General features: G+C 38.2%; 9 protein-coding genes and 2 non-coding genes across 20 annotated transcripts; 5 read left to right on the plus strand and 6 right to left on the minus strand.

Annotated features, from left to right (window-relative positions):
- Nucleotides 1–292: 292 nt before the first annotated feature.
- LOC147932885 (uncharacterized) lies at nt 293–2,001 on the minus strand. Its single transcript, XM_087477213.1, has 4 exons — nt 1,810–2,001; nt 1,373–1,669; nt 1,141–1,280; nt 293–788 (listed from the first exon to the last, which is right to left on the minus strand). The coding sequence occupies exons 1-4, from the start codon at nt 1,999–2,001 to the stop codon at nt 293–295; spliced, it is 1,125 nt and encodes a 374-aa protein (XP_087333339.1).
- A 1,459-nt stretch (nt 2,002–3,460) lies between these two features.
- On the minus strand, nt 3,461–8,378 carry LOC104732672 (5-oxoprolinase 1). Its single transcript, XM_010452242.2, has 3 exons — nt 7,988–8,378; nt 4,306–7,804; nt 3,461–4,056 (listed from the first exon to the last, which is right to left on the minus strand). The coding sequence occupies exons 2-3, from the start codon at nt 7,791–7,793 to the stop codon at nt 3,744–3,746; spliced, it is 3,801 nt and encodes a 1,266-aa protein (XP_010450544.1). The 5' UTR covers nt 7,794–7,804; nt 7,988–8,378; the 3' UTR covers nt 3,461–3,743.
- Nucleotides 8,379–13,242: 4,864 nt separating this feature from the next.
- LOC104732673 (uncharacterized) lies at nt 13,243–16,111 on the plus strand. Of its 10 annotated transcripts, none has more exons than XM_087478071.1 (11): nt 13,243–13,461; nt 13,668–14,038; nt 14,130–14,277; nt 14,370–14,478; nt 14,610–14,684; nt 14,791–14,892; nt 15,048–15,087; nt 15,334–15,362; nt 15,472–15,532; nt 15,615–15,699; nt 15,784–16,111. In XM_087478071.1, exons 2-5 carry the CDS (start codon nt 13,897–13,899, stop codon nt 14,643–14,645), a joined length of 435 nt encoding a protein of 144 aa, XP_087334197.1. In that variant the 5' UTR covers nt 13,243–13,461; nt 13,668–13,896; the 3' UTR covers nt 14,646–14,684; nt 14,791–14,892; nt 15,048–15,087; nt 15,334–15,362; nt 15,472–15,532; nt 15,615–15,699; nt 15,784–16,111. The 10 variants fall into 10 exon arrangements, with proteins under 10 accessions (XP_087334197.1, XP_087334196.1, XP_087334202.1 ...); XM_087478070.1 differs by having other exon boundaries at nt 13,258–13,461; nt 15,048–15,123; XM_087478076.1 differs by having other exon boundaries at nt 13,267–13,461; nt 14,584–14,684; nt 15,048–15,123.
- A 641-nt stretch (nt 16,112–16,752) lies between these two features.
- LOC104732674 (uncharacterized protein At1g66480-like) lies at nt 16,753–18,132 on the minus strand. The gene is made up of 2 exons (XM_010452244.2): nt 17,539–18,132; nt 16,753–17,048 (listed from the first exon to the last, which is right to left on the minus strand). Exons 1-2 carry the CDS (start codon nt 18,124–18,126, stop codon nt 16,995–16,997), a joined length of 642 nt encoding a protein of 213 aa, XP_010450546.1. The 5' UTR covers nt 18,127–18,132; the 3' UTR covers nt 16,753–16,994.
- Nucleotides 18,133–31,615: 13,483 nt separating this feature from the next.
- LOC147932886 (small nucleolar RNA R71) lies at nt 31,616–31,719 on the plus strand. Its single transcript, XR_015576801.1, has one exon. It is a non-coding gene; the product is annotated as a small nucleolar RNA R71 (small nucleolar RNA).
- A 4,538-nt stretch (nt 31,720–36,257) lies between these two features.
- Nucleotides 36,258–36,704, plus strand: LOC109128003 (uncharacterized). Its single transcript, XM_019233660.2, has one exon. It carries the CDS (start codon nt 36,258–36,260, stop codon nt 36,702–36,704), a length of 447 nt encoding a protein of 148 aa, XP_019089205.1.
- Nucleotides 36,705–40,591: 3,887 nt separating this feature from the next.
- Nucleotides 40,592–40,697, minus strand: LOC147932887 (small nucleolar RNA R71). The gene has a single exon (XR_015576859.1). It is a non-coding gene; the product is annotated as a small nucleolar RNA R71 (small nucleolar RNA).
- A 1,092-nt stretch (nt 40,698–41,789) lies between these two features.
- Nucleotides 41,790–42,236, plus strand: LOC104733896 (uncharacterized). The gene has a single exon (XM_010453421.2). The coding sequence runs from the start codon at nt 41,790–41,792 to the stop codon at nt 42,234–42,236; it is 447 nt and encodes a 148-aa protein (XP_010451723.2).
- Nucleotides 42,237–49,975: 7,739 nt separating this feature from the next.
- Nucleotides 49,976–50,593, minus strand: LOC147932888 (uncharacterized). The gene has a single exon (XM_087477214.1). The coding sequence runs from the start codon at nt 50,591–50,593 to the stop codon at nt 49,976–49,978; it is 618 nt and encodes a 205-aa protein (XP_087333340.1).
- A 13,128-nt stretch (nt 50,594–63,721) lies between these two features.
- Nucleotides 63,722–67,297, plus strand: LOC104732675 (pyridoxal kinase). The gene is made up of 13 exons (XM_010452245.3): nt 63,722–64,003; nt 64,101–64,197; nt 64,622–64,715; nt 64,840–64,944; nt 65,232–65,315; nt 65,511–65,584; nt 65,742–65,806; nt 66,007–66,070; nt 66,189–66,254; nt 66,368–66,424; nt 66,713–66,757; nt 66,855–66,908; nt 66,992–67,297. The coding sequence occupies exons 1-13, from the start codon at nt 63,882–63,884 to the stop codon at nt 67,130–67,132; spliced, it is 1,068 nt and encodes a 355-aa protein (XP_010450547.2). The 5' UTR covers nt 63,722–63,881; the 3' UTR covers nt 67,133–67,297.
- A 782-nt stretch (nt 67,298–68,079) lies between these two features.
- Nucleotides 68,080–69,512, minus strand: LOC104732676 (uncharacterized). Its single transcript, XM_010452247.2, has 3 exons — nt 69,246–69,512; nt 69,076–69,151; nt 68,080–68,982 (listed from the first exon to the last, which is right to left on the minus strand). Exons 1-3 carry the CDS (start codon nt 69,273–69,275, stop codon nt 68,312–68,314), a joined length of 777 nt encoding a protein of 258 aa, XP_010450549.2. The 5' UTR covers nt 69,276–69,512; the 3' UTR covers nt 68,080–68,311.
- Between the last annotated feature and the right edge of the window lie 257 nt (nt 69,513–69,769).

The raw sequence follows: 69,769 nt of genomic DNA on the forward strand, positions 1-69,769 counted from the left end.
TACAAAAAAAAAACTTGTACAAGCATAATCGTTAAGGACACTACCACATGCTCGTTAGTTAAAAAAAAAAAAAAAGAGACAGGTACACCCATAATCGTTGAACTACTCAAGACACTTTCACCATGTAAGGTTTTAAACCCAAAACAAACTATCCCTCCTCACTCATCAATGACGTGAGGGATTCATCAATAAGGTGAGGAATTACAAAATGTTTAGGTTGAGACAAAATGTGAGACATTCTATGGCCAAGACCCTCACCAACTTCATCAAATAACTCACATGCAAGTTTTATCTAAATCGCCGGGATGTTCCTATCACATATCCCATCAAATTTTATCCCAAGGGCCAAGCACTCAATGTACTTTAGAGCAAACACACCACAATCACCTGGATCTTCATTTAATGGCAAACCTTGTGTCACTCGTTTCACCTCTAGCATGGCATAGCTCTTCTTGCGAACCTGTGGAGGAATTGCTTGGCTTAACAATGCAGGGATCATTCGCCTAAGTGCAATGCATTCTTTCACCAAGGATGGAATGCTATGATACACGTATATGGTTCTAGCTGGCAAGTCAATATCCAGAGCCACCCAATGATTTTTGTTGACAAAAAGGCGAGCGTATAAATGATCCACATCAATGTACCACTTCTTGTTTGTCTGCGACTCGACAGGAGCTAAACCATGAAGTGTTCCAAGTACATGTCTTTGAACAAGAAATTTCTTCGTGAAAGTGCAAACTGGTCGAAATCTTTCAATAGTGATGAGAGCATATCTTGATCCAAGAAGGCTATGCATTGGTTAGGATACTGAGAAGGATCACAGATGAATCTGTTGTGGAACATAGTCATGGCAGCGCCCATGTGCTACATTACAAGAAAATTCACATTAGAAATGACCATAACAACACCACAAAAAAAGCCAATAAAAACCAATATGTATACACTTACAAAGTCTTTCAACCATCCATAATTAAAACTAGGTCAGTCCAATCTTGGTGTCATAATCTGCCAATAAAATCTAACATCTGCATGCCCAGTTTGCAGAGGTGCCTCCTTGTAAACATGTTAACATCATAAGGCTAATGTGTACTAATAGGAAATAAAAAAACATAATGTAAGTATCATAAAGATAATACTTACTGATCAAGCTTCAAGAAATCCATATGTTTCTGTAACTTAGCATCTTCAGCTGGCTTAAGATGGTCATAAGACACATTGGAAGAGATTATTCGTTTCACAGTAGAGTTACCAACAAATGGATACTTTTGAGATTTCGCCAACTGCAGAACTCGTTTTGCTTGTGTCGTATCTCCATCCAAATTTTTTAAATGCTCTCCAAGTCGTGTCAATGTTCATCAAGCCTTTTACTAACCAACTGTTGTTGAGGGTCATCCCATGTATCTTCTGAACTAGAAGCCATTTTTGTATCAAGAGCAACAACTTTGTCAGTAATATCTTCAAGTTCATCACCATCAGCAGCTGGCCTCTTTCCCTTCTCCTTTTCAACCTTGACAGCAGCTGGCCGAACATTCTTGCGACCAAGTTTCTTTAAAACATCACCCACTAACTTCTTCTGATGATCTTGAGTAACATAAGTCTGCTCACACAGAGGAAGATCAGCAGATACTTCTGTTTCTGACTTCTTCTTTTTATTACTCACAGTGTAAACCTTCTTCACCAATTCATCTTATGATGTCTCTTTCATCTCTACCATCCAAGACTGCAAAATTTGAATCTGTTTTGAAAATCGTATTACAAAATTAGAAAAAAATTAAACAAATGAAAATTAAATACCAAAATAAAATTTACTGGTTGATGACTATGAGCTTCATCCTCTTCATTGTTGTTTGAAGTCGAATCAATTGGAACATTAGTGGGTTTTGTTTCTTTCATTCCTTTCAAATCTACCTCCACCATTTTAATCCTATCACTAAGCTTCTCATCTAACACACTCATTCTTTTCTCAACAAAAGCTTCAAATTTACCTTCTAATGCATCCATCCTTCTGATTAAATTCTTGCCCAAGTTGCTAAATGACTTATTCATTTTTTATATCATCCTCCAAATATCCAACAAGCTTTTTCCCTCATCTTCAACATCCTGCAATGATTAATTTGTTACCATATGTATATAGTTTATAACTTATCAAACTAATATGAATACTAACCTCCATGTGTTCCTTGCCTTTACTTTCCTTCTTGGTTACATCTTTTTCTCCTTCTTCATCAACGGAGAAACCAGCTTTCATTTTCAATTTCTTATCACTCCTTCGACTCTCGCCATTCTCATTTTCTTTAGCTTTCCGTTTGTTTTTTCCCATGGGCACTGTTTTCTCAACTTTCCAAACATCTGAAGGTAAACTATTGTGGACAAGATCAATAATTCAGTTGTCTAGCGCCGGATCCTTCTCCACGTCGTTACTCCATTTAGGATACATATTTTCCTCTGACACATGAACCATGTGCTTTACACACACCTACATACATCATAGAACTACAATATTAGTGTTCCTAGTCACAAAAAAAAACAGAGACAAATTATAAAACAAATGGTGTAGTAATTAATCTCAAAAACTAACCTGTCCATGTTTAGCTATCTCATTCTTTATGAATTCATCAATCTTGATACCTTTCCGGGTTGAGTGCCAATCAAGAAGTGGAATGCCAGTACTCGAAGATCTTCTCAGCCCATATAGTTCTCCAATGCCAGGAACACTCTCATACAACCAAATCAACAAAGCATGCACACATCCTTGTAGCGTGTTTATCTAAGTCAACAATCTTGACTGAATTAACTAAGCAACTAAAAGCCACTCGACCCCAAAGTCTTTTTTTCTTTTTGTGGTCAAACTAAAGTCGAGTTTTTGGTTTATAAAAAACTGTGATGACGAGATTTTTATTTTTGGGGTTTTATTAGAATAACCTAATTTATTTATTTACTAACAATTTAAATTAAAATTAAAAGGGTATTTTTCCAGTGCTTGGTATTTGGATTTTTAACACAATATTTGTGTCAATCTAGTTATGAGAATCGAATGGGATCCAAGTCAATTATTTTTGGTCAAACTGGTGTCAAACTGGGTAAATCTCACTATAAAAAAAATTAACATGTAAAATTATTTTTTTGGACCCTTGGACCCTGTGCTGTTGCACCCCAGCTAAGCCGAGCCCTGAGATGTGTCGGACTAGGCATCGAGTTGTTTCCTCTATATAAGCTCTTGTAGTTGTAGGCTTTAATCCCTAAGTAAATCAGAGTCAGAGATACGAGTAGAGTTAATAATTTTCACCGTTTTGACTCGGAAAGATGTTAAATAAGTTTGAACTTTTGAATATGCCGCGTAAAATCTACAATAAAAAAAATGTACAAAGAGTTATCAAACATTCATATAAAACATTTTCGAGATTGTTATTATTATATAACTTTTATAAAAATACAGACCAGTTTTGCTTCGTTTGCTAAATGAATAAAACAAAGCTGTACTTAAAACGAAATGTTTGTACAATGTCTGAATTCTTAATGAACAACATAAAAACATAACATCAGCTACTACTTATTCACAACAATATTCTTTATGAATCAAGAATCTGCTCCTTATTTACCCCAAAGTGGCCAAACCCTCCAACGAATGTCCGGCCAAGGGACACCGAAAGATTAAAAAGACACATAAACAACAAATCGGATTATGCGAGCACTGAAGAATTAATGAAGTACTACAAGAGACATACGAGGAAAAGATGAATTGTTTAAACATCGGCGCCAAATCCACCACCGCCCGGTGTAAGAATCTGTAGGATTTCACCGGCTTCCACGTGTACGGTATTCTTACCTCCAAGGTAGATTCTCCGTTTGTCTTTAGTGATGAGATAGTTTGCTCCACGAACTCCGTTTTGGCCACCGTTCAATCCACGTGGCGAGTGAACTCGTCTCTCTGAGAGGATACTAACCACCACAGGCTTTCTAAACTCTATCTCTCTCACTAATCCATCCCCTCCTTTATGCAACCCATTGCCTCCACTATTCTCTCTCAATCCAAATCTATGCAACAGAACAGGGTACCTGGTAAAACCCATGTGTTAGTAAAGTAAAAGTAGTTCTGACCATTCGGCTTTTCGCAGTCTTTTGTTTTGAATTTCGCAAAAACAAGTCTGGACTAGATTTGAATTTTATTAAATCTATTTTTGTTTGCTTCTTATGTCCACTAGAATTGAATTGTAATTATCCTAATTGAGTTTGAAGTGGATTGTAGCTTTCTTAATAGCTTAGCATGTAGCTAGAAATCTAACAAGTTAATTGAGAGTTCAGTACCTTTGCTCGAAGATCTCGGGATCAGTCATCCGAGTGTTAGTCATATGGCATTGGACTCCGCTTGTCCCGTCCCATGTCGGTCCAGCTCCGCATCCTCCACCAATGGTCTCATAGTACCCAAATGTGTCGTCTCCAAATGTGAGATTATTCATGCATCCTTGGGAACAAGCACAAGCCTGGAAAGCTGTTAGAACAACATCTGTAACTCTCTGGGATGTTAGAACGTTGCCTCCAACAACAGCTGCTTTCTCGCTTGGAGACAGGAAAGAACCAGCGGGTATGCGAATTTCAACCGGAGCTAAGCAGCCTTGGTTTAGTGGAATGTCGACATTAACTAGACAGCGGAGGCAGTAAATAACTGCTGCAGATGTAACTGCTTCTGGGGCATTCCAGTTACCATAGACTTCCGGGCTTGTGCCTGTAAAATCGAAGAAGGCTTCTCCTTTGTCAGCATCGATTGTGAGTTTTAAGTGAATCACGGATCCGTCATCCATGTAATCCTCTTCTTCTATGGTCACGGAATTACCAACCCTTGATTTAGGCGTTTCCGATGAGACTCTAATAGCAACAGACTTAAGCATTTCTCTCACTGCTTCTTCTGCGTTAAGCTGCACGTATTTCATGTAAGCCTGAACAGTTCCAAGTCCATATTGCTCAATCAGCTCTTTAATTAGAGCAATTCCTCTTTGGTTTGCAGCTATCTGAGCTTGAAGATCCGAGAGATTGTCCTGAATCCTTCTGGTTCCCGGAATCTTAATTGTTGTCTCATCAGAAGAAGGGAACTGAAGAAGTTTAACAATTCCTTCTTCCTGGAAAACACCTTTTTCAACAACTTTAAATGATTTTATAGCAGCACCTTCTTCCCAAATAGCCTTTGAGAACGGAGGCATACTTCCTGGAGTTATGCCTCCAACTTCTGCATGATGACCTCTACTAGCAACGAAGAACACAAGCTTCCCGTTGTCAAAAACAGGCGTGATAACGGTTATATCAGGCAAATGGCTACCACCGGCACAAGGATGATTAGTTACTAAAACATCTCCTTCGTTCAGATTTTCACCCCAATGCTTGAGCTGCCAGCGAACTGTACTCGACATGGCACCCAGATGAACTGGAACATGTGGCGCATTAGCAACTAAGCCGCCATCAGGACTAAACAAGGCGCAAGAAAAATCCAACCTTTCCTTGATATTTGTCGATATGGAAGTACGTTGCAAGGTTCTTCCCATTTGCTCAGCTATACCCATGAATCTGTGATTAAAGATGGACAGCTGAACAACATCTGCAACATTCTCTGCAAGCTTCACACTGCTAGTTGCAGACTCTACCTCGATTTTAATGTTCCCATATTTTGTGATGATGGCTTTGCACTGAGGTTCTACAATAACTGTACTATTCCCGTTCATGATGATCGCAGGGCCATGAATCTCATGGCCAAAACCTAAGTTCTCCAACTTGAACAACGGTGTGTCATGCCATCCACCTTCAAAGTAAACCTTGTAGTGCCTCTCAACCTTAGGAGTACCAGGGGCAGCTTCAACTGCCCGTGGTTTTAATATACTAGTCACTCCAATTCCCCTAACCCGAACATCACATATGAGGAGATCTCTGTTTTGAAGTTTAAATCCATACTCTTGCTCGAAAAGCTTGAGAAACTCTGCAGCATAATCAAATGCCGAGCCATCTCCAGTTTTTTTACCCTTTACCATGATTGCTGTATCTGTGCCGTCATATCTTATATTCACATACGTCTCAGTAGATATATTTCCATCCTCAAAACCCTGCTCCTGGAGCTTCTTTCTCACTTCTCCTAGTAATAAATTTTCCCTTCTATTGGCCTCTGAAAGAGATTCAGGGCCATAAACAGCTGAATATGGTTCTTGAGCGTCTTCAATAACATCTGCCAAACCCATTCCATAAGCACTCAAAATTCCGCAGTATCTGTGAACAAGAACTTCTTTCATGCCCAAAGACCTAGCAATTGCGCAAGCATGTTGCGGTCCAGCACCTCCAAAGCATGCAAGTGCATGATTCTTTGTTTCATGACCCTTCATCTCTGTCAGTTGCCGTATGGGACGACACATCGTCTCATTAGCAACACTAATAAATCCCATTGCTGTTTCCTCCACTGTCATGTCCTTAGCAGATGGATCCTGGCTCTTTCTATATGAATTAATCTGTCCTGCAAGCTTTTCAAATGCTACTCGTGTTGCTGCTACATCTAAGGGTTGATCTTCGTTAGGCCCAAAGATGGATGGAAAATAATCAGGAATAACAAACCCCAAAACGAGGTTTGCATCAGTAACTGCTAAGTCCCCTCCTTTCCGGTAACAAACTGGACCTGGGTGCGCACCCACAGAATCAGGTCCTACCCGGAAAGCACCAAACTGAAACTTCAGCTTCGACCCACCACCAGCAGCAACAGTGTTTATGTCAAGTTGTGGCGCTTGTATGATTGACCCAGCAATCTGGGTTTCTATGACTTGCTCATAACTCCCATCATAGCGGCTAACATCCGTTGATGTACCACCCATATCAAATCCAATCAGCGGTTTCTCAGTTTCAAGACCAAAGAGTGTCTGTGAGTAACCAACAACTCCTCCTGCTGGACCTGACAACACAGCTTTGTGCCCTGAAAACCTACTTTCCGGTGCTAGACCTCCGTCAGATTGCATAAATAGAACATTTACTTTCCCAAGATCATCATCAAACTTGGAAATGAAACCCGACAAATACTCTTTAATCACCGGTGTCAGGTACGCATCGACAGTGGCTGTTAGACCCCGAGGAACAGCCCGAACCATTGGCGTCAACGCAGAAGACAAGGACACATGTCTAAAACCCAACTCTAAAGCCAACTTCTCAACAGCCATCTCATGCTTTGGAAAAGTATACGAATGCATCAAAACAACAGCCAAACAACTTATCCCTTTATCAAGCAAACCCTTCAACAACGGTTTCAAACCTTCTTCATCAAATGGCTTCACAACTCTAAGAAGCTCACCAGAAACTCCTTTAATCAAGGACCCTGAATCATCATCATCACCTTCAAGCGCAAGCTCAACTCTTTCATCAACCTCAACCACCTCTTCATAAAGATTCGACGGTTTCGCCACAGTAAGATCAAAAATATCTGGCCGAGCTTGATTACCAATCTGCAACAAATCTTTAAACCCTTTAGTAACACACAAAGCTATCCTCTCCCCTTTCCTCTCCAACAACGCATTCGTTGCCACAGTTGTACCCATCCTTATCCACTGAATCTTATCAGTAGGTATCTTAGACGTTCTTGGTATCTTCTTCCCTGTGTACTCCTCAAGTATCCTCCTGATTCCTTCAACAGGAGCATCATCGTAGTTCGATGGATCCACTGATAAAAGCTTCAAAACACGACCATCAGAATGCCCTGGAATCTCAGCATAAACATCTGTGAATGTACCTCCCCTGTCTATACAAAACCTCAGCTTCCCTTCAATTACAGTCCCCATCTCACACCTCTCTGCATCAATCACAACTCAAACCACATAAACCTCGAAAATAAGCTTAAATCAAATCAACCCAACAACTAAATTTCGCTAATCACCATGACACAACACAACAACAACGATGTTAAGAGATCAATTCAAATGAAACGAGGAGAGTCAAAGCATATGTATCAAAATCAAGATAGCCATGGAAATACCTTGAAGATCGCTGAAGGGTCGAGTTTTTAGAAGAGAGCGTCAACACTGAAGTGGGAGGATGATGATGAAGATGGATCAGGTGATGATGATTGATGATGAGATTGGGATATGAAGGATCTCTCCATTAAAGCCAGCTTCTTTTGGTTTTCAGGTTTGACTAACTAAACCATTTCGGTATTTGGTTGGTTCAAACTTAAACCGGATAATTATTTGAAGATTCTGTAAAATCGTTTAAGTAGTTGAGCATGTTTTTAATTAGACTACTAATTTGCCGACAATAGAATAAAATGATGAGCCTAACTAAAAAAGTGATACATTTGAGAGAATAATGAAGGTGGCGATGATTTAACCATTTTGTGTACGGATTTTTTTTTTTTTTTTTTTCTCAACATCAACTTTTCATTAACCAAGATATTACAACCAAATTATAGGCACATTACATTCGCCTCTATAGAATTGGATCAAAAGCAAATGCAATAGTTGATCAAATACAACTCTGGAACACTAGGCGGATCCAACGATACCTAACCGATAACCATTGCATTTTTTAACCACAACGAGATAGATAACACACCACAACTATGAGTGAAATCATCTCTTAAACCACCTAAATTGACCTAATGACTCAAAAACAAATACTAACACAGAGAAGACCAAAACTAATATTAAGTAGCAAATCAAATCCAAGCTATGAGATCCTCATGATCAGCATGTAAAACTTGTCCCAATAGCATCAACACCCATAGGCGCATCCTCAGAAAAGCTTGGAATTCCCGGCTTTCAATGTTCCGGTCCTAAACCTAAAACGGACAATGCATCCGACTGAACCGACCAAGAGACACGAAAACAACCAGCAAGAACTAAGCTTTTCCATACTAATCCTACAAGACCAGAATGCTAAACGATTCAAGATAAGAGATTAAAGCCCATATTAGCATATCATCACCTCCCAGTGCGTATCCAGATTGGCCAAGCTGCTTATTGTCTTGTTTCTTGGCTGGAATGACATCGGAAGTTGAGGAAGCTCTCATGAGGACGTCGGCTTTGTGGGAGTCCGCAAATCTCGGCCACCGACACACCCTGAAGTCTTCCCAACAACCTAAAGACACTAAGACCCGACTCGACCATGACTCGACCATGAACCTCCGAGCAGCTGACGTCTCCGGCGAAAAGGTAGAGGGAAACAGAGGAATGTCGCGATCCAAAACTCAGATCCGATTCCCCAAAACTGCAAGGAAAGATGCCCATAGCAGCTACGAACCACCACCAGTCACCAGAGAGGAAGACGAGCCGAGATCTCGTCGTCCGCCACGCCGGAGAGGAAGAGCTAGGTCACCCACTACACTACGAAGCGAAAAAATAAAGAGGAAAGCAGAGCCCTCTCACACCGCCGGCGAAAGCCTAGGGCAGCGGAGAGGCTAACGAACGCGGCGGCGGTTTACCTAGATCTAGGGTTTACACAAGAGAGAAAGCGTTTCTTTTTTCTTTCAACTGTACGGATCTAACAAATCATACTTGATCTATGTTCTTTATTAATCCTTTTTTTTCTTTTTTGAATTTTCACACAAGAAATGTTTTAAAATGACATTTTAAATTTTGTTTTTATTGAATATTATATATGTTTTTAGAGAATCTGCAGTAGATCACATAAAAGTGGAAAAAATTTAAGAAAGTATCATTTGTCTACAGTATTTTTGTCAGAAGATGACAATAAATTTAGGGAAATTATCATAAATACCACTAAAATATATATTTTATTCCAAAAATACTACAATTTAGTTTTTTTCCAAAAGTACCACTAAAATGCATTTTTTTCCAAAAATACCATTTGATTGAATTACAGTTTTAATACTAAAAACTAATTCCTAAATTATAAATACTAAACCCTACCCCTAAAAGCTATACCCTAAAACTAAATTTGTCAACCCAAACATATAAAAAAATAATTCTACATCCTTAAAATTCAATTTTTTGTGTTTGTGTTAATTTTGGAAAAAAAACCTTTTGTGGTATTTTTGGAAAAAAAAACTAAAATGTGGTATTTTTGGAAAAATAAATTTTTAAGTGGTATTTATAGGAATTTCTCATAAATTTACCAAAATTTGTCTTATTTTCTTTCTTTTTTTTTTGACGATATTTGTCTTATTTTCTTTCTTTCTTCTTCAAGTTATCTCTCTTCCTACATCTCCATCTTCTTCTCACCATGAAATATCATTATTTCTTCTGTCATAATATGTTATAATTGACTGTACAAACACATCAAACAACATCAATTCTTCATTTTCCTGCTTCTTTCTTCTTTTCGGTTTCTCTCCTTCAAATTGCAGAAGATATCCTACTGTATCTCTTTGGATTTCAATTTCTGTTGTAATCTCCGTCGTCGTATTTTTTTTATTTATGGCATTTTGTTTTGTAACACGCTACTTTAACAAATTACACGTGACAACACGCTACTTTATCAAATTACACGTAACAACATAATATCTCTCTTTAATAAATTATTTTCTTAAATTACACATTATTTATTAGTGACAAAAAAAATTATACATTATTTATTAAGATTACATGTGCGTTTTTTTGAAAAAAAAAATTTTAATATAAAAACATTTTTTTAAAAAATGATATGCTTTTTGTTTTAGTATATACTGATATTTTTATTAACTGACATGTTTTTTTCACAAATAGCAACACATTGTTGTATTTTTGTCTTTGGTCTAAAGATAGTTTTGAGTTTTTTCCTTCTCTTAAAAATAGTAGTTACCAAATTTTTTGGACAATATAGCAGTTCCTTAATTTCTTCTAAAATTATGGTATTCACTAATATTACCCTTATTTTTAAGTAAGAAATAGCATGAATCTGAAATGAGAATAAAGAAAAAGTAATTTTCAAACGTTTTTTTCAAAACATTGATCAATTAGGAACAAAGGAATACATTTGGGATTAGATAGCTTTGCATAAAGATAATTACTGGTGGACCGTACGTGGACGCATGTTAAACATGGAATTATAAAAATATATATAGTATATATATATATATATATATATATTGTCGGCAACATGGAATTATATATCCAGTGCCGGCCAAGAAAAGACAATTTAGTTATTATATATGCAAGCTATGTTATTGTAAATCTCCTATTTAATATTTCGGAAGTACATGACTTTTTTTGTACACTATATAATAGATATATATATATATATATATATATATATATATATATATATAATTTTTTGGTTATAAATTTACGACATTCATGATTTAGGTGTATCACAATATACATGTTAGTTTGATTTCTGGTAATTAGGAATAATGTGCATTTAGTTAATTATAGTAACATATAAAATCAATTATAGGTAACATTTAAAAGATAAGGAAATTTTTCAACCTAATTAAAACAAACATACATATGTGATTCTTCTTTCACTTTTATTTGATTTTATATTTAAATTATTATATAATATATTTAGTTAATAAAATTTATGATTTTTTCTGCATATGATATAATTTAAACTTTTTTAAACGGATATGTATTGCTCAATTGATGAATAAAAAAATGTATAAAATATTTCAACCACATTGCCTAAGAAAACTATGCAAAGATTCAAAGTCATACTATAAAAAAATGGCCAAAATGATTCTGAATACGAATGGGCATGAACTTTGATTTATCAGGCATTGAAATCATACTATAAAGTCATACTTCAAAGTCATACTATTAAAACCAATATAAATTGTTCAATCTATAAAATATTCAGGCTTTAATAATATTATTCTTTTTTTTTCCACAATAATATTATTCTTTAAAAATATATCTATTCAACTAAAATTTTGACTGAATAACGAATAAAATTTTGAATATTTAAATTCAATTTCATATATTTCTTTTGTTGAATTGTATAATTTTATATATTATAATAAACTTTTTAAATTAATTTGAAGTATTTAAAAATAGTTTAATTTGATATTTTTAAGAATATCATAAATATATGATATATCAAAAATTTAAAATTATAAACACTCTAATTTCATTTGTTATAGCACGGATTAATAATATGTCACTAAAGAATGAAAAAACTTCAAGAAATATGATTTTTTGCTAGAGCATGGGTTGAAATTTTAGAAAATATGATTTTTCAGATTAAATTAAAGTTTGGAATAATGTTATTTGGTAGAAGCTTTCTCGGTCAAGATGATTATGTTACATATTTGGTCCCAAAATTGATACGCGGTATATTGTGGGTTAAGTCATAGAATTAACAATCAAAATACAATATATAATTTTAAAAAACTAAACAAATCAAACTAAATTAACAAACAAAATTATTTTTTTAATAAATAGCTTAACCCGCAGTGTACCGCGAGTCAAAATCTAAATCTACTAAACTAGATCTTACAAAATAGATATTATTTCATAATTCATATAGAACATGATTTCATGGCATAGTATTTCATCCCAAAAGAAAAAGACTTTTAAAACAAATAAAACAATCACATATATAGTGATTTAAATAAAAATTACAAAATAAACAGAAAAAATTTCAATCCGTGTTCTAGTACGGATCCAATTCTAGTGTTATAATAATTTAATTCACTTACATATTTCTCTCCGACTCTACGTAAGTACGTATGCAATGGACCAATATACAGTTTTATTTTTTCCTTTTTTGCTTTTTTCCTCCTCTTTTAGCGTCAAAAGATATATGTTTTCGTGTTTCCCTTTATAAATACTCGGTATTTGTTTTTGTCAAAGTTTTTTCTCTTCTCTTAAGTTTTTTTTTTCTCTCATCATATTTCCCTTTTTTCTAAAATTTGCTAACTTATTATGATAAATTATAGCTCCCTTTTCTCTTTCAAACATGTAACTATGTAAGTACCATTTTTTCAGTTCTATGATTTTGGTGTTATTTTTTTATGAAATAACTAAAAAAAATATTCAAAAAGTATATAAGATTTTAATATCTATACAATACAAGAAATATTTTAGTTAAATTTCTATTAACTAAAAATTATTAAAATATCAAATTCACATGTTTTAAATTGCTTTAGGCCTCTAATTAAATACCTAGGACCGGCCCAGTATATATGTACCATTCTTCATAAACTTTTGAGAGTTTTGTGTTAGTGGTGTTACAGAAAAAATATATATCCAATATAATAAAGTAGGGTTACACCCTCTAAGGATATCCTATCTAACTGACACGTGTCACAACTATATTCTCTGTTTTTTTTTTCGATCTCATCCTATTTTTAATGGGCTTTTACTCGACATTTATCTCATATCTCAGCCTATTGTTAATGAAACTGTATGGGCCACACAAAATTTCTCGCCTTCCCAAACCGAAACCGACGGGATCTCCGACATCAGTCTTCTCCTCTTTATCGCCTCTCTCTCTTCCCCACCCTCCCCATTATCTGTTCAACTCCGCGAGAATTTTATTCAGCCCACTCGAAGTGACTCTCGACAACTTGAGGTAAATTTAACTGATTTTGGGCCGATTCTGAATAGGCGGAATTGAGTAATGCAAGTATGTGGCGGAATTGAGAATCGAGAAAATTGTGTCTTTTTTGGCTTTTTCGTTTGTTCAATTTAGGTTCTTGAGCTGAAAATTAACATAATTGCTTGAGATTCAAAGTTCAGTAGATGATCTTATGGGTCTCTCATCTCAAATCCAAACAGCTTTCACTACAGGTTTTGAGGGATTCTTGAGCAGTGATAAGAAAAAAAGAAAGAAAGTCAGAACTTTAAGAAAAAGAAAGCCATCAATGCATCTACCAAGTTCAAGCATTCTCTTAAGAAAAAGAGCGGAAGAAGAAAGAGTGATGGTCGAGTGAGTTCTGTCTCCATTGTGGATGTGAGAGATGTCGAGGAGCTACAAGCTGTTGATGCGTTCCCACAAGCGTTGTTAATGGACGAGTTGCTTCCGGATATACACGACGACTATCACATGATGTTCAGGTTCTTGAAAGCCAGGAAATTCGATGTTAAGAAAGCAAAGCAAATGTGGGCTAATATGATTCAGTGGAGGAAGGAGTTTAGTCATTCTCCATGTAAGCTCATCTTGGGATATAGTCTTAGCACTTATATGTTGGTTTGACCTTACTATTTTCGTTGATTTTCTTAAATTGTAAGATTTTGCAGTGTTTGTCTCACGTCTTATCTCTCCTGCGACTGCAACGATGACGACGACGGCTCTCTTGAAGTCATTGTTGTTGTGGAGTCCGGTAAGAGTAAAAACCAACCCCAACTCTGGCGGCCATACGTTCTACATCCCTGCAAACATCGGAGAGTAAGACCTAGATCCGTTTCTCGCTTCTTGTGTGTTCTTGTTTAATATGTAAATACTTGGTTTCTAATGATCTTCTTTGCTTTTTCTCTCAGGTTTGTGAGAACTCAACTGCGTCTGGCTGGGAAGATTTTGGAATTACTCCTGAACAGCTTTGTCATAATGTTGTCAAAGGATCACAACAACAACAGCAATATGGACTGGGTAGGTTTTCTCTCATGAGACGTGCTTATATATGTATGATTACTTTTTAAAAATCTCTCTTCTTTAGCCAACTTTGGTATGCATGTTTTTTTTTTGTTGCATCAGCCTCAATGATTGTCAAATTTGATCAGATACGTACTACCAGAGAAAGGCATCAGTGGACATGATGATGACTTGCTAGAGCGCAAGACCATTTATGGTTTTTGGTATGGAGACCCACATTTGTTTTTTTGTTCTGTGTTTCTTAGGTTTTCCCTGCCTCACTTTCTCATAATGAGTGGGAGAATGATTCATATGTTTTCTCTCCTTCAGCTGGGAATGAATTTCGAGACAACCAGGTCGCAGGTCTTCTATCCTTTATGCTTTTTCGTTTAACTCAGAGAAGAAACGAGGTGGTGTTGCTGTTAAAAAACGGTAAATATCTGCTTCTTCCCCAGTCCATCGTGTGTGTTAGTTCAATTTCATGTTTGATTTTGTTGTTTTCATTATAATTAGAGAATAATTTGATAAAACGTACACTGACTCACTCAGTGTCTCTTCTCTTTTTGTCTTTCTAATTGATGAATTAGGGTTTCCACAAGCTCTTCTTATTCAAACGAGCAAGTTAAGGTATACAAATTCTAGGGTTTATTTTTTAAAGTTAAGGTAAGACATCTTCTCTTGTCTTTGTCTTTGTCTTCTAACATTTTGGTGCCCGGTGATGATCGGAGGACGTTGGTTGTTTTGTTTCCGTAGTTGGTGTCTCTTCTTCTAGAGTTCTTTTTTTTTTAGGGTTTCTCTTTTAAGTCGTTGTTTGATTCAGACTTGTAAAATTAACTATTATGGTTTTAATCTAATTATGTATATGTTGTGCAGGTCGGGTTGAAGAATGAAGACTGACTAAGGTAAGTTAACTCTGTTCTCCTCTCTTTATTCTTTTTACTTGGATTTTGAAATTTACCAAGTTATTCTACTAACCCTGCTTCTAATGCTGTTTTCTCTTTCTCGTTTCAGCTGATTTGATGGTTGCTGCTGTAGCACTTGGGATAAAAACAAAAACAGAGGTTTGTCACAGGTAATTTTTCACTTAATATTTGAGATTTTCCTTTTGGATAATGACTCTTAGTGTTGTTCTGATGCTTTCTTCTCCTCTGCAGCTGTCCGTGACTACAGACTGTCTCTCCAGCCTCAAAACTTGAATGGAGGAAGCATTGCATTAATTTCCGGTGGTTCTTATTACAGGTAATTTTAACTTGTTTCACTTTATATGTGCATTTTATATAATGACTCTTTAGTGTGGATCTGATGCTTTCTTCTCATCTGCAGCTGCTGTCAGTGACTACAAACAGTCTAACTTGAACGATGAAAAGAGAAACATACATATGGAGTTATAGAATTGTGAGACAATGGGATCTGCCACTACTATTTTCCTGTGTTGCTTAGGTTTTCCCTGTTCACTTTCTCATATGGCATGTTGGATTTTCTTTCTCGATGACTTTGTGGGTATGCCATTGTTTCTTTCTCTATTGTATTTAGAATGGATGAATTGGCATTCTTTGCTCCTGGAATGTTGGCTTTAGGAGCTTTAGGTTATGGCCCTGATGAAGGTTAAAAGTTTAATTAACTTGCAGGAGAGGTACATTAGAATCTCAAATGTATTTAGCGTCTCAGTAAATTTTCTGTTGTGAACACTAGGTTCTTACTAAAACAATCGCTAAAATATTTGCCTCCCAATATAAAATATTCCAAACCCCTCTACTAATTACTATACAAACTTAAGTTAGCAGTTTCGAAGTTTGAATCCCAAATCAAAATAAATAAATACTCGAAACCATGATTCCCTCCTACGTCCGTCAAATAAAATATTTACTTCAACCACTATTTTTAGCTACCAAACGTCTTTAGGTGAACACCTTTATTGCATTTTCAGTTCTTACATATCATACTTACTTTCTAATTTCCTTCTTCTAAAAGTCTTACTATTTCAAGTTTCTTAGAAATTTAACATTTGCAGATACTATGATTCCCAAGAAAGTTTATGTGTAAGTATTTGACCATACATTTTTATTAAATTTTATAAATAAATGTTTTCTGATATTACATATTTAAAAGTCTATGTATAACTGTATAAGGACGACACGAACAAATCGAGAAATGGAGTCCAAATTAGATTCAAAAAAAAAAAAAAATCTATGTGTAAGTATTTTATCTTGGAACAAATTAAAACCAACTACTATTAATACAAAATTAAAAATAAAGAGCTATATTTAAATATATATATATATATAATTAATATATTAATATAATCCACGCAACGCGTGGGATTTTTCCTAGTATATAATAAAAACAACCCAACATTGAAAACAAAAATAATGAGTGCTAGTAGCACTGTGCTACCAATGTACAAATTAAAATACGTTTTAATAAGGAAAAAAAAAGTTTACACTTCGAAGTTTTGAGCCGAAACTGTTTTGAGCCGAAACTCACAAATCTTTGTGACCAAGATACACTATGGAAACCTTGAATCGTGCGATGTATTATAAAACAACGATCTCTCCTCTCCCTCCTTTCTCTGCGAAACTCACGTGCTTCTGCATATTATTTGACACAGCAAACAAGCTTTAATTTAGTTTTTGTTAATTAATGTAATTACGGTTCCCAACTAAATGCAATTTGTTTGTTGACCCCAAGTATAGTAATCTGACAAGAGGTCATTTTGATTAGTTATATATATATATATATATATATATATCTTTACATAAATAAAGAAGCACATATTTACAGAGAATATTACTACTTTTAGATGTGAATCAATCATGTGATCAAGATTTAAACCAAGTTAACGTAATTGTTTCAGATCGTATAAAGTTGGATCCGATTTAGAGTTTAAAGCCAACATTGTTTTTTTTTTGGTAGGGAGAATTTTGTACTTGTTTACGTTTACATGTACATGTACTGATAATCTGATATACATGCTATGTTATTGTTAGTGTGTGTTATAAATTTAAAATGTATGGTTTCAAATTTGATATGAAAATATTTTTAACATATTGTACGTGATAAGTTCCCGACATTATTTACCTCTTGTGCTTTGTAATGGTTCTTTTTCTCAAAGATTCCAATTTTCCGACGTAGGCCATCGTTATCTCCGGCTTGTATCTCACCGGAGCTCTCCAAATAAACTCTTGCAATCCTGGCCGCGACTTCGGAAGCATCTTGGCATTCTCCCATTAACTTCGTGATATGAGACCTAGGCAGCCTCAATGTCACCCTCGTCTGTCCAGCAGGTCCAGGCCCATCTCCACTGTCTAAACTACCGACACCGATGTCCGAAACCGTTCTCCTAGAAAGCATTAACATCTCCAGACGCTCCTTGGCGCCAACATGTATATTACCAGACATAACTCTCCGGTATGGAAGCTTATTCCTCTTATCTACCAACGGAAGGTCCACCAGAAAATACGTTTTATTCGGCCTTAAGATCTGATCTGGCTCTAGCGGTTTGGCGCGAACTCCTAACCGTCTCACGGTCTCCGGGTCTAGCAGCACATGTCCGGGATACTCCTTCGTGGCGTCACTCGCTGTTACCGGACTTTTGAGCCGGAAAATATCACCGTCGATCTTCATAACTTTCACCTTGTTTCTCCTCACCATTATAGTGTTCCCCATGTTTTCCCTTTATCTTTTTAGTTGTATAGATCTCACAAAGCATGTGCTATATATTTATATGTTGAGGAGGTTTGGTTAAAGCTTTTTGATTAGTGTGTGAAGCTTTGAAATTCTCCAGAGATTCCTCTTTTTTTTTTTTTTTTTTTTTTTTAATAAAGTCTTAACGTTGAAATTTAATTAACTAATTATGTTGAAAAGAATAAACGTGAAAAAGTCGGTCCATCTCGATAAATTTGCTCATAGCTTTTTTCCTTGCTAATTTAAAAAGCAATCAGTAGTCGCCAAGATTATCTTAATATTAATGACTAGGTACGTATGTTATATATTCAATTCTGTTAGGTAGTTATCCAAATTATAATCCGTCGCCTATGTCTACGAGAAATTTTATTCTAGCTTTTGTCCTATCCCAAATTTCCATCATTTGAAGTATGCATTAATACAAACCTTTATAAAAAATATGCATTCGTGGTTCTTACAAAAAAAAAAAAAAAAAGAATATGCATTTGTGGCTTTGATTGGTAACCCATTTGCATGATTCTCCGAATTCATCAGTGTTCTAGTTGGTTGGAGGATCAAGTAGAGTACTGATGCATAAATCATGCAAATAAATTCGGAGGTTCAAAGAGAGTCAGGAAAGAAAATGAAGCGGCCGTAAAACATTTAAAAAAAAAACCGTTGACATGTTTGCCTAACAAACGATTTTATTTTAATTTTCTTACTTTTCATATTGGAAAAAAGATGACTAGCTACACGAAGTATTAGAGAATACATGGTAACACATGTCAAGTATACTATTGTATGCTCAACTACCTAAAGTATATGTATTACATGACCACATGCATGAACTATATAACATTATGCGGTCAACACCATAGACATATAATCCAGTACACCGATCGACTGACTCCGGCGAACACTAACGTTGACTCCATCGTTGACCTAACAATGACAAAAAAATATATTTAAAAAAAGAAAAAAAAATATCATACTAAATCATTTATAGTTTTTCATGATTAAAAGATATATTCTATTCAATATCCAAATATTTTTTATATATTTCTAATATATTCATTCTTATAATTAATTACTTTTTACTTTTCATGCTAAAGTAAATAGTTAAATAAAAATTATTCATAATTATTTTCAAGATAGAAAAATACATTTATAATAATTTTCAAGATATAAAATCATTTATAATTATTTTCAAGATATAAAATTCATTTATAATTATTTTCAAGATATATATATATATATATATTTAAATACTACAAAATCAATAAAATCAAATTCAACTACTTTCATTAGAACATAATATGCAAAAGATTGAGTATATGACTCTTTCTACTCTAAATTTTGCATGGTAAATGTTATACAAAATTTTAGATACTCTTTACTTTAAAATTTACATACTCAAAATAACATATACAACATTCACAATATATACTTTTAATATATAAAAGATAAAGATACAAAAAAGTTCATTTTAGCAAACCAATATATTTGATTTAAGGGTATGTTTGCAGAAGAATATAGAATAAGAGTATTTTTGCAAATGCCTTTATATTTATATCTTGAAAATAATTATCAATCGTTTTCATTTAACTATTAGTTTAGCTTTAAAATTGCAAATTAACTAAGTATAAGAATGAAGAGAGAATTTGTTAGAAATACCCTTTTTGGGATCTTTTCAAAAATACCATTTTTTTGAACATTTTCATTTTTACCCTCTTTTACACATTTACAATATGTTAAATTAATTTTTGAAATTTTTTTTTAAAGGTTTGGGTTCTCTATTTTACATTTAGGATATAGTTTTGAGGGGTTAGGGTTTAGTATTTGGAGTTGAAAGCTTAGAATTTAGTTATTTTATATATAGAAAAGCGGTATTTTTAAAAATTGACAACATAAAAGGGTATTTTTGAAAAGTGACATAGGGAAAGAGGTATTTTAAAAAAGGAAGAAAGATAGTCAGCTACACCAACTATACCATAATACATGACCACACATGCCAACTTTAGAAATGTATACTCAACTACATGAAGTATATGTATTGCATGGTCACATATACCAACTATATGATGACATATGTTCAACATCACAACAATTTTATTCCGGTACACCGTTCATTGAAGTCCGGTGTTGACTAATATTGACCGGCGTTTACCAACAAAAAAATTCAAAAAAAAAGATTTAGAAATAAAAATAACAAAATTCTTTAGGAATCATCTAATAAGAAACCAAAATAAGAAATTTAATTGAATTATTTAGGAATCGTCTATGATATTTTATAATTAAAAATATATGTATCTAATATAAAGATATATTGTTATGTTTCACTCATTCAGTTTTATAATAGTTACTTTTTTTCAATTTCAAAACTTAATTAAAATTGAAATAAAAATCATTCATAAGATATTAAAACTTAAACTCAAACCAAAAAATCTTGTTGTAGTGAATCAAATAAAAAACCTATTATTTTAACATTATTAATTAATAAACATCAACTTCTTACATAATTTATTTAAACACATACATTAACATATACAAAATATAATTTTATAATGAATATAAACATTTTGTTAATTTTTGAACACATTAGATAATTCAATAAAAGAATTTTCTTATTTTTGTTTCTAAAATTAAAAATAAAAAATTTGAATATTTTTGTTGGTCAATATTGGTCAACGCCGGTCAATATTGGTCAACACCGAATTTCGACGAACGGTGTACCGGAGTAAAATAATCGTGATGTTGAGCACATGTCATCATATAGTTGGTATATGTGGCCATGCAATACATATACTTCATGTAGTTGAGTATACATTTTTGAAGTTCGCATGTGTGGTCATGTATTGTGGTATAATTGATGTAGCTGACTATCTTTTTCCCTTTAAAAAATCCCCCAAGAATGAATACATTACAAATATATAAAAAATATTTAGGTACTGAATAGAATATTTTTTAATTAATAAAAACATGAAATAATTTAATATAATAATTTCTTATCTTTTAAAAAAATTTTAAATTATTTTTTTGGTCAACGCCGGAGTTAACACCGGTCTTCACCGGAATTAATCAGTCAGTGTACCTATGGTGTTGAACATATAACGTCATATAGTTCATGCATGTGGTCATGTAATACATATACTTCGTGTAGTTGAGTATACAATAGTATACTTGGTATGTGTGACCATGTATTCACCTATACTTCATGTAGCTAGGCATCTTTTTTCCTTTCATATTTTGTAAATTTTAAAATACGTTTAATTTTATTTATATTATTCTCTTAAAAATTTTCAAAACTAGAATTCAATTTTTTCTGTTATAATTTTATTTTGTTGTTGTAAATAATTATTTTACCAATGTACTAACCATTAGTTTTCTCTTTTTCATTTGGTATAAATATTAAGAAACAAACCACTAGTTAACATTCTTTCAACTGAAAGGTATTTTTTTTTTGTCCACAGCATAAATCCTTGTTTTGAAAATCGCTAGGCGTTAGTCGGGCGGTGAGAGAGAGCCTAGCGATTATTCGGAAAATCAGATTAAAATCGGGGATTAATCGGGGACTAGTTTTAGGAGTTTTATCTATAAATCTGTATAATATATCAAATCTGTAAAATCTTACCAAGAGTTATCATTAGTCTAGCGGTTTCAACATGTATTTGAAGGCCACAGTGCACGTGTTCGAGACCCAAGTTCTGATTTTGCGTTTTTTTCCAGTTTTTTTACTAAATGCAAAATGACGAATTTGCCCTCGTCTTCTTCCTCCTGTTTGTCGATCTCTAACCATCCGTAAACCCTAATTTTAAAACTGCCTCTTCATTTTTTTCAATTATTAGTTGTTTTAACTTGTTATTATCATAGTTTCATCCCTCATATAATAGATCTATGAAAGTTCAAAAGTCCTCAATTTTTTTTTTTTTAATTTTTCCGATTTATTGGCCGATTTGAATGAAATCCCGGCGGTAAGGAGCCGCCTAGCGTGTAATCGGCGATTACACGGGCGCCTAGACCGATTGTTAGAACAGGGGCATAAATAGATTAGCTTAAACGAGCCAATTGATGGGAACATTGTTTACAAAAATAGCAGAATGCAGGGTGGTATGAAGGCATCGTCCCAGTTGATCCGCTTTTACATTTGCATTACGTGAAATAAGAGATAAAGAAAAGGTAGAAAAATCTTTCCTATCCATTACAATCTCGTCTAGGTAAACTGAAAAGGCAGACCACTCTATTGGGAAGATACCATCTTCATAAAATCCAAGTAGTCAGTTAAGAATGCTACATCGCGGTTTTCGGCATCCAGCATACACTTCATGGCCTAGACAAGAGCTTTAACTTCAGTGTGTAAAGGAGACAGACTCCAGCTTAGATTAGCAGCTCCCATGGTGGGAGCCCTCCCAACAATCTCAATCTCTCTAATCTCACAAGTGTTGTTACATCTCAACAACTCCTTATATATAGAGAGAATCTTTAATAATCTTTAATTAAAATAACAATTAGATAACTCCTAACTTGTTATAATCTTAATCTCTTTTGGAAACCATGACTTGGTGAGATTAGGATAACTTCTACCTTAAGCTATTCAAGCTTATCCTCAACAATCACCCTCTAAAGCTTGAAGTTCTTGTTTGACACATCATGAACACCAATGAAGTCCCTCATTTCCCCAAACTTGATTCTTCCAAGCGGTTTTGTCAAGATGTCCGCCTTTTGCTCAGTATCGGGAACATGCTCAACATCCACCTGCTCGTTCTCCACACACTCACGAATGAAGTGATATTTCCTGTGGATATGTTTGCTACGACCGTGGAAGACTGGGTTTCTAGTGAGAGTTATTGCCGACTTATTATCTATGCGAACCGTTACTTTCTGAAGAGCTTCTCCTGTAACTTCAGAAAGTAAGTCCTGCAACCAAATCGCCTGCTTTGCCGCTTCAGTACCTGCCATAAACTCTGCCTCACAAGAAGACAACGCCACTGTCTCCTGCTTCTGTGATCACCAAGTGATCGGACAGCCATTGAGATAGAAAATGTGACCACTCGTACTCTTACAATCATCCTCGTCCACATTGTGACTGCTGTCACTATATCCTACCAAGCCCGAACTGTCACCTCGTTTGAATGTGAGACCATAACCCGCAGTTCCTTGTAAAATACCTCAAAACATGTTTTAAAGCTGCTCCATGACACTTCTTCGGACTATGCATGTAGCGACTAAGGATTCCAACAGCAAATGCGAGGTCAGGCCAAGTGTGAATTAAGTACCTGAGACAACCAATACCTCTCCTATACTCATGCTCACAAAAAGACTTGATAAACATGTTTTCACCAGGGTATCAATTCCCTATGCAGTTGTAGTACAAAGGGTTATCAATCTAAATGGTTGTTTACGCTAGCAGGAAGGATGCAATCAGAACAATGCAAGTAAAGCCAAGCAATAAGAGTTTTATCTAACAATCCTAAAATAAATAAAAGAAAAGAATATAAACAAGAAACCACACGACCTAAGCACTCGATGCAAGCATTCGAGTACAGGATCAGATGGGGTGATCGAGTAAGCAAATGAAGTATGAACAACTCGAGGGGTTACTCGATACAGGTTATCGTGTACCTGATCGGGTAAGGTATCGAGTAAGGAATGAAAATGCAAACAATTAAGATACGAAAGCTTCTAAGGATGGGGTAATTGAATCCTAAGTATTCCTGACCAGTACAGATGTCTTACATGCCTCAAGCAAATATTTCCTAGACAATGAATCTCTAAAATCTTGTAAAAACACTCTCGTGATAGAAACAATCAACCTTGATCACTCTCCTACCCAACTCTCGTTGGAGAAACATGACCAAGCAGGCATTAAGATCCGATTCATTATTGTCAGTAAACCCCTTACTCATCTAATCTCTTAGGCTAAGTGAGTAAACCTCTAGCATTGGTTGATTCAAGCATCTCATCTACACCTCTCGGTGGTAAAACACCTTAGATCTAATCTCACCCTCTCGGTTTGTTGACAGCATTAAGAACACCAATTTAGAAGGAAATCTATTAAACATATACAATCAACTAAGACATCCTAACCGATCAAGAACACAAAATCATCTATCCCATCCCTAGAAACTTTACTACACTACTCGGAAATCATAGCGAGAAACATAACAACAAATATGAACGAAAATTGCATTATATTAAGCAATAAAGTAGAGGGATAAGAGTACAAGATAGAAATCTAAAGAAATGATAAAAAGTTATGAAATAAAATCTAAAACAAAAGGGAAAAGTGTTTGAGTCGCTCAGTTCTCTCACAGAAGCTCTCGCTCTCTGGTTTGAGGGTCTGCGGCGTGCTCGTTTGCGAGGAAGGAGAGGAGGGATTTATATATGGAAACCCCTTTGACCTAGCTTCCCAGACCTGCCCGATGGTCTACTCGATGGGGTACACGAGGATGAAGTCGGGTTACTCCCTGGGTAGATCTTCAGGTTGTTCTTCCTGCTCTTTGATCCTTCTCGATCGTGTTGGGGTTCAGACTGTTCTTGCAGCTCGATAGCTCCTTCGGGTACATGCTCGGGTTCGCCCTTGTTTTTCCCCATTTTAGGCTCATAAGCACCTGTTTTCATCCAAAATATGCAAATGCAAAAATGCATCACCCTAAATGGCCTAAAAGTGAATTCCTACAATAAATGACCTAAAAATGCTAAGTTAAGGGTATGAACAATGCAAAATATAGACAAAAAAAGATGCTAAAAACATGTAAATTAGAGAGTTATCAGACCCTCAAACTTAAATCTTGCTAGTTCTCTAGCAAGGAAGTAGGAGGGTGCGGTTTGAAAATGGGGACTCATAACCTTTATATGCTAAGCGAAGGATTCTAGCTATAGTCCTTAAAGATAGTTTAATGGTGCTAAGATCAATCAACATACTTACAAATATTTTCTATGCTTATTACCATGCATAGATCTAGTTCAACCTCCAACTAAAAGTAGAGAACATCTCTTTCACATTCAATTAAGTGTTTGACGAATTCTTGCAAATGGAAGGTGAATCAAGCTAAATCGGTTTCAAGGGCAAGGCTTTTTAGTAAGGTGGTTTCAAGCAAATTATTTGGGTGGTTTTCTCTCAAAAGAAGGAATGCTAGACAGTTGTGAAAACTATCTAAGATTGAGAACAATTTGGGCATACAAAGCTTAACTCTTGATGATCTACCCTTTTCTCATTCACTTTCTCTTGTTTTTTTATCAAACACCCTAGAATTAAACTACCCACATCCTTGATTTCAACTCTTTTTTTTTTACTCTCTAAGGTTTAAACTTTAAACTTCTAGCTCTTTTCTCTTTTTTTTTTTCTTTTCTATAGAGACTTAAAGCTAATTGATTCTAACCTTAGGGACTTTTTTTTTCTTTATTCCTCAACCCAACCCCAAATAAACATACTAACCACCTATCTTTCAAAACCGAATCAATTAGCTAGTTCAAATTCTAACTTAGCTAAATCAAGAGGCAGTTCTTTGTCATTCTCAATACTCTCAAGGTTTCACAACCTATAGCACAATGAAACAGGCCTCACTCAACAATTCAAAACAAGGTTTGAAAAAAAGGTTTGGGTTCATGGGTAGGAAAAATGAATCGGGTTAAACGAAAAAGATTGGTAAAAATGGAGTGCTAACCCGAGTTACAATGAGCAAGTATTCAAGTTCCATAAGCAAGACAATTAAAGTTCAAATTAAATCCAAAAATATAGAGATGTTCCAATGTTCAAACAAGTGGAGGAAGCATTCAAACGACACAAGGGTCTAAGCAAATATTTTTCATTTTTTTCCAAAGATTGATCTAGCAACAATGAACTGTGATTAAGGGCTATAGCTTCAATCCTAAGGTTTGATTTTAAACAAGGTAGTTTTAATCATTGTCCCCTAAGATGCATATGCAACAATCCTATATGAAACAAACTAGACTCAATCATAATATGTAAATGCAACTACATGAACACTCTTTTTTATTTTATTTTATTTTATTTTTGAAATTTTTCAAAATTTTTTGGGTTTTTCAATACACATAGATGCAGACTCAAACGAATAAAACTAGCATGCAAAAATTTGAAATAAGAAAATTAAGAAAATAAAATACAAAGTTAAAAATATTCTGGACCCTCCCCCAAACTTAAATTACACAGTCTGTGTGTAAATAAAAGTTGGAAAAAGAATCCAAGAATCACACAAAATGAAATAAACTAAATGCAATGTTATTTACAAAGATCGGATGAAAGTGGTACCTCATGGGTTGGTGAAGAAGGAGGTTGCAGCAGCCTCCATACTCGCCAACGTGTAGCCAGGGTTGTCTCCGGCTTCAGCAGGTGCCGGTGTTTGCTCGTCAGAGAGCTCGGTGATGTGCACGGACGACTTACTCGGACCAGCATCCGAGGGGTTGATCGAGGGGGGTATCGCGTAGCTCATCGGGTAGGGTGAAGGGACTGAAGAGAAAAAAAAAATTAAAAACGTAAATCATATTTACAAACCTGCCTTTGCGATTTCCTCCCAAGTGAGCTTGTTTATAGTCTCTAAGCTTGACTTTCAATTCGTCTTAGACTGGCGCGGGATCGACCAGACGCAGAGATGATCCCACCTTTGTGCTCTCATTTGCCATGTATTTCCTCACTCTCTGCCCATTCACAGTAAACTCATTCCCATCCTTTCCTAGCAAAGTCACCGCTCCATAGGGCAGAACCTCTTTAATTTCGAAGGGTCCTGACCATCTTGACTTGAGCTTCCCAGGGAATAGCCGAAGTTTTAAGTTGAACAAAAGGACTTTGTCTCCAGCTTTCAAATCTTTGTGTTGGATCTTCTTGTCATGAAAAGCCTTGGTTCTTTCCTTGTAGTTCCTCGAATTATCCTAAGCCTCCAGCCGTATCTCATCGAGTTTGTGGAGATCCATTACTCTCTTTTCTTGAACAGTCTTTATGTCCAAATTCAGCAGCTTGGTCGTCCACATTGCTTTATATTCAACCTCGACCGGAAGGTGACAGTTTTTTCCGTAAAGAAGCTGGAAAGGTGTCCGCCCAGTCGGTGTTTTATAAGCGGTCCTATAAGCCCATAACGCATCATCTAGCTTGAATGCCCAATCTTTTTTTGTGATTCCCACGATTCTAGCTAATATCACTTTGATCTGTTTGTTGCTTACTTCCACTTGTCCGATGGTCTGTGGGTGATAAGATGTTGCGACTTTATGCTTGACTCCGTGCTTTTTCAACAAGCCATCGAAAACCCTGTTAATGAAGTGGGTTCCTCCATCACTGATCACTACTCTCGGGATTCCAAATCTCGGGAAAATGATGCTTTTGAACATCTTCATTACGACCTTGTGATCATTCGTCGGGCTGGCGATTGCTTCTACCCATTTTGAGACATAGTCGACTGCCACTAGGATATACATGTTTCCATTCGAGGGTGCAGACATCAAAAACTTCGACTTCTAAGATTAGCTGCTGAGGCATTTCATTTCTTCGACCTATGTTACCCATTTTCTGGCACGAATCACATTTCGCTATGAAGAGCTGTGCATCCTTGAGCATGGTCGGCCACCAAAGACCAGCTTCGAGTATCTTTTGGACGGTTTTGAAGGTAGCAAAATTTCCTCCATAGGCGGACCCATGACAGTGCTCTAATACTCCTCGGACTTCCTCCTCTGCTATACATCGTCTGAGCAGGCCATCCGTCCCTTTTTTGTAAAGATAAGGTTCATCCCAGTAGTAGTTGTTGACATCCCTGAAGAACTTCTTCTTTCTATGAGCATCATAGTCCTTAGGAATTTCCCCGCACACCATGTAGTTCACGAAATCTGAGTACCATGGGAGCTCAGCCAACTCGATTGCCATCAACTCGATCGACCTGGTTGACTCGGGGATCGAGTAAGCTATTGTGTGTCCGATCGTGTGGCTCATTTCTTCCAAGAAGGCGATGTGCAACAGCCTTTCTTCGGGCATTGAGTCGTCTATTGGGAGTAGATTTTCAATTCTCATTCTGGACAGATGGTCTGCTACCCCGTTTTCAATTCCTTTTTTTATCCAGAATTTCTATGTCAAATTCCTGCATAAGAAGGATCCATCTGAGGAGCCTAGGTTTGGTGTCCTTTTTCGAGTAAATATACCTCAGGGTGGCATGATCCGGGTAGACGATTACTTTCGAACCGACTAAATAACTTCGGAATTTCTCAACCGGAAAAACCACGGCAAGGAGCTCCTTCTCAGTTGTCGCATTTCTTGTCTGAGCATCGTCCATGGTTCTGCTGGCGTAGTAGATCACATGGAGCTTTTTATCTATTCTTTGACCCAGTACTGCCCCCACACCATAGTCTGACGCGTCACACATAATCTCGAAAGGATGGTTCCAGTTAGGTGCTTGAACTATTGGCACGCTCACCAAGGCTTCCTTTATCTTGTTGAAGGCGTCTAAACAGTCCTCGTCGACAATAAACTCTGCTTCTTTGCAAAGGAGCCGCGTTAACGGTCGAGCGATCTTGGAGAACTCTTTAATGAATCGCCTGTGAAACCCTGCGTGCCCTAAAAAGCTTCTCACGTCTCGCACCGATTTAGGAGGTTGGAGCTGAACCATCACTTCTATCTTAGCCTTGTCGACCTCTATTCCCTTTTCTGAGATCTTGTGTCCTACAATTATCCCCTCCTCGACCATAAAGTGGCACTTTTCCCAGTTTAACACTAGGTTGGTTTCTTCACACCATTTTAGCACCTTGCAGAGGTTTGACAGACAGGATGTGAAAGAAGCTCCATATACTGAAAAGTCATCCATAAAAACCTCCACCGTTTCTTCTATTAAATCCAAGAAGATAGATGTCATGCATCTTTGGAAAGTCGTGGGAGCGTTGCACAAACCGAAAGGCATCCTCTTATAGGCAAAGGTACCGTAAGGGTAGGTGAACGTTGTCTTCTCCTAGTCAGCAGGGTGAATTGGGATTTGGAAAAAGCCACTATACCCGTCAAGGATACAGTAGTAAGGGTGGTTAGCCAGTCATTCCAGCATCTGGTCGATGAAAGGCAGGGGGAAATGATCCTTCCTCGAGGCTGCGTTAAGCTTCCTATAGTCATTACACATTCGATGACCAGTTATCGTCCTTGTGGGAATTAGCTCATCTTTCTCGTTTTTGACGACGGTGATTCCTCCTTTCTTCGGAACGCAGTGCACCGGGGACACCCAAGTGCTATCAGAAATAGGGTAGATAACTCCAGCATCGAGTAGCTTCAGAATTTCCTTTTTCACCACTTCTTTCAGGTTCGGATTTAGCCGACGCTGAGGTTCTACACTAGAGTACGATTCATCCTCAAGGTTTATCCGGTGGGTGCAAAGATCAGAGAATATGCCCTTGATATCATCTAAAGTATAGCCTATTGCTCTCCAATAGTTTCTTAATTGAGTGCAAAGCAATTTCAATTCCTTTTCAGACAGGCTAGAATTGACGATCACTGGGTAAGTTGAATAAGGTCCTAAGAAAGCGTATCTTAGCCCAGATGGAAGAGGTTTGAGTTCCACTTTAGGCGCCTTAGACTCGGACCAATCATCGGTGGTTTGGAGTTGCTGCTCGAGGTTGTGCTCGATCACCCTACTCGATAGGGCGATCGTGTTAGCGTCCGGGTGGGTTGGTGTTGAGCAACTGCATGACATGACATAGGAGGTGACTACTGACTTGTCCATGCTTCTGTTGTCGAGCATCACTCCCTCTCATTCAGCTTCCCTCATGTCCTCACTTAGCTCCGGTTCGATGACTTCTCGATAAGTATCAAGCAGCTCCTTGTAGAGCTCCGTTTCTTGATGTACGAATCCCTCCTTACCATCATTTGTCAGCGCTGTTTGTAAGCAATCCCCGATTGCAATCTCCTCTAATGCCTCCTCACACAGTTTTTCTAACTCCTCTAGTTTCCTGAATGTCAAACTGCATAGTGAGGTCTTCCCCGAGCTTCAGATCGATCTTCCCGTTCCTTACATCAATCATTGCCCCTACGGTGGCTAAGAATGGTCGTCCTAGGATAAGCGGATCCCTTGGCTCCACATCCATTTTCAAAACTACGAAGTCAGTTGGTGCATCTACTGACCCTACCTTGACCGGCAAGTCTTCCAAAACTCCGCTTGGCAACCTCGTAGTTCGATCTGCCAGAACCAGTTGGATATCGGTAGGCTTGAATTTCTCGAATCCAAGACGTTTGGCTACAGTAAGTGGCATCAAGCTGACTGATGCCCCCAAATCGCAAAGACATCTTCCAAACATCAATGGTCCGATCGAGCAAGGTAAAGTAAATGATCCCGGGTCGCTCAGTTTCTTAGGTGCGGCAGTCCTCTGGATTATGGCACTGCACTCATGATTGAGTATGACCATACTTTGTACTTGCTTGATTTGCTCCATCACTGCCTCCTTCAGGAATTTCTGGTAAAGAGGTATCAAGGTGAAGGCATCCATTAGGGGCATGCGAAGTTCGAGTTCTTGCATCTGTTTCTCGAACAATTCCTTGTACTTCTCCAAGAGTTCCTTGCAAAATTGTCCAGAGAATGGCAGAGGTGGCTTGAAAGGTGGGGGAATGAATCTCCTTTCTTTCTGTTTCTCTCCTCCCGGTTTGTCGGAAGGAGGCAAAGTTGCTGGAGGGTCAACCCAATCATCTATCCGAGTAGTGTGGTCGGGTGAGGGGTCAGGTTGTTCTGGGGAGTGACTTGGTGGTTCAGCAGAAATGGTCGGTTCATGGAGATCCTCCCCATCTAAATCATTGCTGTCCTCAGTGATGTTCAGTGGTACTGTTCGAGGTGGTAATTGTCGGCCACTCCGTAGGGCGATCGCGTTTGCAGACTCCGTTGGACTTTTTGAGGTGGAAGCCAAGTTATCTATATGCACCTGAATTCGAGATCCCATGGTATCGAATTTGTAGTGTAGTTCTTGGAAATTGGCTGATAGACGGTAGGCGAGATCGTCGAAGCGTGTATTAATGTGTATCATGTCGGTCTTCTGAGTGGATAGGACTGTGTGCATTAGGGATAGCAAATCTAGCGATGAGGAACTGGACGGAAGTATTGGGCTGTGTATCGGGTTTCGGTAGGACAGATTCGGATTTGGCTTGTAATTGTTGTACCCTTTGTTGTATCCTCCTTAGTTATTGATGTAGTTAACATCCTCTATTTGTACAGTCTCCCCATCTTGTTGTAAAAACTGCTCTTCCTCTGATATTGCATGAACATGCTGCTGCTGGTTGAGGAGCTTATCGAGCTTGTCATTGAGGACTTTCATGTCACTCTTGTACTTGGCATCTTCCTCTCCTGTAGATCGCACAGTGCGGTCGTACTCCTCATTGTAATTCTCATCAGATTGAGTCATGTTCTCCACTAGGTCCCAACCTGCATCAACATCCTTGTTGAGGAAGTTACCATTGCTTGCGGTGTCCAGCAACATCCGTATCTTGGGGACCACTCCTCTGTAAAGTGTACTCAGCAATGAAGCATTGCTGAAGCCATGATGAGGACATATAATGTATCCCTTGAAATGTTCCCAAGCTTCACTGAACGTTTCGTTGTTCTTCTGAACAAAGCCGGAAATGTCATTTCTCAGCCTTGCGGTTTTGGAGTTGGAGAAGAATTTGGCCAGGAATGCCTTCTTACACGCTTTCCAAGTGGTGATGGACTCCTTGGGGAGTGATTTATCCCATATGTGTGCTTTGTCTCCCAAAGAGAATGGGAAAAGCCGGAGTTTGAATCCATCCTCACTAACTCCATTTATCTTGGTGAGGCTACAGAGCCTATCAAATTCATCCAGATGATCCAATGGGTTCTCCATTGGCAGTCCATGAAACTTGTTACTCTGTATCATCTGGATGAGACTAATCTTGATCTCAAAATTGTTGTTCAGAAAAGCAAGTGGCACAATGCCATTCCTTTGAGTATGAGTAGATGAAGCATCTCCTGCTCCTATGTTGGTCCTTGCTTGAGGAGCTGGTGGACCGTTCTGATTGTTCATTGTCTCCTCAATGATTGCTGGTTGCGGTTGAACTTGTTGTTGTCTGAGTAGCCTTGGTCTATCGATGTTGTCGATGAAAGGACTTAGGTTCTGGCTACCTCTGGATCGTGTTTGCATGCACAGGTAGGTGACCGAGTGTGTACACGACGGTCAACCCGATCCAGGTGATCGAGTGACGGGTTGGGTGGGTGCTCGGGTTGTACCTAAGATTCAAAACAAACAAGAGCGAAAGCAAACAAGTTAGATTCCGAACCGATATAAACAAAAGAACTTGATCTAGCAGGTGCTGAAATCCTAAACATAGCAAAATAAATACAGCCAAATAGCAACGGCGCCAAATTGATAAACAAGTTTTCACCATGGTATCAATTCCCTATGCAGTTGTAGTACAAAGGGTTATCAATCCAAATGGTTGTTTATTCTAGCAGGAAGGATGCAATCAGAACAATGCAAGTCAAGCCAAGCAATAAGGGTTTTATCTAACAATCCTAAATTAAATAAAAGAAAAGAATATAAACAAGAAACCACACGACCTAAGCACTCGATGCAAGCATTCGAGTACAGGATCGGATGGGGTGATCGAGTAAGCAAATGAAGTATGAACAACTCGAGGGGTTACTCGATACAGGTTATCGTGTACCTGATCGGGTAAGGTATCGAGTAAGGAATGAAAATGCAAACAATTAAGATACGAAAGCTTCTAAGGATGGGGTAGTTGAATCCTAAGTATTCCTGACCAGTACAGATGTCTTACATGCCTCAAGCAAATATTTCCTAGACAATGAATCTCTAAAATCTTGTCAAAACACTCTCGTGATAGAAACAATCAACCTTGATCACTCCCCTACCCAACTCTCGTTGGAGAAACATGACCAAGCAGGCATTAAGATCCGATTCATTATTGTCAGTAAACCCCTTACTCATCTAATCTCTTAGGCTAAGTGAGTAAACCTCTAGCATTGGTTGATTCAAGCATCTCATCTACACCTCTCGGTGGTAAAACACCTTAGATCTAATCTCACCCTCTCGGTTTGTTGACAGCATTAAGAACACCAATCTAGAAAGAAATCAATTAAATATATACAATCAACTAAGACATCCTAACCGATCAAGAACACAAAATCATCTATCCCATCCCTAGAAACTTTACTACATTACTCGGAAATCATAGCGAGACACATAACAGCAAATATGAAGGAAAATTACATTATATTAAACGATAAAGTAGAGGGATAAGAGTACAAGATAGAAATCTAAAGAAATGATAAAAAGTTATGAAATAAAATCTAAAACAAAAGGAAAAAGTGTTTGAGTCGCTTAGTTCTCTCACAGAAGCTCTCGCTCTCTGGTTTGAGGTTCTGCGGCGTGCTCATTTGCGAGGAAGGAGAGGAGGGGTTTATATATGGAAACCCCTTTGACCTAGCTTCCCAGACCTGCCCGATGGTCTACTCGATGGGGTACACGAGGATGAAGTCGGATTACTCGTCGGGTAGATCTCTGGGTTGTTCTTTCTGCTCTTAGATCCTCCTCGATCGTGTTGGGGTTCGGACTGTTCTTGCAGCTCGATAGCTCCTTCGGGTACATGCTCGGGTTCGTCCTTGTTTTTCCCCATTTTAGGCTCTTAAGCACCTGTTTTCATCCAAAATATGCAAATGCAAAAATGCAACACCCTAAATGGCCTAAAAGTGAATTCCTACAATAAATGACCTAAAAATACTAAGTTAAGAGTATGAACAATGCAAAATATGGACAAAAAAGGATGCTAAAAACATGTAAATTATAGAGTTATCAAGACTCATCCGTCAGTGCTTTAGAGAGTTTTGTACCGTATCCATTGGAACTTGTACAACATTGCACTCGCTCATACCTGCTTCCTCGAGAATCTTTTCCGCGTATCTTCCCTGTGATAACTCTCTAATTTACATGTTTTAAGCATCATTTTTTGTCCATATTTTGCATTGTTTATACCCTTAGCTTAGCATTTTTAGGTCATTAACTGTAGGAATTCGCATTTAGGCCATTTAAGGTGTTGCATTCTTGCATTTGCATACTTTGGATGAAAACAGGTGCTTTAGAGCCTAAAATGGGGGAAAACAAGGTCAAATCAGAGCATGTACCCGAAGGAGCTATTGAGCAGGAAGAACAGTCCAAACCCCAACCCGATCGAGGAGGATCCAAGAGAAGGAAGAACAACCCGAAGACCTACCCGAGGAGTAACCCGACCTCATCCTCGTGCACCCCATCGAGCAGACCCTCGGGCAGGACTGGAAAGCTAGGTCAAAAGGGGTTTCCATATATAAACCCCCCTCTTCTTCCTCTCGCCCTAGCACTTCCCAAGAGAGCTTCTGAGAGAGATCTTGAGCGACTCAAACACTTTTTCTCTACTTTGTTAGGATTTATTTCACATGTTTTTGCTATCCTTTTAGATATCTACTTTGTACTCTTTACTTCTACTCTATCTTTTAATACAATGCAATTTTCATTTATCTATGTTTTTATGTTTTCTGCAATGATTTCCGAGTAGTGAAACAGAGTTTCTAGGGATGGGATAGACAATTAGGTGTTCTTGATCGGTTAAGATGTCTTAGCTTGGTTGTTTATGTTTTACAAATTCCTTTCTAGATTGGTGTTCTTAATGCTATCAACAAACCGAGAGGTTGAGATTAGATCTAGGGTGTTTTACCATCGAGAGGTGTAGATGAAATGTTTGAATCAATCAATGCTAGAGATTTACTCAGTTAGCCTAAGAGATTAGATGTGTAAGGAGTTTATTGACAAAAATGAATCGGTTTGTATTGCCTGCTTGGTCATGTTTCTCCAACGAGAGTTGCGTACGGAAGTGATCAAGGTTGATTGTTTATATCACGAGAGTGTTTTACCAAGATTTTAGAGATTCCTTGTCTAAGGAATATTTGCTTGAGGCATGTAGGACATCCATACTGGTCAGGAACACTTAGGAGTCGATTACCCCATCCTTAGGAGCTTTCGCATTTTGATTGTTTACATTTTTATTCATAACTCGATCCTTTACCCGAACTGGTACTCGAACACCAGCTTCGTGTAACCCTTCAAGCTGTTCATACTCATCTTGCTTACTCAATCACCCCACCCGTTCCTGTACTCGAATGCTTGCATCGAGTGCTTAGGTCGTGTGGTTCTTGTTTATTTGCTTTCTTTTATTTATCTTAGGATTGTTAGATCAAAACCATTTCTTGCTTGGCTTGACTTGCATAGTTCTGATAATATCTCATCTGCTAGCATAACAACCATTTGGATTGATAATCCTTAGTACTACAACTGCATAGGGAATTGATACCCTGGGTGAAAATCCTGTTATCACCCTGCTTCAAAGTAATACCACTCTGTTCTTGTAAAACCTCAATGCCAAGGTAGTACGTCAGCCTCCCAATTTCACTCATCTCAAACCTCGAAGACATAGCCTGTTTAAACTCGTAGATCAACTTCAAGTTACTACCGGTGACAAGAAGGTCATCAACATACACTGCAACGACAACAATTGATCCTTTTCTTGTCTTCGATACAGAGCAGGCTCTTTAGCACAACAAACAAAAAATAACTCAAACATAATTTGATTGAGCTTGTGGTTCCAGGCTTGGTGAGCTTGACGAAGTCCGTAGAGTGCTTTGTTCAGCTTATACACCAGTCTTTCACTTCCTCTCTTCATAAAACCTTCCGGTTGAGCAACAAATACTTCTTCCCTAAGTTCTCCGTGTAGGAAGGCAGTCTTGACATCCAAATGGTGTACTTCCCATCTCCGTGAACCGCCCACTCCTGCTCAACCACCAAACCATTCTACAGAGCAACCCGATCCTGCACCCGATCACACTATCCAGATAGATGATTGGGTTGACATTCCGGTCAGTCCACCTCCTACAGACAAACCAAGAGGAGAGAAACAGAAAGAGAGACGATTCATCCCCCCCTCCTTACAAGCCATCCTTGCCATTTCCTGGATGATTTCACAAGGAACTTCTTGAGAAGTACAAGGCTTTGTTCGAAAAACAGATGCAGGAACTCGAGCTGCACATGCCTCTAATGGACGCTTTCACGCTGATCCCCCTTACCAGAAATTTCTGAAAGATGTTGTGATGGAACGGATAAAATAAGTTCAAGGAATGGTCATACTCAATCACGAGTGCAGTGCTATAATCCATAGGACTACTGCACCTAAGAAATTGAGTGACCCGGGGTCATTTACTTTACCTTGCTCGATTGGACCTTTGACGTTCGGAAGATGTCTCTGCGATTTGGGGGCATCAGTCAGCCTAATTCCTTTAACTGTAGCCAAACGTCTTGGATTTGAGAAGTTCAAACCCACCGACATCCAACTGGTCCTAGCAGATCAAACTACAAGGTTGCCAAGCGGAATATTGGAAGACTTGCCGGTCAAGGTAGGATCAGTAGACGTACCAACCGACTTCATGGTTTTGGAGATGGATGTGGAGCCAAGGGATCCGCTTATCTTAGGACGACCATTTTTAGCCACCGCAGGGGCAATGATAGATGTGAGGAACAAGAAGATCGATCTGAAGCTTGCAGAAGACCTTACTATGCAGTTTTGATATTAGGGAAACTATGAAAAAACCCACAATCGCAGGGTAAACCTTCTGGATAGAGGAGTTAGAAAAACTGCGTGAGGAGGCGTTTGAGGAGATTGCAATTGGGGATTGCTGGCAAACAGCACTAACAAATGATAGTAAGGAGGGATTCATACACCAAGAAACGGAGCTCTACAAAGAGTTGCTTGATACTTATCGGGAAGTCATCGACTCGGAGTTAAGTGAAAACATGAGGGAAGGTGAAACAGAGGGAATGATGCTCGACAACCGAAGCTTGAACAAGTCAGTAGTCACTTCCTGCGTCATGTCGTGCAGTTGCTCAACGCCAGTCCACCCGGTCACCAACACGGTCACTAACACAATCACCCCATCGGGTAGGGTGATCGAGCATCACCTCAAGCCGTAACTCCAAACCACTGATGACGATAACAGGTCATCGAATGTGTATTGACTATAGGAAGCTTAACACAGCCTCTAGGTAGGATCATTTCCCCCTGCCTTTCATCGACAAGATGCTGGAACGACTCGCTAACCACCCATACTACTGTTTCCTTGATGGGTATAGTGGATTTTTCCAAAGACCCATACACCCTGCCGACCAGGAGAAAACGATATTCACCTGCCCTTGATCACTCCCCTACCCAACTCTCGTTGGAGAAACATGACCAAGCAGGCATTAAGATCCGATTCATTATTGTCAGTAAACCCCTTACTCATCTAATCTCTTAGGCTAAGTGAGTAAACCTCTAGCATTGGTTGATTCAAGCATCTCATCTACACCTCTCGGTGGTAAAACACCTTAGATCTAATCTCACCCTCTCGGTTTGTTGACAGCATTAAGAACACCAATCTAGAATGAAATCTATTAAATATATACAATCAACTAAGACATCCTAACCGATCAAGAACACAAAATCATCTATCCCATCTCTAGAAACTTTACTACACTACTCGGAAATCATAGCGAGACACATAACAGCAAATATGAAGGAAAATTACATTATATTAAACGATAAAGTAGAGGGATAAGAGTACAAGATATAAATCTAAAGAAATGATAAAAAGTTATGAAATAAAATCTAAAACAAAAGGAAAAAGTGTTTGAGTCGTTTAGTTCTCTCACAGAAGCTCTCGCTCTCTGGTTTGAGGTTCTGCGGCGTGCTCATTTGCGAGGAAGGAGAGGAGGGGTTTATATATGGAAACCCCTTTGACCTAGCTTTCCAGACCTGCCCGATGGTCTACTCGATGGGGTACACGAGGATGAAGTCGGATTACTCGTCGGGTAGATCTCTGGGTTGTTCTTCCTGCTCTTAGATCCTCCTCGATCGTGTTGGGGTTCGGACTGTTCTTGCAGCTCGATAGCTCCTTCGGGTACATGCTCGGGTTCGTCCTTGTTTTTTCCCATTTTAGGCTCTTAAGCACCTGTTTTTATCCAAAATATGCAAATACAAAAATGCAACACCCTAAATGGCCTAAAAGTGAATTCCTACAATAAATGACCTAAAAATACTAAGTTAAGAGTATGGACAATGCAAAATATGGACAAAAAAGGATGCTAAAAACATGTAAATTATAGAGTTATCAAGACTCATCCGTCAGTGCTTTAGAGAGTTTTGTACCCGTATCCATCGGAACTTGTACAACATTGCACTCGCTCATACCTGCTTCCTTGAGAATCTTTTCCGCGTATCTTCCCTGTGATAACTCTCTAATTTACATGTTTTAAGCATCATTTTTTGTCCATATTTTGCATTGTTTATACCCTTACCTTAGCATTTTTAGGTCATTAACTGTAGGAATTCGCATTTAGGCTATTTAAGGTGTTGCATTCTTGCATTTGCATACTTTGGATGAAAACAGGTGCTTTAGAGCCTAAAATGGAGGAAAACAAGGTCAAATCAGAGCATGTACCCGAAGGAGCTATTGAGCAGGAAGAACAGTCCAAACCCCAACCCGATCGAGGAGGATCCAAGAGATGGAAGAACAACCCGAAGACCTACCCGAGGAGTAACCCGATCTCATCCTCGTGCACCCCATCGAGCAGACCCTCGGGCAGGACTGGAAAGCTAGGTCAAAAGGGGTTTCCATATATAAACCCCCCTCTTCTTCCTCTCGCCCTAGCATGCCGTAGACACTCAAACCAGAGAGCGAGAGCTTCTGAGAGAGAACTTGAGCGACTCAAACACTTTTTCTCTACTTTGTTAGGATTTATTTCACATCTTTTTGCTATCCTTTTAGATATCTACTTTGTACTCTTTACTTCTACTCTATCTTTTAATACAATGCAATTTTCGTTTATCTATGTTTGTATGTTTTCTTCAATGATTTCCGAGTAGTGAAACAGAGTTTCTAGGGATGGGATAGACAATTAGGTGTTCTTGATCGGTTAAGATGTCTTAGCTTGGTTGTTTATGTTTACAAATTCATTTCTAGATTGGTGTTCTTAATGCTATCAACAAACTGAGAGGTTGAGATGAGATCTAGGGTGTTTTACCATCGAGAGGTGTAGATGAAATGTTTGAATCAATCAATGCTAGAGATTTACTCATTTAGCCTAAGAGATTGGATGTGTAAGGAGTTTATTGACAAAAATGAATCGGTTTGTATTGCCTGCTTGGTCATGTTTCTCCAACGAGAGTTGCGTACGGAAGTGATCAAGGTTGATTGTTTATATCACGAGAGTGTTTTAACAAGATTTTAGAGATTCATTGTCTAAGGAATATTTGCTTGAGGCATGTAGGAAATCCATAATGGTCAGGAACACTTAGGAGTCGATTAACCCATCCTTAGGAGCTTTCACATTTTGATTGTTTACATTTTTATTCATAACTCGATCCTTTACCCGAACTGGTACTTGATCAACAGCTTTGTGTAACCCTTTGAGCTGTTCATACTCATCTTGCTTACTCGATCACCCCACCCGATCCTGTACTCGAATGCTTGCATCGAGTGCTTAGGTCTTGTGGTTCTTGTATATTTGCTTTCTTTTATTTATCTTAGGATTGTTAGATCAAAATTCTTGCTTGGCTTGACTTGCATAGTTCTGATAATATCTCATCTGCTAGCATAACAACCATTTAGATTGATAAACCTTTGTACTACAACTACATAGGAAATTGACACCCTGGGTGAATATCCTGTTATCAATTTGGCGTTGTTGCCATTTGGTTGAATTTAATTTGCTACGTTTAAGATTTCATCACTTGCTAGATCAAGTTCTCATTTATACTTTGGTTTGGAACTGACTTGTTTACTTTCGTGTTTGATTGTTTTGCATTTCAGGTACAACCCGAGTACCCACCTGACTCGTCACTCGATCACCAGGATTGGGTTGACCTTCGTGTACTCACTCGGTTCACTGATATTGCATGCAAACACGATCCAAGGATAGCCAACACTTGAGTCCTTTCATCGACAACATCGATAGACCAAGGTTACTCCATCAACAACAAGTCCAGCAACCACAACCACCAACAATTGAGGAGACAATGAAAAATCAGAATGGTCCACCAGCTCCTCAAGAGAGGACTAACATAGGAGCAGGAGATGCTCCATCTACTCACACTCAAAGACATGGCATTGTGTCACCTGCTGTTCATAACAACAACTTTGAGATAAAGAGTAGTCTCATCCAGATGATACAAAGCAACAAGTTTCATGGATTGCCAATGGAGGACCCATTGGACCATCTGGATGAGTTTGATAGGCTTTGTATCCTAACCAAGATCAATGGAGTTAGTGAAGATGGATTCAAAATCCGGCTTTTCCCATTCTCTTTGGGAGATAAAGCACACATCTGGGAGAAATCACTCCCCAAAGAGTCCGTCACCACTTGGGAAGCATGCAAGAAGGCGTTTCTAGCCAAATTCTTCTCCAACACCAGAACCGCAAGGCTGCGAAATGACATATCAAGCTTTGTTTAGAAGAACAATGAGACGTTTAGTGAAGCTTGGGAACGTTCAAGGGATACACAAGCAGATGTCCTCATCATGGATTCAGCAATGCTTCATTGCTAAGTACACTATACTGAGGTGTAGTCCCTAAGATACGGATGTTGCTGGACAGCGCAAGCAATGGTAATTTCCTCAACAAGGATGTTGATGAAGGTTGGGATATAGTGGAGAATTTGGCTCAATCTGATGGGCATTACAATGAGGAGTACAATCGCACTGTGCGATCTACTGGAGAGGAAGATGCCAAATACAAGAGAGACATGAAAGCCCTAAATGAAAAGCTCGATAAGCTCCTCAACCAGTAGCAGCATGTACATGCAATCTCAGAGGAAGAACAGTTTCTGCAACAAGATTGGGAGAGTGCTCAGCTAGAGGACATGAACTACATTTATAAGCAAAGCAGTCACACAACACGGTCCAGAACCTACATCCCCAATAATCAGACTATCAGCCCAATACCTTCATATAATTCCTCATTGCTAGATTTGCTCTCACTAGTGCACCAGGTCCTGTCAACTCAGAAGACCGGTGCCATACAAATTACTACAAGATTCGATGATCTCGCCTGCCGTTTATCAGCCAATTTCCAGCAACTACACAAAAGTTTGATGCCTTAGGCTCTCGAAATCAGGTGCTTACAGATAAATTGGCTTCAACTTCAAAAGGTCAGGAGTCTGCGCTAGCAATAGCCCTACTGAGTGGATGCCAATTACCACCTCGAACGGCACCACCACACATTACTGAGTACAACAATGACTTAGATGGGGAGGATCTCCGTGAACCGCCCACTCCTGCTCAACCACCAAACCATTCTACAGAGCAACCCGATCCTGCACCCGATCACACTATCCAGATAGATGATTGGGTTGACATTCCGGTCAGTCCACCTCCTACAGACAAACCAAGAGGAGAGAAACAGAAAGAGAGACGATTCATCCCCCCCTCCTTACAAGCCATCCTTGTCATTTCCTGGATGATTTCACAAGGAACTTCTTGAGAAGTACAAGGCTTTGTTCGAAAAACAGATGCAGGAACTCGAGCTCCACATGCCTCTAATGGACGCTTTCACGCTGATCCCCCTTACCAGAAATTTCTGAAAGATGTTGTGATGGAACGGATAAAATAAGTTCAAGGAATGGTCATACTCAATCACGAGTGCAGTGCTATAATCCAGAGGACTACTGCACCTAAGAAATTGAGCGACCCGGGGTCGTTTACTTTACCTTGCTCGATTGGACCTTTGACGTTCGGAAGATGTCTCTGCGATTTGGGGGCATCAGTCAGCCTAATGCCTTTAACTGTAGCCAAACGTCTTGGATTTGAGAAGTTCAAACCCACCGACATCCAACTGGTCCTAGCAGATCAAACTACAAGGTTGCCAAGCGGAATATTGGAAGACTTGCCGATCAAGGTAGGGTCAGTAGACGTACCAACCGACTTCGTGGTTTTGGAGATGGATGTGGAGCAAGTGGATCCGCTTATCTTAGGACGACCATTTTTAGCCACCGTAGGGGCAATGATAGATGTGAGGAACAAGAAGATCGATCTGAAGCTTGTGGAAGACCTTACTATGCAGTTTTGATATTAGGGAAACTATGAAAAAACCCACAATCGCAGGGTAAACCTTTTGGATAGAGGAGTTAGAAAAACTGCATGAGGAGGCGTTTGAGAACGTGATAAAACTCTAAGTGTTCTTATGGAACATTTCTTTTGGCCGCATTTGAAAAGAGATGTGGAAAGGTTCTCTGCAAAGTGCATCACTTGCTTGAAAGCAAAATCCAGGTCACATCCTTATGGTTTATATATGCCTTTGCCTATTCCTAACCTACCATGGGTAGATATTTCTATGGATTTTGTTTTAGGACTGCCTAAGATCAACAACCGAGATTCTATCTTTGTTGTGGTGGACCGGTTCTCTAAAATGGCGCATTTCATTCCATGTAACAAGACAAATGATGCTACTCAAACTGCTGAGCTCTTTTTCAAAGAAGTTGTGCGCTTACATGGAATCCTAAGGACCATTGTTTCAGATCGAGACACCAAATTTCTCAGCCACTTTTGGAAGACTTTGTGGAAAAAGCTAGGAACTAAGCTACTCTTCTCCACCACTTGTCATCCTCAAACTGATGGCCAAACTGAGGTAGTTAATCGTACTCTCTCCACTCTTTTGAGAGCTACGGTGGGTAAGAATCTCCGAAACTGGTTATCCTGTTTACCCTATATTGAATTTGCTTATAATCATGCTAAGCATTCTGGTACCAAATTCTCTCCATTTGAAGTTGTCTATGGTTTTAATCCTCTAACCCCATTAGACATCACACCTCTGCCCCAAGCTGTTTATTCTAGTGCAGAAGGAGTCACCAAAGCTGATTTTGTGAAGAAACTCCACCAAAAGGTTAAAGAGAATCTTGAGAAGAAGAGCGCAAAGAACAAAGAGCTTGCGGATAAGCACCGCAAGGAGCTGACGTTTGAACCTGGAGATTGGGTCTGGTTACACATGAGAAAAGAAAGATTTCCCAAGGAGAGGAAGTCCAAGCTGTCACCAAGAGGAGATGGACCATTTCGGGTCTTAGAGAAAATCAATGACAATGCCTACAAGATTGAGCTACCAGGTGAGTTGAACATTTCTCCTACCTTTAATGTTGCTGATTTATCTCCTTTCCATGCAGATGAAATAGTTCTGCAGACAGAACTTTCTCAAGAGGGAGGGAATGATGAGGACATCAATAGTAAACTTCCGAAAGAACCCGTTCTGCCATTTCCCGAAGAACCCGTTCGATCATTTCCTGAAGAACCCGTTCTACCAATTCCTGAAGAACCCGTTCTGCCAACAATGATACACAAACCTATGACTAGGCTGGGAGCAAGAACCTTAAGGGAACAATTCAACAAGTCCATTGCTAGTCTGATTACTCTCACTGAACTAGAAGATTCCAAAGAAAAGACACCACAAGCATCATTTTTGCCAGTTCTACAAGGAATTAAAGAACCCGTTCTTTTCATCATTTCTGAAGCAATCAATGAAGGGCTGGAGCGTGCATGAGAGCTATTATCAAGGTAAGTGTTTGAATTCAAATAATAAATGTTGGTTCTTTCTTGTTTTGCAGGAATCGACCGTTGGGTCTTTATGAGTCTTTTTATTTATTTAAGTCCTAAAATCAAGTCTGTTGTTTTTGCAAATTTAGTCCTTTTATTTGTAATAAATTTCGACCCTAGAAGGTCCCCCGCTGCTGGACCATTATATAAGGTCCCTTCTCAGCATTGTAACCTTTGAAGTTTTAATGAAATAAAATGAGAGTTTTCTTAGGTTTTCTTCTGAGATAGAAGCAACCACCCTTTTCTCCTTCTTCTTGTGTGTGAATCCTTCAAGACTGAGATTTGACTTATCATAGATCCTTTCACAGATCTGTGTGGCGTCCCTCAATCCACCCATCTATCCTTTCATCTTCCACTGCTACCGAATAGATAGAACAGTGTTTTCAACCATTTGTCTATTCACCATCTCTTCACTGCACTCAATCTATCATCCACTGAATAGGCAGAACAGTGTTATCAACCATTTACCTATTTCCATCTATCCACTTGGGTTCCCTCATCTGGGTTCCTATATCACTTACCAAAAAGCCTTACCCTTGAAACCGATTAAGCTCGATTCGCCTTCCATTTGCAAGAATTCGCCAAACACTTAAATGAATGTGAAAGAGATGTTCTTTGGAATTGCAAGTCTTTACTTTTAGTTGGAGGTTGAACTAGATCGATGCATGGTAATAAGCATAGAAAAATATTTGTAAGTATGTTGATTGATCATAGCACCATTAAACTATCTTTAAGGACTATAGATTGAATCCTTCGCTTAGCACAAAAAGGTTATGAGTACCCATTTTTAAAACTCATCCTCCTACTTCCTTGCTAGAGGACTAGCAAGAATTAAGCTTGGGGGTCTGATAACTCTCTAATTTACATGTTTTAAGCATCTTTTTTTTTGTCCATATTTTGCATTGTTTATACCCTTACCTTAGCATTTTTAGGTCATTATCTGTAGGAATTCATATTTAGGCCATTTAGGGTGTTGCATTCTTGCATTTGCATACTTTGGATGAAAACAGGTGCTTTAGAGCCTAAAATTGGGGAAAACAAGGTCAAATACGAGCATGTAACCGAAGGAGCTATTGAGCAGGAAGAACAGTCCGAACCCCAACCCGATCGAGGAGGATCCAAGAGAAGGAAGAACAACCTGAAGACCTACCCGAGGAGTAACCTTTCCTCATCCTCGTGCACCCCATCGAGCAGACCCTCGGGCAGGATTGGGAGGCTAGGTCAAAAGGGGTTTCCGTATATAAACCCCCCTCTTCTTCCTCTCGCCCTAGCATGCCGCATACACTCAAACCAGAGAGAGAGCTTCTGAGAGAGATCTTGAGCGACTCAAACACTTTTTCTCTACTTTGTTAGGATTTATTTCACATCTTTTTGCTATCCTTTTAGATTTCTACTTTGTACTCTTTACTTCTACTCTATCTTTTAATACAATGCAATTTTCGTTTATCTATGTTTTTATGTTTTCTGCAATGATTTCCGAGTAGTGAAACAAAGTTTCTAGGGATGGGATAGACAATTAGGTGTTCTTGATCGGTTAGGATGTCTTAGCTTGGTTGTTTATGTTTTACAAATTCCTTTCTAGATTGGCGTTCTTAATGCTATCAACAAACCGAGAGGTTGAGATTAGATCTAGGGTGTTTTACCATCGAGAGGTGTAGATGAAATGCTTGAATCAATCAATGCTAGAGATTTACTCACTTAGCCTAAGAGATTAGATGTGTAAGGAGTTTATTGACAATAATGAATCGGTTTGTATTGCCTGCGTGGTCATGTTTCTCCAACGAGAGTTGGGTAGGAAAGTGATCAAGGTTATTGTTTCTATCACGAGAGTGTTTTAACAAGATTTTAGAGATTCCTTGTCTAAGGAATATTTGCTTGAGGCATGTAGGACATCCATACTGGTCAGGAACACTTAGGAGTCGATTACCCCATCCTTAGGAGCTTTCGCATTTTGATTGTTTACATTTTTATTCATAACTCGATCCTTTACCCGAACTGGTACTCGAACACCAGCTTCGTGTAACCCTTCAAGCTGTTCATACTCATCTTGCTTACTCAATCACCCCACCCGTTCCTGTACTCGAATGCTTGCATCGAGTGCTTAGGTCGTGTGGTTCTTGTTTATTTGCTTTCTTTTATTTATCTTAGGATTGTTAGATCAAAACCATTTCTTGCTTGGCTTGACTTGCATAGTTCTGATAATATCTCATCTGCTAGCATAACAACCATTTGGATTGATAATCCTTAGTACTACAACTGCATAGGGAATTGATACCCTGGGTGAAAATCCTGTTATCACCCTGCTTCAAAGTAATACCACTCTGTTCTTGTAAAACCTCAATGCCAAGGTAGTATGTCAGCCTCCCAAGTTCACTCATCTCAAACCTCGAAGACATAGCCTGTTTAAACTCGTAGATCAACTTCAAGTTACTACCAGTGACAAGAAGGTCATCAACATACACTGCAACGATCAACAATTGATCCTTTTCTTGTCTTCGATACAGAGCAGGCTCTTTAGCACAACAAACAAAAATTAACTCCAACATAATTTGATTGAGCTTGTGGTTCCAGGCTTGGTGAGCTTGACGAAGTCCGTAGAGTGCTTTGTTCAGCTTATACACCAGTCTTTCACTTCCTCTCTTCATAAAACCTTCCGGTTGAGCAACAAATACTTCTTCCCTAAGTTCTCCGTGTAGGAAGGCAGTCTTGACATCCAAATGGTGTACTTCCCAACCTATAGATGCAGCCAAAGCAAGCATGAATCGAACTGTTTCGAGTCGTGCCACCAGAGCAAACACTTCATCGAAGTCGACCCCGTGTTTCTGCACATATCCCTTTGCAACTAACCTTGCTTTGTACTTGTTAATGCTCCCATCGAAATTCCGTTTGATTTTAAACACCCATTTCAAACCTATAGGTTTAACGCCTGTTGGTAACTCCACTAAGTTCCATACTTGATTCTTCTCAATGGAACTTAGCTCCTCGTTGCAAGCGTCTCTCCAAACCTCTAGCTCCTTTGCTTCATCATAGTTTCTAGGTTTGTCATTCAACGACAGTAAGAGTCGTTCTTCCTCTTCCTCTGCTAGAAGCACATTGATGTGAGCGCCGGACACGGTCGTCAACAGAGTCGCTCGGACAGACGGTCACTACGGACGGACGGAGGGATGCTGCGGTCGGAGAGACGCTGCGGACGGTTGAACGGTCATTGCGGACGGTTGGACGCAGATCTCTGGTGGCAGAACGACGATCGGCCTTCGAACTTGTCGGTTCTCTTCAAGGCTTGATGGGACGGAGGGGATCGACCGATGAGAAATTCGACTCGGTGATCTCCAGAAGTGATGGACGGAAGCGGGACGAGATTTGCCGATGAATAACTCAACTCGGCAATCTCCGGGAAGGATGGTCAGATGGGAGAATGACTCAGTAAGAAAACTCGACCCGATCGGTTCTCAAGGAAATGGTCGAATGGGACGCTGCGTACAGATGGACGACGGACGCAACAGATAGAAGGGTGGATTGTTGCGACGACACACGAGAGATGGCTCGGCTCGTGATACGGTCGAACTAGGGGATTACGAACCCGGTTCGTGAATCTCCTAGGGTTTCTCAAGAGCCAAGTCCCAGACTTGGGCTAAGGAGAGAGGTGAGACAAGAAACAAGGATTCTCTCTTTGAAAATTAATTCAATCTTCAAGTCTGAGTTTTACAATGAGGGTTTAGGCCTTTATATAGGGAGGCTTACATAAGGGAACACTTAACCCTAGAAAATATGGCCATGATCTAAACCATACACATTGCCATAAAGCAAAAGCAAAAGTAAATCAAAGCAAAGACCAATCCAACGGTCATAGAAGGTTCAAGAAGAAATTAAAAGGAAGGAAGGGAAAGAGATAGGATTGCCACGTCATTGGCTGGACGCGGTGATAGGATCTTCACTTCCTTGGCTCCTAAGCATGTCAATGAAAGTTTCCAAGTCATGAGCCAAGCGGGAACGAAGTGGAGATGCACTAGAGCTCGCTGCCTCGTTAAAACCTCTTTGGTAAACCTATTGGGACAAACCCAAAGTAGGGAAAAGAGTACAGCTCCTTCTAATGACTTAGGGATGTCTTCACACTAGCTTGTTGGTGAAGACATGCGTATCAAGCTTCCCAAAGCTGGTCGCACCCTAGGCTCTTCTTTGGTGATGCTAGCCATGAGCCTTTGGTGTAAAGGTTGGAGCTTGGCTTGAACTGCCCAATAGATGACCTTGTCTTGCTCCTCCTTGATGATCCTTGGGGACTGGTTGGTGCTGGACATCACTAGGAAGGCTGGTCCCAAGTTGTCCCGCGGGTGGTACGAGTGGCCAAGAGGTATCCGGGTGTTGTCCGAGAGGTGGCCGAGAGGTTTCCGAGATATGTCCGAGAGATGCTAGTGTTCATGGCCGAGTGACCGATCCCGTGCTCACATCACACATAGTCGCTCAGATAACTCGGCTTCGCACTAGCTCGAGTTGATCTTCTTAACACAGGTTGAACTGGTTCCGATACTTGTTCTTGACTTTCTTCTAGCACCTCAAATCTATTTTTCAACATTAGGAACTTGTTCGCATTCTGCAATGTCTTCTCGTAGACCATTGTTACCAAAATTGCCAAAACTTACAGTGAAGGACCCTGGAGCCTCTGTCTCTCCCTGTGATTCACTCCAATTCCACGTCTTGGTTTCGTCAAACATTACATCCCGATATGCTTTACTTCTAGGCTCGGTTCCAAGGTGTAGCAGTGCACGAGATCTATCATCCAGCTTCTTTAGATGTTGTGAATCCACCTTAGCATAATCATCCAAAGACCCGTAAGTGCTTCAAATTTGGCTTCTTGCCTTTAAGCATCTCATATGGAGTTTTGTCACACAGTGATCTTGTGGCAACTCTGTTGGTCAAATAGGTGGAATGTCTCACTTCCTCTCCCCATAGGTAATTAGGAACATTCATGTGTTTCAGAATGCTTCTTGTCATCTCAAGCAAGGTTCTGTTTCTTCTCTCCACCACACCATTTTGTTGAGGAGAGTAGGGAGCAGTCAAGTGTCTTTGAATCCCAGATTCTTCACAGAAGTTTATGAATTCATCTGACACAATTTCACCACCTCTATATGTTCTAAACACCTTGATAGTTGTCCCAAGTTCTTGCTCAATATGAGCTTTGAACCTTTTAAATGCGCTGAAAGCATCACACTTATCCTTTAAAAACAGAGACCACATGTACCGTGAATGATCGTCGATGAGCACAAATATATACTTATTTTGTGCTTCTGTTGCAGGTGTAATAGGACGACAGAGGTCTCCATGGATCAAGTCAAGCGGTTTCTCAGCTCAAAACCTTGTTGCTTTTGGAAACGTCTTTCTCACTTGCTTTCCGAGCAAGCATGACACACACATGTCCTTGTCAAACCTCATGTTTGGTATTCCGATGATTAACTCCCTTCTCACTATTGACTCCATTGCTTTAACATTGATGTGACCCAGTCTCTCGTGCCACCTTGTAGATGTATCATCCGTGATTTGCAGTAAGTGGTGTTCAGTTTCCATATGGACTTTGTAAAGTCTGTTATGTGACTTGTTTGCCTTCACTAGGAGTTTTCCATCAAGATCATGCATAGTTAAGTAGATCTCCTTCATTCTTACTTCACACCCTGTCTCTGTGGCTTGTCCGAGGCTGAGTATGTTGCTCTTGAGATCCGGTATCCCATAAACTTGAGCCAAGATTATTCGATTACCCGACTTGGTGACAAAAAGGACTGAGCCTCTCCCTTTGATGTCGACTCGCGAGTCGTCACCAAACCTTATCTTTCCAGTGACAGTCTCGTCGAGTTTGGTGAAACTACGGTTGTCGGTCATATGATTATTGGCTCTGTTGTCGAGGTACCACACATTGTCTCCAACTGTTTTCGTCTCATATTTGTGTGGCTTGACCTTCTTCTCATTAAGGAACACCACCTCATGCATTAGTAAGTTTTCAGCTTCTTGAGTCTCTGAATCAGTTGAGTCTTGAATCTCCTGTAGCTTAAGTAACCTGTCCGGACAATTTGAGGCGTAGTGGCCATGTTTATCACAGCGATAACAGACAATCACCAACTTATCTCTACTCTGATAGTTGCCACGACCTCGTCCTCTTCCTCGTCCTGTGAAACGTCCACCCCATCCTCGTCCTTGATCATAGTCTTCTTGGTAGTTATTTGCATACATAAGCTTCGTCTAATCCTCTTCCTGATCTTCCTCATCACGAATTCGTTCCTCATATGCCTTAAGTCTACCGACTATATCCACAGAGCTAGTTTTGTTAAGATCAAGAACCTGCTCCAACGCTGCAATGATGTGGATATACTTTTTCCTTGGCAAGCTGTTAAGAAACTTCTTGACCATCTTAGGCTCCTCAATACTCATGCCTAACGCTCCAGACTTTGATGCAAGTTCTGATAATTTTCCCACAAAATCATCAATTGTATCCGTAGCTTTCATCCTCATCCTCTCGTACTCTGACATAAGAGTCTGCAGTCTTGCCTCCTTGACTCTTTCTGCTCCAACAAAATGTGACTTGATTGCCTCCCAGACCTCCTTAGCAGTGACTAGGTTACCAACTTGCAGGGTTAGTATTTCCGAGATAGATTGGAACAAAAGGGCTTTGGCTAGATCAATCTTGTCAGCATCCGCTACCTCCTCTGTTTCAATTGTCTCCCACACTTTGTTTACCTTCAGCACTATTGTCATCTTCATTGCCCACACCGTATAGTTGGTGGTGGTGAGCATCGGACATTGAAGAGTCGAAGTACCGGTCTCCTTTGGTGTGGATGTCATAGCAACGATATCTTTCATGTCTCTTGATTGGAACAAATTTAGCTAGTCGCAAACAGATGGTTTTGCTCTAGTAAAGAAGAAAACAAAAACTTATGCTTCAAAATTCAACGATGCTCTGATACCAAATATCGAATTAAGCACGAAGAATATTGAAACCAAGGACAAAAGATTAACGAATGACTCTTGTTTATTGCCTTAGAAACTTCTCAAAACTAAAACAATCTCAATCTCTCTAATCTCACAAGTGTTGTTACATCTCAACAACTCCTTATATATAGAGAGACCCTTTAATAATCTTTAATTAAAATAACAATTTAATAACTCCTAACTTGTTATAATCCTAATCTCTTTTGGAAACCATGACTTGGTGAGATTAGGATAACTTCTACCTCAAGGTATTCAAGCTTATCCTCAACACGACTCAACGAACTCCAGATTCTCCTATTGAGGGTCTAGCTGGGCTGATATATGTCTAAGTTTGCTCCTCTGTCTCGGCCAAGTAAAGCACCTAAAGCACATTGATATCCACATTGATATCCACATTGTCAAAAATTTTGCCATTTCTGGCTTTCCAAATATACTACAAAATCCAGCAGAAAGCCGAAGCATCAACTTCACCGGGAAGTCGTCAAAATAGATAATCCATGTTAGCATATAGAGAACCCATCGGGAAGACCCCGGGTTGTAAGGGAACTTGAGAAAGAGCCCAAACTTGATGAGCTGGTTGGCATTCAAACAAAGCATGGCAAATAGTTTCCACGGTATGTTCGCAAATACCACATCCTAGATCACAATGTAATCCCCGTTTTCTCAAATTAGTTGTAACTAAAACACAACCGGTGACAACCTGCCACATGAAATGTTTTAACTGAAAGATATTCTCTTCAGTCATTTAATCGTTTTTAACCACCTTTGCTGAAACTGTAGAAAAAATCATAACACGGTTTGTTTAAATGAATAAATTAATTATGGTGTCTATCAATTCTTATACATATATTAAAAATGTATTCTACAAAAATTAAATGAGAAAAATGTCATTTAAACTATAAACTTACAAATTTTGACCATTTAAACCATGAACTTTGTTGAAGACTATTTAAATCATCAATTTTCTTTGACTAGCCTTTTTAAACATGAAATTTCGTTAACCAGATCAAAAAAGACATGACGTTAAATCTGATAACTAAGCCATTAACATACATTACTATGCCGTTAATCATTTCGTTACTAAAAAATGACGTCGTTTTAACGAAAGTATTAATTCAAAAAAAAATATTATTAAAACCATGAACTTTGAAATGTAGGTCATTTAAACCATAACATTTTAAATGTAGATCATTTAAACCGTAAAGTTTCAAATTTTGGCCATTTAAATCATGAACTTTGTTGAAGGTCATTTAAAAGATCAATCTTCATTGACTAGAAATTTTTAGTCATCAAAGAATTGATATTAAATCTGCTAACATGCGTTACTTAAATAGTTCACAAAGAAAAAAACAATGATCAAGATCACAAACATAAGGAGCATCACAAGTGTAGCATAGAAAACCTAGAATCTAGAATAAAGTGATCAACTCTATGGATCTAAAACAAGGTGATCAATCCTTCAAACTCTAGTGTAGTATCCTAATACATAAAAGACTCAAAACACAGACAAAAAACATAAAAACACGACAAAACGAAAAAACTGAGTATGAAAAAAAGACGAAAGACGATAAAAGCACCATATATCACTTGTTTTGTTAGTATATTTAGTGTCATGTTGAGTTTGGCTTTGTTAACGAAACTTAGTGTCTAAAAAATCTAGTCAATGAAAGTAGATGCTTTAAATGGCCTATAACTAACAAAGTTCATGATTTAGATGATCTAGATTTGAAAGTTCATGGTTTAAAATGATCTAAACTTAAAAAGTTATTGGTGTAAATGACATTTTTCTTGAATTCAGACTTTCATCAAACGACGTTATTTTGTTACTAATAGAGAGTGGTTAACGGCATAGTAACATCTGTTAGTGCCTCAGTCATCATATTTAATGATATATCATGGTTTTTAGGTGTTTTTAGCCATGATATAAGTCTTATCTGTAGAGTCTTTTGGTGTTTTTAGAGTCGTTTTGAGTCTTTATAGAAATTATCATGGATAGGAGCTTAATGGAGCTAAATATGAAGATTTGGAGCATAATCAAGCATTGAGGCTGAGTTACAAAGTTGGGAGACGAAATTTAGAGAGTGCATCGATCGACACACTGATAGCATCGATCGATGCTAGGCTAAATACGAAATTGGAAGTTTTCCCACAAGTTTTGAAGATTTACAAAGTTGCCCCAAAGTCTTCCATATTTGCATCATTAGTCCCTGGCCGTGTTTAGTAATATAAATAGGATTTTTATGGTCATTGTTTAGACCTAAGCTTTATTTTTCCTGCAATTTTTGAGAGCAAAACCCTGTGAGAAATTTTAGAGAGTTTTTAGAGAGAAGAATCAAGACTCCTTCCAGAGAAGATTCAGAACTCCTTTTCTACTTCTTTTAATCTCTTAATGCAATTTATTCAGAAGATCTGCTTGTTAGGTTTATGGTTTCTCATTAGAGATTTCATGGATTGTTAGATCTGTTAATTTAGGATTCATTATCTTTCTTGTTCTTCACCATATGTTGTTCTTAATGCTAGATCTTTGATTAGTCATCTAGATTTAGATCTTAGGATTATTAATTGATATGAGAATATAATTGATTTTCCTGATAAAACCCTTGGTAAGCAAAATTACTTTTTGCAAAGAGATTTAATTTAGTAATTTTGTGAACTTATCTAAACCTGATTTTATTGCTGGTTTTTAACTTGAATTTTGCAAAGAGATTTGGATTTTCTGGTTTTAAACTTAGATAATATTTGCAGTGAGAACTGATTTATTTTATAATTGTGTTTAGAGTTCAAGAACGGTGCTTAATTTTTGAATCCTGCTTGTTTAATTAATTGATCTGATTTTCCATGATTTCCTGAGAATTTCCCTAGGCCTAGCGTTTTTAATTCCTGAATTTACAACTCTTTTATTTTCTGTTTTGCATTGCTAATTAAATTACAATTTTGGTTTAGCATAATTAAAAGATTATTAAATCTATTGTGTGAATCTAGAGTTCTTGTGGATTCGATCCCTAAGTACTACAATTGATCTCTTAATTTGAGAGAGTAGCTCATGGTTAAATTTGAGCATATCAAATTTTGGCGCCGTTGCCGGGGACTCTTTTGATTCACCATTAGATTAAAGTCTTTGATTTTGTCTAGATTTTTATTTTTCTGTTTTACTCACACGCTTTTGTTTCCTTTCTCTTGTGTGTTTTAGGTACATGCCTAAGCCTAGCACCAGGAAAAATCCTACTGGTCCAGTTGTTAAGCTTACAAACCAAGAGTTAGGACAACTAGAGCGTGAAAACACAAAAGCAGCCAAGTCAGTGAAGATGGCCAATACAATCATATTGAGACCTGATGCGGCTGGAGTTTTGAGAGATCAAGAGGGTCATGTGCGCAAGGAGCAAGGCCAAAAGCTTGATGCTGATGGGCGAGTTATTGAGGAAGAACTCGTCGTGGTTGGTGAGAATGCAGATGGCGTCGATCGACGCAACGTCGGCATCGATCGACGCAACCAGGACGGCATGGATCGATGCAATGCTGGCATCGGTCGACGCAATGCCGGAGCCGGTGCGAATGGTGCAGATTTGGGTGGCAATGACCAGCAGATTGTTCAGCATAGACGGGACAACAATGGAGAGCTTGTCAAGACTCTTGCGGACTTCAACAGACCAGACTTGTTCTATGAGAACCGTTCCGCAATTGTCCCTCCTCCATTCCCAAGGAATGACTTTGAGTTGAAGCCTGCCTACTTCGCTCTTGTTGGACAGAGGCCATTCCAGAACCTGCCAAATGAGAAGCCTCTAGATCACATTGAACACTTTGAGGACATTGTCACTAGCATCAAGGCTAATGGAGTCACTGAAGACTACCTCTACTGCAAGCTTTTCCCCTACTCTCTTGCTGGGGAAGCTTCTCATTGGCTAAGGCAGCTGAAGCCAGGATCTCTGACAACCTGGCATGACATCAAGGTGGCATTCTTGAATTACTTCTATGATGATGCCATGTCGGATGAGCTGAGGATCAAACTCTCCACCTTTAGACAAGCACCAACTGAATCTTACAAAGCTGCTTGGGTAAGATTCAAAGCATACGAGAGGGACTGTCCACATCATGGGTTTTCAGAGGTGCAATTGATCAGTATCTTCTTTAGCGGGATTGACTGGAGGTATCAGATGGCTTTGGATGCTGCTAGTGATGGGAACTTCAAGACAAGGTACCCAGATGATGCTGAAAAGTTGATTGAAAGGCTAGCATCAAGTAATAGCACCAAGAATGCATACTTAGAGCGGAAAAGAGCACATGAGGGCAATGGTTCAAATCAGTTTGCTGCAGTGAATGCTAAGTTGGATACAATGCATAATCTTCTTGTGGGAAAGAAGTCTGTCCATTTTGCTGAAGATGTTGAGACTTTTGAGCCAAAGCCAGAGATTACGGAAGATTTCAACTATGTGTATGGAGCTGGCTATCAAAATCAGAGATTTGGTCAGAAGAATTCCTTCACAGGAAATCGAAACAGCAATTTCACAAGGAACTATGGATCTTCTTCTTACCAACCCCTCCCTCCACCCAATTCAGAGAGCAAGATGGAATCAATGGTTGAACAGATTCTTCAAGGTCAGCAGAAGTTAACAGTAGACTTCAATGGAAAGATTGATTCTGTTTACACTGAGCTGACTGGGAAGTTTGATGCGTTGAATACTCATGTCAAGAAGCTGGAGAATCAAGTGATTCAGACTGCTGGGTCTGTTAAAAGACAAGAGGAACTTCTTTCTAGAAGAACTGAGAACCCCCACCATGCTTGTAATGCGATTTTGGTGAAGGAAGAAGATGAAGATATGTCAGTTGGTCCAGCATCGATCGACACTACACAAGAGCATCGATCGATGCAATCATCACCAAGCGTCGATTGACGCCATGTCAGCATCGATCGACACACCTTCCAGAATCAGCTCGGACTTGTCCAAAACCGAAGATTCTCGAGTTGATTCCTTAACTGCAAGTCCTAGACCAGTTGTAAAGCTGAAATCTCATCATTCCACAGCCAAGAACTCACAGGTAAGGCCAAGGTATGCATCTCCTTCTCCTAAACCTTCTCCTATCATCAATCAGAATTTGAAAAGTACAAAAACTGTTGTCCAGTTAACCAAGCCACGAGATTATCGTAGAGCGCTTGTTTCTTCTGTTGATGATTTTGCAGGACATAAAAGAAAGCCACCCATCCCTCAGTCCCGTCCTGGTCCTGCTCCTCACATCCTTGTCAAACCTCATGCAGCTAAAGCCTACACACCACCTTGGATGAAGAGGACATCCTCTCAGAAGCATTCATTGCCATGTTCCAATCCACCGGATGCCTGAGATCCGACACAGTCAAGCTAATGACTGAAAACAAGCGCTTAGTTGGAGGCAACCCACTGGTAGGTTTATCTTTTTTATTTTTCTTTTGATTTTCATTTATTTTTATTTTATTCGCCAGTCTCTTACTTGATAGCACTGGGGACAGTGTTGTTTAAGTCTGGGGGAGGCAGTTACTAACTACGTTTTTGTTTTTGAGAGTCAAAAAAAAAAAATGGTTTTATTGAGTCAAAATTTTGTTGGGAACTATGATTTTTCTTTTTAGTGTACTGCCTTGGTTGATTAATGCTGCAGATTGAACCCACAAATCCGACTAATGAAAAATCCAATGGCTGATCAGTGAACCAGAAACATCCAAATTTCCAACAGAATCCATAAAAGCTTGAGGTAACTTCTGTACTTTTCTTTTTACCTCATCAAGGAGATTGATTTTCATAGAGCTTGACTCCTTGTTCATACCTGACAAGTAAGACTTCAGAAAGAAAATGGTACTCCTCTCCCTTATTCAAGTTAAGAAAAATCCTGAGAGCTTTTTTTAAAAAAAAAGATAGAATAAAAGATGAGATGATTTTGATCAGTTTAGAGAGGTAGGTAAATTACCAATGACCTCATTATTCTACTCTTAAGTCAAATGATCATACAAAGCTTGGAAGCGAGGGGTAGGTAAATTACCGATGACCCTATTATTCGCCTACAACTTTGAGAAAAAAAGAAAAAAATAAAAATAAAGCAAAGCTGTAAGGAAGATTAAAAAGAATAAGTCTGGGGGAGAGAAAGAGTACCACATGTGGTAAAAGATAAGTCTTGCTTGTTATGGTATTGTACGGGAATGAGTCTAGAAGGTTCTTGATATTGATCAAATTGATGAGACTCACCGATGAAAGCTTAATGGAATTTGGTTTGAATTTGGGATGCTATGAAAGTCAACGGAGAAGTACATGGTGGTTCGATTTGGATTTATCTGCTAAAGCATGTGGGTTAAGGTTTGGATGATCATGGCATTACTTTAAAAAGAAAATGAGTTCCTGCGTTTTCAAACCTCTTTCACAGATGAAGTTTATGTTTTGCTTGAGGGCAAGCAAAGGCTAAGTCTGGGGGAGTTGATATATCATGGTTTTTATGTGTTTTTAGCCATGATATAAGTCTTATCTATAGAGTCTTTTGGTGTTTTTAGAGTCGTTTTGAGTCTTTATAGAAATTATCATGGATAGGAGCTTAATGGAGCTAAATATGAAGATTTGGAGCATAATCAAGCATTGAGGCTGAGTTACAAAGTTGGGAGACGAAATTTAGAGAGTGCATCGATCGACACACTGATAGCATCGATCGATGCTAGGCTAAATACGAAATTGGAAGTTTTCCCACAAGTTTTGAAGATTTACAAAGTTGCCCCAAAGTCTTCCATATTTGCATCATTAGTCCCTGGCCGTGTTTAGTAATATAAATAGGATTTTTATGGTCATTGTTTAGACCTAAGCTTTATTTTTCCTGCAATTTTTGAGAGCAAAACCCTGTGAGAAATTTTAGAGAGTTTTTAGAGAGAAGAATCAAGACTCCTTCCAGAGAAGATTCAGAACTCCTTTTCTACTTCTTTTAATCTCTTAATGCAATTTATTCAGAAGATCTGCTTGTTAGGTTTATGGTTTCTCATTAGAGATTTCATGGATTGTTAGATCTGTTAATTTAGGATTCATTATCTTTCTTGTTCTTCACCATATGTTGTTCTTAATGCTAGATCTTTGATTAGTCATCTAGATTTAGATCTTAGGATTATTAATTGATATGAGAATATAATTGATTTTCCTGATAAAACCCTTGGTAAGCAAAATTACTTTTTGCAAAGAGATTTAATTTAGTAATTTTGTGAACTTATCTAAACCTGATTTTATTGCTGGTTTTTAACTTGAATTTTGCAAAGAGATTTGGATTTTCTGGTTTTAAACTTAGATAATATTTGCAGTGAGAACTGATTTATTTTATAATTGTGTTTAGAGTTCAAGAACGGTGCTTAATTTTTGAATCCTGCTTGTTTAATTAATTGATCTGATTTTCCATGATTTCCTGAGAATTTCCCTAGGCCTAGCGTTTTTAATTCCTGAATTTACAACTCTTTTATTTTCTGTTTTGCATTGCTAATTAAATTACAATTTTGGTTTAGCATAATTAAAAGATTATTAAATCTATTGTGTGAATCTAGAGTTCTTGTGGATTCGATCCCTAAGTACTACAATTGATCTCTTAATTTGAGAGAGTAGCTCAGGGTTAAATTTGAGCATATCAAATTTTGGCGCCGTTGCCGGGGACTCTTTTGATTCACCATTAGATTAAAGTCTTTGATTTTGTCTAGATTTTTATTTTTCTGTTTTACTCACACGCTTTTGTTTCCTTTCTCTTGTGTGTTTCAGGTACATGCCTAAGCCTAGCACCAGGAAAAATCCTACTGGTCCAGTTGTTAAGCTTACAAACCAAGAGTTAGGACAACTAGAGCGTGAAAACACAAAAGCAGCCAAGTCAGTGAAGATGGCCAATACAATCATATTGAGACCTGATGCGGCTGGAGTTTTGAGAGATCAAGAGGGTCATGTGCGCAAGGAGCAAGGCCAAAAGCTTGATGCTGATGGGCGAGTTATTGAGGAAGAACTCGTCGTGGTTGGTGAGAATGCAGATGGCGTCGATCGACGCAACGTCGGCATCGATCGACGCAACCAGGACGGCATGGATCGATGCAATGCTGGCATCGGTCGACGCAATGCCGGAGCCGGTGCGAATGGTGCAGATTTGGGTGGCAATGACCAGCAGATTGTTCAGCATAGACGGGACAACAATGGAGAGCTTGTCAAGACTCTTGCGGACTTCAACAGACCAGACTTGTTCTATGAGAACCGTTCCGCAATTGTCCCTCCTCCATTCCCAAGGAATGACTTTGAGTTGAAGCCTGCCTACTTCGCTCTTGTTGGACAGAGGCCATTCCAGAACCTGCCAAATGAGAAGCCTCTAGATCACATTGAACACTTTGAGGACATTGTCACTAGCATCAAGGCTAATGGAGTCACTGAAGACTACCTCTACTGCAAGCTTTTCCCCTACTCTCTTGCTGGGGAAGCTTCTCATTGGCTAAGGCAGCTGAAGCCAGGATCTCTGACAACCTGGCATGACATCAAGGTGGCATTCTTGAATTACTTCTATGATGATGCCATGTCGGATGAGCTGAGGATCAAACTCTCCACCTTTAGACAAGCACCAACTGAATCTTACAAAGCTGCTTGGGTAAGATTCAAAGCATACGAGAGGGACTGTCCACATCATGGGTTTTCAGAGGTGCAATTGATCAGTATCTTCTTTAGCGGGATTGACTGGAGGTATCAGATGGCTTTGGATGCTGCTAGTGATGGGAACTTCAAGACAAGGTACCCAGATGATGCTGAAAAGTTGATTGAAAGGCTAGCATCAAGTAATAGCACCAAGAATGCATACTTAGAGCGGAAAAGAGCACATGAGGGCAATGGTTCAAATCAGTTTGCTGCAGTGAATGCTAAGTTGGATACAATGCATAATCTTCTTGTGGGAAAGAAGTCTGTCCATTTTGCTGAAGATGTTGAGACTTTTGAGCCAAAGCCAGAGATTACGGAAGATTTCAACTATGTGTATGGAGCTGGCTATCAAAATCAGAGATTTGGTCAGAAGAATTCCTTCACAGGAAATCGAAACAGCAATTTCACAAGGAACTATGGATCTTCTTCTTACCAACCCCTCCCTCCACCCAATTCAGAGAGCAAGATGGAATCAATGGTTGAACAGATTCTTCAAGGTCAGCAGAAGTTAACAGTAGACTTCAATGGAAAGATTGATTCTGTTTACACTGAGCTGACTGGGAAGTTTGATGCGTTGAATACTCATGTCAAGAAGCTGGAGAATCAAGTGATTCAGACTGCTGGGTCTGTTAAAAGACAAGAGGAACTTCTTTCTAGAAGAACTGAGAACCCCCACCATGCTTGTAATGCGATTTTGGTGAAGGAAGAAGATGAAGATATGTCAGTTGGTCCAGCATCGATCGACACTACACAAGAGCATCGATCGATGCAATCATCACCAAGCGTCGATTGACGCCATGTCAGCATCGATCGACACACCTTCCAGAATCAGCTCGGACTTGTCCAAAACCGAAGATTCTCGAGTTGATTCCTTAACTGCAAGTCCTAGACCAGTTGTAAAGCTGAAATCTCATCATTCCACAGCCAAGAACTCACAGGTAAGGCCAAGGTATGCATCTCCTTCTCCTAAACCTTCTCCTATCATCAATCAGAATTTGAAAAGTACAAAAACTGTTGTCCAGTTAACCAAGCCACGAGATTATCGTAGAGCGCTTGTTTCTTCTGTTGATGATTTTGCAGGACATAAAAGAAAGCCACCCATCCCTCAGTCCCGTCCTGGTCCTGCTCCTCACATCCTTGTCAAACCTCATGCAGCTAAAGCCTACACACCACCTTGGATGAAGAGGACATCCTCTCAGAAGCATTCATTGCCATGTTCCAATCCACCGGATGCCTGAGATCCGACACAGTCAAGCTAATGACTGAAAACAAGCGCTTAGTTGGAGGCAACCCACTGGTAGGTTTATCTTTTTTATTTTTCTTTTGATTTTCATTTATTTTTATTTTATTCGCCAGTCTCTTACTTGATAGCACTGGGGACAGTGTTGTTTAAGTCTGGGGGAGGCAGTTACTAACTACGTTTTTGTTTTTGAGAGTAAAAAAAAAAAATGGTTTTATTGAGTCAAAATTTTGTTGGGAACTATGATTTTTCTTTTTAGTGTACTGCCTTGGTTGATTAATGCTGCAGATTGAACCCACAAATCCGACTAATGAAAAATCCAATGGCTGATCAGTGAACCAGAAACATCCAAATTTCCAACAGAATCCATAAAAGCTTGAGGTAACTTCTGTACTTTTCTTTTTACCTCATCAAGGAGATTGATTTTCATAGAGCTTGACTCCTTGTTCATACCTGACAAGTAAGACTTCAGAAAGAAAATGGTACTCCTCTCCCTTATTCAAGTTAAGAAAAATCCTGAGAGCTTTTTTTAAAAAAAAAGATAGAATAAAAGATGAGATGATTTTGATCAGTTTAGAGAGGTAGGTAAATTACCAATGACCTCATTATTCTACTCTTAAGTCAAATGATCATACAAAGCTTGGAAGCGAGGGGTAGGTAAATTACCGATGACCCTATTATTCGCCTACAACTTTGAGAAAAAAAGAAAAAAATAAAAATAAAGCAAAGCTGTAAGGAAGATTAAAAAGAATAAGTCTGGGGGAGAGAAAGAGTACCACATGTGGTAAAAGATAAGTCTTGCTTGTTATGGTATTGTACGGGAATGAGTCTAGAAGGTTCTTGATATTGATCAAATTGATGAGACTCACCGATGAAAGCTTAATGGAATTTGGTTTGAATTTGGGATGCTATGAAAGTCAACGGAGAAGTACATGGTGGTTCGATTTGGATTTATCTGCTAAAGCATGTGGGTTAAGGTTTGGATGATCATGGCATTACTTTAAAAAGAAAATGAGTTCCTGCGTTTTCAAACCTCTTTCACAGATGAAGTTTATGTTTTGCTTGAGGACAAGCAAAGGCTAAGTCTGGGGGAGTTGATATATCATGGTTTTTATGTGTTTTTAGCCATGATATAAGTCTTATCTATAGAGTCTTTTGGTGTTTTTAGAGTCTTTTTGAGTCTTTATAGAAATTATCATGGATGGGAGCTTAATGGAGCTAAATATGAAGATTTGAGCATAATCAAGCATTGAGGCTGAGTTACAAAGTTGGGAGACGAAATTTAGAGAGTGCATCGATCGACACACTGATAGCATCGATCGATGCTAGGCCAAATACGAAATTGGAAGTTTTCCCACAAGTTTTGAAGATTTACAAAGTTGCCCCAAAGTCTTCCATATTTGCATCATTAGTCCCTGGCCGTGTTTAGGAATATAAATAGGATTTTTATGGTCATTGTTTAGACCTAAGCTTTATTTTTCCTGCAATTTTTGAGAGCAAAACCCTGTGAGAAATTTTAGAGAGTTTTTAGAGAGAAGAATCAAGACTCTTTCGAGAGAAGATTCAGAACTCCTTTTCTACTTCTTTTAATCTCTTAATGCAATTTATTCAGAAGATGTTTTGTGTTTCATTGATAATGTCTGAGTAGATCTGCTTGTTAGGTTTAGGGTTTCTCATTAGAGATTTCATGGATTGTTAGATCTGTTAATTTATGATTCATTATCTTTCTTGTTCTTCACCATAGGTTGTTCTTAATGCTAGATCTTTGATTAGTCATCTAGATTTAGATCTTAGGATTATTAATTGATATGAGAATATAATTGATTTTCCTGATAAAACCCTTGGTGAGCAAAATTACTTTTTGCAAAGAGATTTGATTTAGTAATTTTGTGAACTTATCTAAACCTGATTTTATTGTTGGTTTTTAACTTGAATTTTGCAAAGAGATTTGGATTTTCTGGTTTTAAACTTAGATAATATTTGCAGTGAGAACTGATTTATTTTATAATTGTGTTTAGAGTTCAAGAACGGTGCTTAATTGTTGAATCCTGCTTGTTTAATTATTGATCTGATTTTCCATGATTTCCTGAGAATTTCCCTAGGCCTAGCGTTTTTAATTCCTGAATTTACAACTCTTTCTTATTTTCTGTTTTGCATTGCTAATTAAATTACAATTTTGGTTTAGCATAATTAAAAGATTATTAAATCTATTGTGTGAATCTAGAGTTCTTGTGGATTCGATCCCTAAGTACTACAATTGATCTCTTAATTTGAGAGAGTAGCTCAGGGTTAAATTTGAGCATATCATTTAACATTATGTCTTTTTGGTCTGGTCAACGAAAATTCATGTTTAAAAAAGTTAGTCAACAAAGGTTGATGTTTTAAATGACTTACAACAAAGTTCATGGTTTAAATAACTAAAATTTGAAAGTTTATGGTCTAAATGACGTTTTCCCAAAATTAAATGCATATGTTCTTCATGTATATTTCCAGCAAATTTGAAATTTCTAGTTACACTCCAACATAAATCACATTATATTTTCAAATGTCAAAAAAATATCAAAAGATCACATTATACATTTTGAAAGCTTCCTCTCGGTTGGTAAGTGATGATAATTAAGCAGATTATTTGAAGCAAGTTGTTGGGTTTGGATTGATCGACCTTAATTATGTTCTTCGATCGTATCATGACAGATTGACAGCTTATACTTTCCACAAGTACAAGCTCATCATCAAGATACCTTCCTTATTTATAACTTGTAAGTCACGATGTTTCCTAAAGAATACAAAAGAGAGATAAAGAGTCATATATGGTTTAACAAAAAAATTAAATTACATAACATTAATTAAAGTAGTACCAAAACCACAATCAAGAGAAAAAAAATGCTAATTAATATTTAACTCTTTCTTTTTGTTTTTTATCGTCTCGCTTTGCTCATTAACATTTAGTATATCAATAATTATATTTCTTTATTATCATATATATAATTATCAATAATTATATCACTTTGCTCATTAAATAATTAACACTTAGTATATATATATATATATATTTTTTTTTTTATAAAACAAATAGAGATATTGACTATTTAACGAAAAAAACCTAATCCTACTGATATCCAGAAGTCAAACAACTTCGTTAATTTATTCTCTCGCCGCCGGTTTTAGAACCTTATTCTCAGGTCCGGTTTACTGTGAGAAACCAAACCGAATCTCATCGACGAACTGGTTTTAGTCCGGTCATTAAAACAGTGGAGTTGTACACTTAAAAAGTCGTATGGTCAACCAGAGGCTAATCTTTAAAGGTCAGCTCCTGATGCCATTCTCCCTCCCGACAACAACAACCACTTCTCCTCGTCGATCTCTGAATCATTACTTCAACCTTAATCGAAATCTCCGGTTTTGCTCAAACCTTGAATCAAATTATAAATTTAATCCTGGCTGTGTTTATTTATATTTGTCTGTTGTTTTTGATTGATGATTTGGTAAAAAAAAGATCGAGAAATTGGAGAATGACGACGCCTCCTGTTCTATCTCTCGCTCTTCCTTCAGATACTGGTCGTGTTCTTAGTATCCAGTCCCACACTGTTCAGGTTCTTCTATATCGACTCTTTAAGATTACTTTATCTTATCATTAACAACTTTGTTTAATTTTTTCAATCTTAATTTGTTGGTTTCAACAAGAAAGAACAAAGCTTTATGCAATTGAATCTGAATTTTGGTATAAATATGTAAGCTTTTGAATATATTAGTGATAAAAAGATTCTGCTTTTATCACGTTTGCTTAATTTACATAAAGGTTTAGACTTTATTGAATTGAAGGATGATAATTATACTCTGTTCCTTAATTTACCAATTATTGAGGATAGTCTTGTGAGGTATTGGTTCTATTCTATGAGAGTACAATGATTGTGTTGAGAATGAAACACCTGTTCCTGTACTTGAGAGTTGTACTATTTTTTTTTAGTTTGTGTTTGGCCAATATGTGATGCTGTTTACATTTATACCAATTCTTAGGGATATGTTGGTAACAAATCAGCTGTCTTTCCTCTTCAATTGTTGGGGTATGATGTGGATCCAATTAACTCTGTACAATTCTCGAATCATACGGGTAAGATTCAGTCACAGTAATGTAGAGTAGAGCCTAATGTTCTTGAAACAAGTGTTTATAGTGTTTTCAGGATTGGAGTAGGCAAAGCTACTGATTTGGCTGTGCTAAATTATATATTTTCCAGGGTATCCTACATTCAAAGGACAAGTTTTGAATGGTGAACAATTGTGGGATTTGATTGAAGGTCTTGAAGCAAACGATTTGTTGTTCTACACTCATGTATTAACAGGTTCTCACTTTGAACACTACATGCCTCTCGCTAATTGATATGTCCTTCAGGATTCTATGAGAAGACTACAATATGGCTTTCCTTTCCCCTTTCCCCACTAAGTTTAATTGGCTGAGACCTTGGAACTTAATCTCTGGTTTATTTGAGTATATGGTATCAATAGCTATGTTCTATAGTTTCTTTCTTATGCTTCAAATGCTTCTGTATTATAGTTGGGTCTGAGTTTGACAATGCTTTTGGTGGGAAATTCATTTTTGTACAATGCTCTCTATGTTTCCAAAATACAGGATATATTGGATCAGTGTCGTTCCTGGATACAATTTTGAAGGTTATCAATAAGCTTCGCTCTATAAACCCTAATCTTACATATGGTGAGTTCACTGTTACGCTCGCAAAATCTTTTGGATTTCTCTATTTAGTCTCTGAAGTTTTCTGTGTTTTTGATACCTTAAAAGTATTGAAAAAAGATGTAGTTAGGCATCTCCATAGTGAAGGCATGATCTGATATGTGACAAGTTTTGGATCTCAATGGTTACATTATGCTAATTTAAGTCTATTCTTATTAGTATGTGATCCGGTGATGGGTGATGAAGGAAAGTTGTATGTGCCTGAAGAATTGGTACATGTTTATCGTGAAAAGGTAAAATGAGACTAAAAGAAATATGTGGTTGTGTACTTTCAGTTTGATCTGTTGATAACATACTTGATATACTACCTTTTCCGAATCTGGCAATCATTGCCTATATTTGTAAGAATAGTTGATGTGAAATCTTCTGATGGTATTATTTTGTGGTTAGGTTGTTCCCCTAGCTTCTATGTTGACTCCTAACCAGTTTGAGGCAGAGAAGTTAACAGGACTAAGGTACTTGATTACTGGCGAAACTTGCATTCTTTTAGTCTATGAGGTGTCACGATTGGATTGTTTGATGTGGTTTACCTAGATCCCTAGTTTGTCCTTTTCATCAGTTCATGCACTAGAGTTCATATCCTTTTCTCCTATGAAGTTCATATAATTTCTCCTGTTATGGCGCCAAACATCACCGTCCTAAATAAATATTACAGGATAAATTCTGAGGAAGATGGCAGGGAAGCTTGTGCTATTCTTCATGCAGCTGGTCCTTCAAAGGTTTGTTTTATTGAGCTTTAGCCTAAATGGGTTGAGAAGCTACTTTGCTTAGCGTGCAGCCGTTCAAGATTAGCTTTACTGTTTCTATAAAAAGCTCAATGATTTTAATGGTTGCCAGGTGGTGGTCACTAGCATTATTATAGGAGGCATTCTATTGCTTATTGGAAGCCATCAAAAAGAAAAGGTAAGTTTTTGGAATAGTATAGCTTTTTTGGCAGCCTGAGTATGTGAAGTGGCTTACAATTGCTTTTCTAGTTCTTTTCCGAGTAAACTGATCTTTAGTTTTTTCAACCACAGGGTCTGAAGCCTGAGCAATTCAAAATTGAGATTCACAAAATCCCTGCTTATTTTACGGTACACACTTCAGAGCTTCTAGGCATTTAAATATTAGCATAAATGTCTTGAGTTTGTACAGACGAAGTACACCTCCAATCTGAGTGGGGTTTGCTAATTGCTAGTGCTTGGCAAGTAGAACCTTTTTGTTCCAATGGTACTGACTAGTTAAGGCTAAGATGGAAGTTTAATTGGAATTTTGCTAATAAAATAACAATCATATGGTTTTCACTTCTGTTTCTACATTGTTTTTGTCAGAATTCCATGTTAAATGTTGAAGTTAACCTCTTTCGGAAACACAACTTGCAGGGAACAGGAGATCTCATGACTGCTCTTCTACTTGGTTGGAGTAATGTAATGCCTCTTAATTACCTTATGGAAGCAAAATAATACTCTAGCCATTGTCCTTATACGCTTTGACGTTTATTTTTTAAATAATTTTAATATGTAGAAATACCCTGACAACCTTGACAAGGCAGCTGAGCTTGCAGTTTCAACGTTGCAGGTAAGTCTTTTACCTGTGTGTGCTAATTGTTATTTGGAAGATATGGAAATTAACGATTGAATAACTCATGTAATGGTGTGCAGGCGCTTCTGCGAAGAACACTTGATGATTACAAACGGGCGGGGTATGATCCCACCTCGAGCAGTTTGGAGATTAGATTAATACAGAGCCAGGATGAGATTCGTAACCCAAATGTTGAACTGAAAGCTGAGAGATATAGCTGAAGCAGGTGAAAATGTAACATATTTATCTCAAATAAGAAAACATAGATGATTATGGGGCTACAATAATTATGTTGCACGATTCTTTTATGCATATAAAACCGTTCAGACTTTAGAGTAAGAGGATGTGCAAGAGCTCTTATAAAGCATTTAAACAGTGGTTAGACAGATGGGTTTTTGGCTGTTTTGTTTGGATACTTATAGTTCATCATTTTGTTAAGTGTTAATACGTTAACAACAAAAGATGGAGTGAAGGTATGCATACATCTCTTACATATCTTTAACAGCGCCTTGTCTTCTTTATGGGCGTGCAACTAGAGGACCTAATGAAGATCTAATCATGTTTCATATTTGTTGGTATTTGCTCATATGCATGTTTAAGTAAACTGTGAAACCTTCCTCTCTCTCTTTTCTTTTGGTTTCCTTTGTCTGCTTTGCTTGGTGAATCACCACCTAAACAGTGCTCCAGCAGCTCCATCCGTGAGTCATTCCTTAGAATTCTTCTCTTTCGGTTTGTTTGTCTATCACGGAGTAGTCTTGTTTGCATATTCTTGCAACTCTTGTTTAGCGAATCCACTCTGTTCTTGTGCTTTTCCTGGCTTTTGAATCTGAATTCTAAAACATGCGTGTCTGAACATTTCCTCTAGACATCAGAGCACATAGGTTTAGGTGCATATCATCCTTCTCTCCAAGCTTCTCCTTTGTTCCGACAAATCATTGCTTGATTGGGGCATTACTTGTCACAACTTGTGGCAGCAAAAGAACTTGTTTTCAAGATTCACAGAAAATGAATCTAGTAAAACTGGCAAATCAGATATGAGATGCCACTGAAGCTACGTTTGTACTAATTGATACCAGAGCAACCCATCTATTAGGGTTCTTGGTGTTCTAACTCAGCCAACGAACTGAATGAAACTCATAGGCCATAACTATGGGGATTGCAATACTGGTTTTACGAAGGAAATATGATGATATGTGGTACATACTACATCGCTCTATTGCTGATCATTTAGCTTTAATATTGTTACCATTTAAGTATAGTTTTTAGCTAATGTAGGAACGGAGCTCTGTTCTTCCATGTTCTTAACCAACATTGAACCAAACATAAAAAAAGATTATACTAATATGCTTGAAATGAAACCAAGGAGTGAAAACACACATATCTAGTTACGCTAACTTCAATCAGTAGTAAAAGCCATGAAGTGGCCTTGAGCTGAGCTGTTCATAATACATAGACTGAAGTGGCCTTGAGCTGAACTGTTCATGATTCATAGACTGAAGTGGTCTTGAGCTGAACTGTTCATGATTCATAGACTGAGGAACAAGAGTTGGACCGTTCATCATCTGGCCACGGAAAGCTCTCTCATTCATCATCATATTATTTACTCTTCCTCCACTCTGCATATTCATTGCTTCTGCTGCAGGGTATGCATTAGAATATCCAAGATCCATGTCCCTCATCAGATTTGGTTTCGCCTCTTCATAGCTGTTGTGTCTTTGTGGTATTTCTCCGAATAGCTCTTGGAAATCTTCAGGTGAATTGCTCAGATCAAAGTAATCTGCATCGTTCATCATCACAGGTTTCATGTTCATCATCATCATCTCTTCATCACTCTGATTATGACTCTGCCATTCATAACTTGGGACATTGTTGAGATTTCTTCCGAAGTTGTATTGTGTGTTCCCCAAGCTTATGTTCTCTTGGTTAAGACCAGCTTGATGGTAAGGGGTCAAGAACATGGGCTGAGCATGTTTCCCGATTCTGTTCAACTTCCTGAACAAAACCTCTGGATCTAAGTTACCTCTAACAATCACGACTTGCTGATCTGTGTCTATATCAACAGAGTAAACACCTGAAACCAAACACCATGGCAAAGAAACTCATAAGAAAACACTACTTGGACCAACCTATAAGATTAAAAATATTATGTTCTGTTTCTTCTCACCTTCAACTTTTCTCAGTGTTTTCTTCACTTTCCTCTTACATCCTTGGCAGTTGATGTTAACCTGGAGAAAATATGTCTGTCACAAAACCAAAAACAAGGTTACAATGTTGGAAAGTAAAAAGAAGAATGTTTGTGTCTTAACCAAAGAGAGAAGTGATGTTTTTACTTACCTTCAAAGGTTCATAGACGTTTCTTGGCATTCTTGATTTCCGGACTTGATGATCTTTCTTTTCACTTCACTTGTTTTTTTGGGACTCTAAACAAGACAATGTGGTTGTATATAAGTAGAGAAGTAATAATGAGAGAGAGATAGATACATAAAATATATGGAGAGAGAGACAAAGATTCTGGTGGCCATTGAAATCTCGATCTTGTCAGCTTTTTGAGCAGGTAAGTCTTAGAGGACAACACACCAGTTTCTTGTGATGAAGATGGTTGTGTTGGTCAACTATCACTGGCTCCTCTAAGTGTGAGAATTGTAAAAGATATTAAAAAAAATGTAAAATAAATATGGGGAATAAGTATAGAGGAGGACCACTTGTAAGAAACTGGCACTGCAAAGTTGAAAAATTCAGAGCTTTTTGAGTATTTATGTTTCTTTTAGGTTATAACTTCTTTATCAAGCATAGGTCTGCGTTGTGGCTACACACTCTAGTCTCTGTCGACTCTCTTCAAATCTTCTTCAGTTTTTAGT

This window comes from Camelina sativa, chromosome 12, assembly GCF_030686135.1.
Source record: "Camelina sativa cultivar CO46 ecotype springtype chromosome 12, ASM3068613v1".
Taxonomy (NCBI): Eukaryota; Viridiplantae; Streptophyta; class Magnoliopsida; order Brassicales; family Brassicaceae; genus Camelina; species Camelina sativa.

Bases quoted from the DNA above. Each gene is read 5' to 3' on its own strand.
- LOC104732675 (XM_010452245.3), top strand. From the start codon at position 63,882: ATGGTCAACCAGAGGCTAATCTTTAAAGGTCAGCTCCTGATGCCATTC. The intron at 64,004-64,100 runs GTTTTGCTCAAA...GGTAAAAAAAAG, and splicing joins AACCTTAATCGAAATCTCCG to ATCGAGAAATTGGAGAATGA. The intron at 66,758-66,854 runs GTAATGCCTCTT...TTTAATATGTAG, and splicing joins TTCTACTTGGTTGGAGTAAT to AAATACCCTGACAACCTTGA.
- LOC104732674 (XM_010452244.2), bottom strand. From the start codon at position 18,126: ATGGGGAACACTATAATGGTGAGGAGAAACAAGGTGAAAGTTATGAAG. The intron at 17,049-17,538 runs GTAAATAATGTC...AATAATATGCAG, and splicing joins ACCATTACAAAGCACAAGAG to AAGCACGTGAGTTTCGCAGA.
- LOC109128003 (XM_019233660.2), top strand. From the start codon at position 36,258: ATGGTCATACTCAATCACGAGTGCAGTGCTATAATCCATAGGACTACT.
- LOC104732672 (XM_010452242.2), bottom strand. From the start codon at position 7,793: ATGGGGACTGTAATTGAAGGGAAGCTGAGGTTTTGTATAGACAGGGGA. The intron at 4,057-4,305 runs GTACTGAACTCT...GGGTTTTACCAG, and splicing joins CCCGAGATCTTCGAGCAAAG to GTACCCTGTTCTGTTGCATA.
- LOC104733896 (XM_010453421.2), top strand. From the start codon at position 41,790: ATGGTCATACTCAATCACGAGTGCAGTGCTATAATCCAGAGGACTACT.
- LOC147932888 (XM_087477214.1), bottom strand. From the start codon at position 50,593: ATGAAAGATATCGTTGCTATGACATCCACACCAAAGGAGACCGGTACT.
- LOC147932885 (XM_087477213.1), bottom strand. From the start codon at position 2,001: ATGGATGCATTAGAAGGTAAATTTGAAGCTTTTGTTGAGAAAAGAATG. The intron at 1,281-1,372 runs GTTAGTAAAAGG...CGAGTTCTGCAG, and splicing joins ATGACCCTCAACAACAGTTG to TTGGCGAAATCTCAAAAGTA. The intron at 789-1,140 runs GTAAGTATTATC...ACCAATGCATAG, and splicing joins GATTTCTTGAAGCTTGATCA to CCTTCTTGGATCAAGATATG.
- LOC104732676 (XM_010452247.2), bottom strand. From the start codon at position 69,275: ATGCCAAGAAACGTCTATGAACCTTTGAAG. The intron at 69,152-69,245 runs GTAAGTAAAAAC...GTTTTGTGACAG, and splicing joins ACGTCTATGAACCTTTGAAG to ACATATTTTCTCCAGGTTAA. The intron at 68,983-69,075 runs GTGAGAAGAAAC...GTTTGGTTTCAG, and splicing joins AACACTGAGAAAAGTTGAAG to GTGTTTACTCTGTTGATATA.
- LOC104732673 (XM_087478071.1), top strand. From the start codon at position 13,897: ATGGACGAGTTGCTTCCGGATATACACGACGACTATCACATGATGTTC. The intron at 14,278-14,369 runs GTAAGACCTAGA...TTTTTCTCTCAG, and splicing joins ATCCCTGCAAACATCGGAGA to GTTTGTGAGAACTCAACTGC. The intron at 14,479-14,609 runs GTAGGTTTTCTC...AAATTTGATCAG, and splicing joins ACAACAGCAATATGGACTGG to ATACGTACTACCAGAGAAAG.